Here is a 70,134-nt window from a genome sequence, read left to right as displayed (position 1 = left end):
GAGAAGCTCCACAAATAGAATAATTACCGCATTGTAAGAACTGACAAATGAGGCCCCATTTACACTGCCATATAATGCAATGTAACTGCATTGATCTGCATTATATGAGTCTATGCAGGGAATACAGGTAAACAGCATTATGTGTTAATATAAATTGGTTGTGAGATACCATAAAGAAGGCTCAAAACAGTAAGCATATTGTTTGTGACAGGCCCAAGATGACAAATTCCAAACCTCCTTATTAATGTGCATTCATAAAGAGAGAGTCTGGAAAACTCACATTAAAATCTTAAGTGTCTTGTCTAAAGTAAGTTGTTATAACTCATACCATTTTCTCTCCCCCCCCCCATATAATTTTTATTGCAAATATATAAGGAATGAGAAGAGGTAGGTAAAGATAAAGGTTTCCCTTGATATTTAAATCTAGTCATGTCCAACTCTGGGGGTTGGTGCTCATCTCAATTTCTAAGCCAAAAAGCTGGCATTGTCCATAGACACCTCCAAGGTCATGTGGCCGGCATGACTGCATGGCGTGCCGTTACCTTCCCACCAGAGCAGTGCCTATTGATATACTCACATTTGCATGTTTTTCAACTGCTAGGTTGGCAGAAGCTGGGGCTAACAGTGGGAGCTCACCCCACTCCCCAGATTCAAACTGCCAACTTTTTGGTCAGCAAGTTCAGTAGGTCAGTGGTTTAACCCGCTGCGCCACCAGGGGCTCCAGAGAAGAGAAGAGGTATAAGAGTAGATATAAAAGAGGGGCAGTTTTTACAACTTATATCTTTATTTTCTTCCATTGTTATCTAATACAAAGAAAGGTTTCTATGATGTTAAAGAAGAAAACAGGAGAAAAAGAACATTTATTTTCTAATCTAAACTAGAAGGATAGAAAAGCAGGTATACAATGTTTTTATTCCTACATCCCTGTATTACTATGCCAACCATCTGTCTCCCACTCTTAATGAAGCTACAAATTTCTAACCTGAGATAACCACTTCCCTGCTTCTATTCTGTTGAGATGGGGTGGGGATTGGAAAACACAAACGCATTTCATGTATCCCTGCATGGCAGACTTGGACTGGATAGCCCTTGTGGTCTTCTCCAATTCTATGATTCTTAGCTTGGTGTAAAGCCCCTCTTGATGGCACAGTGTGTTAAACCGCTGAGCTGCTGAACTTGCTGATCGAAAGGTTGGTGGTTCAAATCCAGGGAGAGGGGTGAGCTCCTGCTGTTAGCCCCAGCTTCTGCTAACTAGCAGTTTGAAAACATGCAAATGTGAGTAGATCAATAGGTACCGCTTCTGTGGGAAGGTAATGGTGCTCCATGCAGTCATGCCGGCCACATGACCTTGGAGGCGTCTACAGACAACGTCGGCTCTTCGGCTTAGAAATGGAGATGAGCAACCCCCCCCCCCCCCCCCCGATCGTACTTAATGTCAAGGGGAAACATTTACTATCCTTTTGTATGCTAATCCACTTCTCAGGTACATACATAGAATACTTAAACCTTAGGCTTATGCACATAGGTGTTCTTATAGGATCACAGCACACAGTACTTAGCACAGGGAAACCTTGGTGTTGGTGAGAATTGCCACTCTTCCTCATTCAGTTCAACAAATTGTTTACATCCTGAAGCAATAATCATTGAACTAGTTGCTTCCTCAATATATCTTTCTCTCCATCCTATGTGTAGCTTTCCATGCATATATCATTATTTCCAGGCCCGTAGCCAGGATTTCGTTTCGGGGGGGGGGGGGGGGGTGAATTTTTTTCAGGGGAGGTTTCGGGCGGGGGCTGAGTTTCGGGGGGGGGGGGCTGAGTCTGAGTGAAAGAGGGTCTACCCTAGCAAACCTTTTGTATCATTACTCCAATACCCCCATGCATATGGGATATATTGAGTATGGTGATCAGATCATGATATGAATAAGCATAACAGTTTAAGTAATGCACCAGTAAGGCCTTTTCGCGAACCACCATGAGAATTTCGGGGGGGGGGGGGGGCTGAAACCCCCTAAGCCGCCCCCCCCCCCCCCCGGCGACATGCCTGATTATTTCAGAGTAATCATGTTACTTTTCTTAGTGGCATGATTTATTACAAATCACATTGGCTTCCTAAACCTTCAGAATGTATTGTCTATTCAGAGCTCAAAAGACATTTCACTCAAACAAGAAAAGCACACAAATAAACTCAGCAAACAGAAGCTTCTCTTATTGTCACGCAGGTACATTACTGATTTTCTATATTCCCAGGGGAGGGAAAGAGAGATTGAAAGAGAGATTAAATATGATGGTAGTGTCATTCATGTACATGTAGCACTGTCAAAATAACATGAAGGGGAAAGGAGTTACACAGAGTCCTATCTATATATTACACCACACTGAGTCTTCAATAGTTGTCTACCAGATTGATAATTTAAATACAGTTATATCTCAGTTGGAGCCCCTGGTGACGCAGGGGGTTAAACCGCTGAGCGTTTAAATTGCTAACTGAAAGGTTGCAGGTTCGAATCCGGGGAGCGGCGTGAGCTCCTGCTGTTAGCCCCAGCTTCTGCCAACCTAGCAGTTCAAAAACATGCAATTGTGAGTAGATCAATAGATACTGCTCTGGCGGGTAATGGCACTCCGTGCAGTCATGACGGCCACATGACATTGGAGGTGTCCATGGACAACGCCGGCTCTTTGGCTTAGAAATGGATATGAGCACCAACCCCCAGAGTTGGACATGACTGGACTTGATGTCAGAGGAAAACCTTTACCTTTACCTTATATCTCGGTTAATGAACTAGGTGTATTATTGGGCATTACTTCTTTAACAGAAAGTTTGGTACTAGAGGCAAGAATAAAATGGAAGGAATAGGGATAGGGATAGCTTTTGTAGCTAGCTGGTAATGCAGGCTTATCTACTTTCCCCTTTTGTTTTTGTTGTTCACCCATGCTCAGTAAGGGATGCTGGAGCAGCTGCTGTTTACTTTACCTATTTAAGGCAGGCATCCAAAGCTAAAATAGAAACTTTGTGTTTTCCCTGCCCCTTGCACCATCCCCTACCAGCAACATTCCCACGAAAATGTCTCTGATTAAACAGAGGACAAGGGTGAAAAGAAAGGGGTTGTGTAGTTGTAAAAAGACTTTAATTGGATTTACACTGTAGTTCAAAACTGGGTATTGCAGCTTGGAACTCCATTATATGAGTCTACACTAACCATATAATACAGTTCCATACTGCTTTATATGGCAATGTAGATCCACATAATGAGAAGACAGGAAAGCTTGGAGAAGATAATGATGCTGGGGGAAATGGAAGGAAAAGAGAAGAGGGGTCGACCAAGGGAAGGTGGATGGATGGCATCCTTGAAGTGACTGGCTTGACCTTGAAGGAGCTGGGGTGGTGATGGCCAACAGGGAGCTCTGGTGTGGGCTGGTCCATGAGGTCACGAAGAGTTGGCAGTGACTGAACGAATAAACAACAGATCCAGCCTTTGTGAAGAAAAGCTTCTTTGTCAGTGACTTTGTTTATGGAGGTATGGATGTATTTAAAATGTTGTACATCACTGAGATTTGCCTTCTCATATGTTCACATATTTCCTCCTATTATACTCCAAGTGGCAATGCTGACTAATAGATTCTAAGAGTGTGAAAAACTAACTCTCCCATGCACTGCCACAGAAAAAATGCATTATCTTTCCCCACAAATGCAACATAACTGAGAAGCTGTCCTTTGGTATGTGTATTATACATGTGAGAATTACTGCACACACGGAATCTAGATTTTGGGGAGAGGGTTTTGTGGGATCAATAATATGTGTACTCCTGATGCAGGTTGGCTCCTGTGTGGTGGTTGTAGCTATGAGGATGACTCTGGCAGCAAAACTGCCCTAAAGCAAAGCAGCATCTAGATGGATCACAACGTGTCATCTGCTGTATTAGTCATGACCAGAAATATCCTCTGCTTGGATCGTATGCTTCATGGAACAGAGAATTCAAGGAAGGAGAAGTGCCTTCTTAGCTCCTGAAATATCACTTCTGATGGGCTTGTCATCCTTGCTTGTTAAAGGTTACTGACTGGAAAGGAGACATTTCACTGTAAGGCCCTCGGGTGTCTTTAACAGTTGCCTGGTTTTTATCCCAGTGAGATGTTTTTCAATCAATGTCACCCTTCTCATGTATTCAATGTGAAGCTGGTGTCAAGATGGCTTGTGTAGGAAATGCATTACCCGAAGGCATGATTGGTTGTGATTTGGATAGACTTCCAACATGCAGCACCAAGCCAGGAATATGTATAACGTATGAAGGGGATATTAACCAAGGAGACATCTTTTTTTTTCATATGGCTCCAATTCCATTTATTTTCCAAACCAATGATATTAGTTTCTGGCCTTAGGACATTATAATTAAGATATGGGGGGAGTTATGGCCATTCAACATTTCAAACAGGATGAGATAGGCATTTTTATTATCTCAGTCTAAGCAAAAATTTCCCTCAGACCAAGGCACACTTTCATAAATGCAGTTCCACTCCACACCAATCCCAGAATCTGGTCTTTTCAAAACTCACATCCCAGTTAGAAAGCTGCCTAATACCAAGTCACACTGTCCATCCATCTAGCTCAGTATTGTCTCTATAACTACAGTATATTAATTGGTTGTTCCTCCAGGACTTTGGACAGGAACCTTTCCCTGTGCTTTCTCACAAAGAATATGGGACTTTTCATGTGCTGGGAATGTGTTCAACCTCTGAGGTTTGTCCTTATCTGCAGAGCCTTTACATTCCCGAATAATAAAATACAAATGTGGCTATTTTAATGGTCAAAGAAGAAGAGATTTGACTGGCAGCAATGGACTACTGGTCCTAATGACACAGAGTGGGTGAGCACAAGATAGAAAGCATTGGATGAGAGGCTTGGGTCTATGTTTGCCAACTGATCATTGCAAAAAATATTAAAAGTAACAGCAGCTTGATATGCAGTCATCATCAGAGGAACGTTTTGCATAGACGAACCAAATGCTTATGTGGCAGGTCAGGAAAGCAGCCCAGAAGATGTCTAGGAATTGAGGATTTTTGACATCCCAAGGAATTACAGCAAGAGAACATGTCAAGAGGCATCTCAGAAGAGAACAGAACTTAGGAAAAGTGTGTGTGTGGAGGGGAGACTAGAGCTAAATCAGAATGAAGCCTATCATCAGGAGGTTGCGTATTGATCTGAAATAACTACCACATTTTGTGCTCCAGGCCTTTTATTTAAAATGATTCAGAGTTGGAAGAATTTTTGAACAAGAAGAGGAAGTACTATCCAACATTGTGACAGGTTTGCACTTTTGCCTGTACATCCCTTTCCATCCACTGACATTGTTCAAATCATAGATGAGGAATGTGTGACTCATCAGTAGATGTCAAGGTTGGTGCTCCATATTGTCAGTGCCCATGGTTAGGGATAACGGGAATTTAGTTGGGCAGCTATAGCTAATGGCCAAAGGATTCACCACTCCTGCTTTAATTCCCATAATCTAGACCAGGCATGGGCAAACTTTGGCCCTCTAGGTGTTTTGGACTTCAACTCCCACAATTCCTAACAGCCTACCAGCTGTTATGAATTGTGGGAGTTGAAGTCCAATACACCTGGAGGGCCAAAGTTTGCCCATGCCTGGTCTACACCCACAATTTAGACCATAGCTGCACAACAGGAAAGAATATCTGAATTATTTTCCATTTTGGAAGCAGTGGAACATGGCAAATATTCAACAGCAGTAGATCAGGGAGCCATGTTAGGGAGCCATGTTCCTAGGTCTGAATACCTGAGGAAGTGGACAGAATGGGATGATCAGAAAGGGGTTCTTCATTGCATTTACTTGGGCATTATTTGTTTCCTTGGGTATATGGTTGTTGAGCTGAGACCTGTGGTATTCTACCACATGAGATAGCACCTTAGAGATAGCATTTCCTTTACTATTAAGGAAATGTTGAAAGGAAATGGGAGAGGAAGGTAAAAAAATGAAGATGCCACTATACACTTTACATTGGACAAACAGGATAAATGGACACAAAATGGACATTAGAATTGGCAATAACCCAAAACCAGCTGGACAAAGAGTAAGGAATTTACAGGTCACAATCATCACACAAGAAGATTATAAAAGAACAGTAAAGAGAGAAACAGATTAATTCAAATTTATTCACAAATTCCTATCCATTAGCAGAGGTGTGAACAAAGACAATGGCATCATGGTGCACTACCTCTTCTTTCTATATAAATAAAATTGCAATGTTCATTTGTGGGATTAACATAACTAAAAAAACACTGGACGAATTGACACCAAATTTGGACACAAAACACCTATCAGGCCAACCCTAACCCCCCTAACCCTAACAACCCTTACCCTTACTCAAACCCTAACCATCCCAACCCTAACCACCCTAATAACCCGAACAACCCTAACCCTAATCCTAATCCTAACCCTAACCCTGAAAAACACAGTGGAAGAGACTTTAAAAGTCAAAAAATAAAAAATACATTACAATGCATGCGCAAAACCACATATATATTACACATATACACATACAAACACACACACAACACATATACACAGACTGGGGCCACAGCAACGTGTGGCAGGGGATGGCTAGTATATTCATACAAGAATCCTTACTACTGAACATATAGCAAAAGGGATCTTCCTTTTTGAACTCAAGGAAACTAGATTTTGGTAAGCAGATCTACTGCTTTCTGTCCTCAACATGAATGCTACTGTAAAGATCTGAAAAACTGCATTTATTTATTTCAGTTACTTCTATCACCTTATGCAACCCTTTGAAAATTTAGGGAAGAAGATCATGATTTGCCTTTTTCTGAATCCCATGATATTCTCTCCCATTTCCAGAACTGTTTAAGTATCCTTAAAAACCCGGGGCTTTAATGTCAGTCTGGACTTCATATAAAGAAGTGGATTTATATCCATGAAAGGTCACATTAGTCTTAAAGGTGCAGCTATATTTTTTATGCCCTCAGCCTATTTTCTGTCCTGGTTCTTCCTCCTATTTATGTTGCAATAGATTTGCATGGCACCCTATTTAAAAATAACTTTAAGGACATTTCCACAAGGGATGCTTCTTTCTCTGACCTCATCCAACACCCTAAAGCAGAATTTGTGACCGACATGAACTCTCAGCTGTAGGACATAGCTGGTGCCTCCCATCACAAGAGGGAGACATTTCCCTTTAAATGTTTTGCTTACATCTGCACTGAAATGAAAACAGGTGCTGCAGCTTTGATATCTGGTCTTTCTTGGTTGCTTTCAGCTGTAGTTTCCATTTTCCTATCTGGATTTCATTCCTGAATATTTGGCTTTACTCTCTCCTCTTTACTTCAAGTTCCGGATTTATTCCACTCTGATTGAGCAAACTGAATATAAGAATCAGTTAGACCAGAGCAGATCTTGCTTTGAATCTCTACCTGTAAGAAACTCACAGAGCAACCTTAGCATAGCCATTTTTCTTTGACCTAACCTCACAGGGTAGTACTAGTTATGAGCATTTAATTGGGAGGAAACTCCAAGAGTGTCACTCTATGTTCCCTTGAGGAAGAGAAGGATGGAGATGTGATAAATATAAATCTCTTCCTACCCCATTGCTTTAGCATTTGATGACTAAAATAATTACAACCATGAAATGGATAGTAACGGATAGCCAAAAACATTTATGTAAATTCCAACTGTCAGAATAACAAAGAAACCAGGGAAGATGGAAGTGATGGTGGTGACAGTGATAGAGGAGCTTCAGTCACACTTGGTTGCATCTGGTCATATATGAGCATTTCAATAAGTCTTTTGAGCTGCTATGCACCTGACATTTTTCCTACATGCAGATAATCTACTAGGACAAACCATATGAAGGTCTTCACACATTCTGATATGCACAAAAAGCACCATGAAGCAATCTGCACACTTTTTTTTGACTGAGCAAGAGGTTCTTCTCAGTTCCCAGGGTAATTTTAAAGTACTCTTACTCCACCAAGTGGCTCAATGGTTTACTGCTGTTTTATCATTAGCCAATATCTAATAGTACTGGCTAAATCCATAGACCCTGTGGATTAAGATGAAAATCTTTTTGCTTTGTTGTTTGAGCTAGAGGTCCATATACAGTATTTGGGTCCTACAGAAAATGTACCTGAATCCCTCTGGATATCAAAATAAATAAACTGAGTGTTGCACTTTGGATGTATCATGTAAAGGTACAACTCACTAGGAAAGACCATCATGCTTGGTAAAGTAGAAAGCAGCTGGAAAAGAGGAAGATGGCATTCCAGGTGGATGGACTCAATCAAACAGCCACTATCCTGAGTCTGCAGAACCTGAAAAGGTCTGTTGATGCCAGGGTGATTGAAGATCACTCATTTATAGGGTTGCCTTAAGTCAAAGTCAGCATGATGGCAGTTTAAAAGGTAAATGCACAAAAGGTAGACTGCATTTGACCCTAGGCTTGATCAAATATCCGTGCAAAATCTTGCATGAGAAAATGTAATAGCAAATAGCTGTATTTGTGCTCTCAATTTTCGCCTGTCCCATAATTTGAAGGGTTAACACAATTATAGTTCCTTTTATCCCCTGCAGCCACAGTTCCTGCTGCATCTATGATAATGTTAACATGGACTAGACTAGAATTTGGAAGCAGTACATTAGAAGCTGGGTATAACGATTTACTTTTGGAGTAATAAAGCAAAACAAAGGCCATTGCCTTCCCCAGTATGAATTCTTCATTACCCACACTGAAAACTGTTTACGCATGTAACAATATTATTTCCCTTGTCAACACTTCCATGGCATTTTTACCTGCTGTTTTTCTTGGGATCACTAAACTCTGTTTCTAAGTGCTCAAATGAAGTTTTTAATTAATGGCATGCTAGAAATTTGGTGACCGAAGGAAAATTTCATGGGGGGATAGGCTTCTTATTGGGAACATTGCCTTCATTTTGTCCCCCTCCATTTTACATCAATGGCATTATTCGGCCCTTTCACCAAAAAAAATGTAATGCCTTTTTTAAAGATTCAGTGAGACGGTGGTGGGATACAAATTTTTAAATAATAATAGTAATAATAATTATAATTATTATTATTATTAAGTGTTGTTCCAGGTCAGCTACACAGATGTTTGTCTATTATGGTGCGACTGATCTGAAAGTAGTATATGTTATTTCCCAAAGTGAAGTAATTTTGATCAAAAAGTGGAATAATGTTTTTGGCTAGATGTACTGTATCCTCATTCAGAAAGATTTTCTTAATGGTCTGTAGTCCATTTTTCGTGTTGCATGTTGGTGTAAAAGGATGTGGCATGGTTAGGACAGTTTTCTCTTGGGCCCCTTCTGCACTGCTATATAAAATCCAGATTATCTGCTTTGATAACCTGAATTACACAGCAGTGTAGAAGGGCCCTCAGAGGTTGTGGGCAGACTGTTTTCTTCAGGAAGTCAGTATACTTCTTTTTCCACTTTACATAGTAGATTCCTTCTTTCCTGTGCCTTTTGCCTTTTCATGTTTCAACAGACTAACACAGCTATTTCTCTGAAAATTGCTCTCAATAGGAGTTATTATTTTAGTAGGTGCAAACAATGAAGATATGTATATTCTTTCCTGTACCCATTTATTTGAGTTGACCATATTTGCATAATCTTATTGCACAAACTTTGATTTTCCCCTAGTTATTATAAAGGATGATGAGCAAAGGCAGGCAAATGAGGCAACCAACCATCCTTTCTTATTCAAACATTGCACAAACATGTTCAGGCAAATTCAGTCATCAGGGCTAGAAACCTGCCTATCATAAATAAAAATAGTTAAGACAGGCTCTCTCACATTGAAGTATGTATTAAAATACTGTGTTACATGCTTTTCCCATGCTCTGAATAAGAGTTTATTTGGTTGGAGGTAAAATATCCCAGGATCTTCAGGATCAATCGCTGGCATCCGCTCTTTTAAAGGATCAGAGACTGCCTGAGAGACTATGGATGGAGATGATGACAGACTATGGATGGAGATGAACAGAGCAGACAATGCAGGACTAGAAATGGCACAAGTCTGGCCACCTCCAGTATATTCTCAAAATCCAGCAATATGCACAAGGCCTCAGTGTACAGGCACTGAGTCCTTACATAACTTCACTGCACATTGTTCACATCTCATTGCAGTAACAATATTAGAAAACATTCCAAAGATGCAGATGAACCCAGGGATGGAAGATTGTGGACCTCCAGAACTTGTGGGATTGCAACTGTCATCATACAAAGGCAGCAAGCAATGGTGACTTGCAATGAGAGAGACAAGCTAACAACATTTGAAGAACCTTAAGTACACTCTGCTGGTACGTCTGTACCAGGAGCTCCAACTTCATTTTCTTTCTGTTATCTGTTTGTAGTCATAGGGCAGGCCTCCTGTCCATCATAACTAAGCTTTGGTTCCGCCCCATGTTCAGGGCTCTGGGAGAGAAAGGAGCCATTTTTGGGCAGTCTCACATAAGGAAGCGAAACTATAGGATGTAGACCAGCTCGTCCCGTAGAAAAGCTTCTTTTCTCAAGAGCATCCAGGGAAAAGGAACATCCGGGGAAACAGAAACAGAAATTCCAGGGAAAAGGTCCCAAGGCTCTGGTTGAAAGCTCACAGCCTCTCAGCCGCACAGCAATCAGACGAAAAACAGCCCTGAAGTTTCAAAGAATTCTCTGAGGGAGGACAGCATTACAGATCCATGGAATTCCAGCTGAAATATCTTCAAGCCTCGGCTGTAGGTCTACTCGATACCCAGATACATTTGGAATTGGTAGTAGGACCCACACCGATGAGCCATAGATAGTAAACAGCCTGGGAGAGGTTAAATAGGGTTTTTTTCCTACAGAGAAAGTACAGTTAATCAAAGTCAGGTACCAGTCCATTGAGGACTAGACTAAGAAAGCCTTGATGTGTTGTTTGAGCCATTGAAGATTTGCTCTTTGTTCCATAATAAAGACTTTGTTGTATCATTAAAGACTCTAAAGACCATCACTTCAGAAAAATCCCTGAGAACCTCTCTTTGAGGCACCCCTGGCTTCCCGCTGGGCTAAAGTATATGTCCTATAGAAAAGTACAGCTGTTACAGGCCCAGTGAGCAACAGAACATACACCATCATTGACCTAATCCTATTATTTCCTCATAAGCGTGAATTCATTTTTATATTACAAGGAAAGTACATTTGAATGAAAAACTATCCAGAGAGGAAAAGGTTAAGATGAGCTCCCTCTCCGCTGCTGGTTCTGTGTTCACTAGCACTGATGACACTCATCAAAACTATTCTTGCATATACTATTTGGTAGTCTTGGTCCCGAATCAGTTTGAACGAAAATGATTTGAAATATTCAGTCATCTGTTTCATATAATATCCAAAAACAGAACAGGGGGAGGGAACCGCAAAGCCCAGCAAAACAGATTAAGGGAGCCAGATTTTATCAGTTCCTGGAGAGGAAGGGGTTAAGTCTAATATACCGGAGGCTGGGATCTACTGCCTCTTTTCTCCCTCCCTGGCAGAAGCACCTTCCCGCCATTGCTTTTTGGAAAGTTTCCTAAGCTCCTCCTCCAGAGAGGGGCCTGCAAGGAACTCACTTTCCCAGCAGCACTTGCATGGGTCAGGCCATTGAAAAGTCTCTGAGTTCCTCTCAGAGCATGATGGGAGTTGAAGTTTCTCTCTCTCTCTGTTTCTCAGCCAATAAAAAGCCTGGTTGTGTCCATGCTCTGACTGGCTGAGAATGGACACAACCGGCAACTAGAATTCCCAGAACCCTCTCTTGCAGCTTGTCTTATTTTTAAAGAATGTTATGATTAAAATTAAAATAATTGACTGAAGGTTGAGCCTTTAAATTTTCCCATTGTAGCCAATGGGCCAAATTTTTGCCAAATGAAAATGGCAACACCCCTCCCCATTCGTGTAACTTCCCAGTAAACAGAATGAGAGGTCAGCCAACAATGGACTCCAAAATGGCATGCCTTTTGGCCAAATTGCACACCTCAGCTATTTGGGCACAAGCCTGTAATCATAAAAACACTTTTAAGGAAAGGAAATCTCGTGAAAAGATGGAGCTTCTATTTTAGATCAAATAGCAACAGGCTGTACAATGAGATACTATGTTGAGAAAATGTTTCTTTATATATCTTGAAAGTGTATGTAATAACTATTCCTACAGTGGTTCGCAGTTACTGCCAATTCATTAGCCTCATTAGCCCTGGTTTGTTGCTCATCCTTCTCCCCTCCAGAAAATGAAAATTACCCACCAATTCACCTGGGGGCACTTCACCTGGACATACATAAGAGGTTTGCTTAGCGGTTGTGCTACAAACTATATAACTAACAAAGAAACGTGCCTTTGGTAATTTGCAGTGAACAGCATCATCTAACAAAGACCACCTATCCACTGTTCCTCTCTCAAGTTTTGGAGCTTAAAAACTTTGCCTCTACTAGCGTTGATCAAAAGCTTTCCACGTGTCATAAAAGAGGTAACAGAAAGAAAGCAGGTCTTCAGTGAAGTATTTATCACACGGAAAGTTGGTAGGATAACTGATGCAGGGCAGAGAATCACATTTTCACACATATAAAAGGCAATTATATCTTCATCTCTTTAAAATCCTTGCATAGTACCAAATAACAGAAAAACACATTAGATGCCAAACAGCAATTGTTCCTCTTGCAATGAGGGTGGGGTGTGGTAACTCCAACAGTGTGGTGTAATTTTATTGGGAAGCCAAACCAGCTGGCTCCAGTTTTGTTAATGGCTTTGGCGTGTCACCATCCTCATCATTTTCAGTGCCATATCACCTTGGTCAGCCGGCACCTAACATGAAAAGAGCAAGACAATATGAGCAGCTGCAGAGACTTCCTCAATCAAGCACAAACACATCAGCCCATCTCCCAAAAGCAAGAGACTCGCTCCCATCGTTTACAGTGTTTGCTTATCATGATTTAAAAACAACATGACAAAGAGATCACTTAAGATTTTTCTAGACTGTGTTGTCGAAGGGTTTCATGACCGGAATCACTGAGTCGCTGTGAGTTTTCCAGGTTGTATGCCCATGTTCCTGAGTATTCTCTCTTGAAGTTTCGCCCACATCTATGGAAGGCATCCTCAGAGGTTGTGGGGTCTGTTAGAAACTAGGCAAGTGGGGTTTATATACCTGTGGAATAATGTCCAGGGTGGGAGAAAAAACATTCTTGTATGCTTGAAGAAAGTGTGAATGTTAAAAATGGCCACCTTGATTAGTATTTAATGGCCCTGCAGCTTCAAAGCCTGACTGATTGCTGCTTGGGGGAATCTTTTGTTGGGAGGTGTTTTTATACTGTTTTTGAGAAGGAGGAAGAGACATTTTCAACAGAATATATATCTCTTCGTACCTCTGATTTCAATGGCTGGGAGTTCAACTTAGCCCCAGGTAATTCTCTCATACTATTATACTTTGTAACACTATTTTTGTCCCTGGGTTATAAATGTAATTTCCTAATTGGTTCTATAATAAAACATGGAAAAGGTTCCTTAAACTGCAAAAACTTTGTTTTAGCAGGATATCCTGCTGCATATCTTGCTATAGTTTTTCAAGAACTATCTGATAAGAGTCTCAACCAATTCATTATTTGTGGCAGCTTCAAAAATAAAGTTTCTGGAGTATAGCAACTACTTTCAAAGTAGTTGCAACAGAAGAATTCAAAAAAAATTAAGTTATTTTTTAAAACACTGACTTTTTGCATGAAAGCCAAAGAAGTCCACTTACCATGTGCCCAGCCTTCAGGATCCAGAAGAAATCTAAATTGTCATAGGACTTATGGAAAGCAGCTGTGTCTGTGGATTCTGGGCAGGTATATAATGCCTGCCAGTTCTGTGCGCTGAATTTTTTCAAGTTGGGCCACTTCAGTTTCCGGAGCCAGGCTTCTTGGCCTGAATGTATAAGGGGAAAAGATAGCCCTTCTCAAAGAAATGCTCAAGAGAAAGACCAGCATCCGGTTCTGCCAAGGCATCACACTCAACAGTAGGCTCATAAAAACAAGGAGTTGGAAGAGACCAGAATTACGATACATGGATTATAAGAGAGAAGAAGAATAAAGAAAGGGCTTGAAACAACATTAGTGGATCATGTAATTTACTCTTCTGTCCCAAGGTACATTTCCTCATCCATCATCTCTTTCTCTCAACATAAAAACAAATGCATCTACTCTAAGTCAAATACAATACACAGTTCAGGACAACAATGATAAATGGCTTTCAAAGCCATTACATTGAGAAGTTTAAAATTTCAACACTTTAAAGTCCAGTCTCAAAACTTATAATACTTTTGTTTGTCTTTACCATCTATTCTAGGGGGTCACTGTAAAGGGAAAATAGCATCATAAATACTCACTCCTACCAACTAGCAGTTGTTAGATGCAGTTAAATTTTGATTGCTAGCTATATTTTAATATGAGGCTATGTCTGTCAATCATCCAGTAATATTAGGTTATAATGATTGCTTTAGGTCACTTGCCAAGTATTAACTACCCTGTAAATACCAGGCAATTGTGCTACTAAAATTACATTAGAAGACTGTTTGTCTTCTAATGTAAAATACTGGAGTAAAGGTAAAGGTTTCCCCCTGACATTAAGTCTAGTCGTGCCCAACTCTGGGGGTTGGCACTCATCTCTATTTCTAAGCCAAAGAGCCGACATTGTCCATAAACACCTCCAAAGTCATGTAGCCAGCATGACTACATGGAGCGCCATTACTGAAAGCAAGTGAAAAATGTCATTGGGTGCCAGTTATCCAATATACCAGTAGATAAAAGACTAGCTTTGTTATCAAATGAATTCAAGACAATCCGAGCTTCAGACTCAGCACAATCTAACACAGCTGGTAGAGTAGCAGATTCTGAACATTCATTTTAATATTTGAGTAAGTGCACAAGTTTGTTTGCATTTGTAAGTAACCGTTGTTGTTTTGCTTTCAGAAGCCATGATAAGTATTTCTAAGGAGAAAAGAGGCCTAGAAATGGTTTAATTACATAACGCTAAATCAAGTTCTGCAATCCAATCACAAAGATATGGATCAGGGAGAATGAGTGAGCCCTAGGTTCAGGCAAACAATTTAAAACTATATATTTGTTTTACATTTAAACTGCATGTTGGTGTAAAACATGGTACTAAAGGTAGCAACCAGAAATGAAGGAGCGATATCATAGGCACAAAGTTGGGATATTGTAGATGTGTAAAATGTGGTTTGCAATTGCTCAAGGACTTCTATTAGATGATCACTGAAGACATACCTGAGCAACTGATATGCACATGAGACTGAGGCCAGACAATACATTGACCACTTAATGCAATTTGAAGATTCAAACTTTGGTGGCCAGACAATAAGCTCCCATGAAAATGTGTGAAAGCAAGCCCTTAATGCATATCAGGTCTCTGTGGTTTGTGTCATCACTATCTGGGTCTCAAACTGGTTCCAGGAGTTCCTATATAATAATCTACACACTGAAACTATTTTCTGCATTACTAGTTTGAAACTGAATTACATGGTCAGCGTAGACCAGTGGTTCCCAACCTTTTTTTGACCAGGGACCTCTCTGACCACAGACCACTCTCCAACATTAGTACCAAAAAGGTTACGAATCAGTTTTTGGTTAACTTTAGATTTGGTTTGGTTATTTGGGGTACTGATTCAGAAAACTCCATTGGATAGACCACATCAGCTCTAGTTTCTGATACGGAACATATGCCATCCAGTAGTTGCCATCTGCTCGCCCACAGGAAACCATATTTAATTATCTAGAGATTATGTGGTCTATCCAATGCAATTTTCTAAATCAGCACCCCAAATAATACCAGGAACAGGAGAACAGGCCTTAAAACAAAGACGCCAGGGTGCCACCACTTCCAGGTGCCACATGGGGGAGGAGGAGGGAGGAGGAGGAGAAGCAGCAGTCTGGAGGATTGTTGTTGCCCCTTTTGTGGGTAGTCAGCTTCTGCCCTCCCGACATCCCTGTTGCCTCGGGACTATAAGAGGGTTTCATGAGACCAGTCACTCTCGTTGCAATGGTGTAGTAACAGTGAGGCCGCGGACCATACTGTAGTTCTTGCGGACCACTGGTAGTCCAGGGACCACAGGTTAGGAACCACTGCCATAAACGGACCACAAGTAGAATGTGGATGGGAATTTATAGACTTACACTCTGTCCACAAAATAAAAATCTCTCCTATCTGCTAAGTTTTTGGGGCCTCTTCCCCTCCATTGTGAGCACCCCTTTTCATCAGTTTCTTGTTTCTCCTACATATTTCTCCCTCAAGCCACTATGTATTTGGGTATATTATTGTCTTTGTTTCATTTTTCTGCTATTGTTCCCTGGGGTCCCCTACTTCACAGAATTCTAGCAATCACTTGTTCCATCTTCCACATATGAAGACCTGTGAAATTTGAGGTAGTAAATGGCTTACCTCAACACACATAAAAGTTAAATTGCAGTTTTTAATGGACTTGTGACTATGTCAGAATTATTCCTTCTTCTTTGAGTATTTCCATACCATGGGCACAGTGCACAGGAGCTCTATTTCATGATCTCTTATTTCACGCTATTACTGCCTAGCTGTACTACCACTGTTGACCCACTCTCGTGAAGCCTTACCTATTGTAGAAACAATGAGATCCAGCTGTCCATTATAAACAGTAACGTTGACATTGGCTTCCAGCAATTCATCCACAATATCAATTGCATGCTTCATGAAGTCTTCAGCCATATTCATAAACACATTTTGGGCTTGGCCTGGATAAGAATTACAAAAAGTGGAACATTTATTGGTCATGATAACACCCTGTTTCCACTATTTCCATCACCCCTGTGAACAATTTCAGATTTTAGAGTATTTCTGAATTCCAGATAAAGGATGTTCAACCTGTATTATCAGCCTTCTGGGTGGTCCTGCCTTTAGGAAGAGTGTGGCAGCTCCCTGAGGCTGTAAATTCTTTATTTTATTTTTGTTGGCAGTGAAAACACGTGAATTGTTCCATACCTCCCCATTTCACATGGTCTGGAATTATTTTCAGCTTTTTTCTGATGGGCCCATTCATCAAGTCACTCAACTTGTCTTTATGGTGATATTGAACATGACGCTGGAAGAGTTTTACTTGAGAGAGAGAGAGAGAGAGAGAGAGAGAGAGAGAGAATATGAAAAATTTGTATTCAATAGTTTTTTCAGAAAGCGAACATCTTTGATTTAAAAGTGTGTTGCCTTTTCCTTTAGAAACTTCAAAGGAGTTTACAGTATAAAAGATGTACTATTGTAAACCTAGAAATCAAATTAGGAAGTGTTTTGTAGTACATATAACCAGGGAGGAATAAAATATTCTATAGTAGAACTGAAATTAAAAGGTATCACAATGAAAAACAAGATTTGGCACCAGAAAAGATTCCTTGGTGACCATTACTTCATATAAGCCAGTATAGCTCCTGAAACAAAACACAAACATTGTACCAAAAAAACCCTGGATATCTGCCACCCAATGTGAAGGAGGGTAGATCTTAAACTACGTTCCACCTCATAGTTTAAGATCTACTGGGGAGGCCCTGCTCTCGGTCCCACCGGCCTCGCAAACGCGTCTGGTGAGGACGAGGGACAGGGCCTTTTCGGTGGTGATCCCCTGCTTGTGGAATTCGCTTCCCAGCGAAATTAGATCAGCATCCTCCCTCCTTTCCTTTAGGAAAAAACTAAAATCGTAGTTTTGGAACCAGGCTTTCGGCTAGCAGACACAGCGGCACTTTGAACATTGAACTGGACTATAAAACTGTTATAATTGGAATGGCTATGTGATTATATAATTAATGTTACTGTTTTTAATCTGTTATGTATTCATGGTTTTATATTGTTATTTATTGATATTGTGGCATCGAATTATTGCCTGTGTTAGCCGCTCTGAGTCATCCCCCCTCCCTGGGGGTTAAGAAGGAGATATTGTGGGATTTTCTGTTTTGATATTCTGCGTTATACGGCTGTGTGGAAGAGCCCAAAGATCTGGAAACCCGGCTTAGTGAGGAACAACTGAGGGAACTGGGTGTGTTTAGCTTGGAAAAGAGAAGACTGAGATGGGATATCTTTAAATATCTGAAATGATGTCATATAGAAGATGAAGCAAACTTGTTTTCAGCTGTTCTACAAACACAACACAAACCAATGGATTCAATGTACAAGAAAGGAGATTATACAATGAGATTATACCTCAACATTGAGAAGAAGCTTATTTATTGTTCAACAGTGCCATGCAGGGTGATAGCTTCTCCTTCTTTAGAAGTCTTTAAACACAGCTTGGTTGGGCATCTCTAGTTGTGTCTAGTCTAGTTGCACTGGAGCGGGTTGGACTACATAGCCTTTGCAAATCCTTCCAGCTCTTTTATGAATCCTTTTTTATGATTTTTCATTAGGAAAATCCATGGTTAAATAATAAGATTCAATTCCTAGTCCCATTGGGCTGAGCACCTATAGTCTTTAGGCCCCCATTTACGAGTGACCATCATTATACCTACTTTTCCTGCAACCTCAGCCAGCCAGTTACAGAAACAATTACTTCATTGTTATATTTAATTTTTATATTTGAAAAAAATTGGAGTCCTTATTGTGTTTATTATTGTGATTGTGGGAAATGTTACATGAATGTGTGAAATAAAATAACCGATTAAAACAAAAAATAAGGATGTAGATCCCAGATTCTTCAAAAATTATAGTTCCCAAGAAGACATAAGTGCTAAATCAATTTAAGATCTATAGAGTATGGTTGGCCTCAATCTTCCAAATAAAACCTCCAATACAAACAGATTTCTAGCAGTAAGGAAATCAATATTTTAAAAGGTTATTTTCCTCAGAGCAAACTCTCTACTTCCCTTTCTCTCTGAACTTACAGAAGGGGAACATTTCACTTCCTGAAGATGCCGCAGCCACCTTTGAAGGAGTTTCATGAGTAAGAATGTTATAGAAATTCACACCATTTGTGTTCTAAAAAAAAATAAGAAGAGGAAACGCAGTGAGAACAGCCAGAATAATTACATCTTATCAGAAGGCATGGTTGCATCTCTGCATGACCCCCTTCCACACAAACTTTCCCACTACATACAATTCAGTACAATGACTACAAACGTAAAAGAGAAAAGGATTCCTGTTTCTTTAACCTTCGGGCAGAAGATGCCACTGAATTAGATGCACGTTTTCCTGCCTTGGTGTAAAAAGTCAAATGTCATCTTCTACACAAATGATAAAAAGGAACAACAGCCTTGTATCCAGTCTTTGCTCTGCCTATTGCTAGTCAACTGAACCTGGGGAGACAAATCCTCTCTGGTTCTCCACTACTGACAGGCAGGACCTCAAAAGCTACACCAACAATGAAACTTCCACACAGAAAATGGTGTTTACCACTGGAGGGCGCAAGGGCTGTTTTATTATCAAGACGTGCGTTTAAAATTGTATAAACCAGAGCTTTCCAAACGTTTCATGTTGGTGACTCATTTTCAGACATGCATCATTTTGCAACACAGTAATTAAGTTTTACTAGCAAACCAGAGGTTAAACCTGTGGCTCCCAACCTGTGGTCTGTGGACCACAAGCATGAAAGTGGTCTGCAAGAATGAAATATGGTCTGCAGCTTCATCATTACTACACTGTGCCTCGAAACCATGCGGTAACGAGAGCAACTGGTCTTGCAAAGCGCTCTTACAGTGCTGAGGCAACGAGGATGTTATAAGGGGAGCGGCGGACTACCCATTAAAGATTGCTACTACTACATCACCTCTAGATTATTAAATATGGTTTTCTGTATGCAAGCAGATTATGACTACTGGATGGCATATGTTCTATATCAGAAACTAGAGGTGATGTGGTCTATCCAAGGCAATTTTCTAAATCAGCACCCCAAATAACAAAACCAAATCTAAAGTTGAACAAAAACTAATTCGTAACCCTTTTGGTACTTATGTTGGAGAGTGGTCCCTGGTAAAAAAAAATAAATGTTGGCAACCCTTTATATGGCCACATAAACTGTAATAACAAAATGCATGGAGACAACATATCTCATGAAAACCTTTCAATTATATATTTTCAAATATATATGATCTATTGCTTATTTCACATAGGTTCAGAGATTTCTCATTACATCCACATGACACACCTACACACAGCAACAGACCTACTATTGCAACACAGTTTGGAAAACTTTGGTGGAAACCCCCTTCCCTAGGGATCATGAGAGGTATTTTTAGTTTTTAAAAAGTTTTCTGATTTTCCAAAAAATCTGGGTGGGCTGGAGTCCTTGAGGTTTTCCCAGATGGTTGGGGAAAAGCTGCCTGCCTTTGTTTTATTAAAGTAAGTGAAGGTGTCATCAAAATGTGAAAAAAACGTATCTTCATTCTCTCCCGTAACTAATATGCTCATTGAATTCCCTGCAAAACAGTCACCTTACCTCTTCAATGATATCCTCTGCCTTACTCCAAAGCAACGTAGCCAATTTGAATTGCTTTTTATTCATAGCATCCAGGATCTTTTTAGCAGCAGTAGTCACTTCCTTCAAACCTTTGTCATCAAGCAAAGACTGTGACACAGACACACAAAAAACAAAACAAAAACAGGAACCAGTATAGTCTCTAATATACAACTACTTTCTGATTCAGATAAGTGGGTATCTTACCATGTTGACTTATTTGCAACACCAGCCGAGAACATTTATGCAAACATATTAAATGAATTGTCACTGAGTTGGAAATACTACTCATTCTTTTGGATAAATAGACAATGAGAAATTATTGGAAGTAACTACTGTGGAATGTATTTCAGTTATCCATTGTAAATTAAATGTAAAGCAGAGGCTTAATTGTATGAGGCCTGTGTTTGATTCCCCCCCCCCCCTCATGTGTACTGTAAATACATTAGCTTCTGGCTACACTCAATAAATATTTATTGCATCATATGGTGGATATTTTGGGTATAATCCAAGCAGATGCTGGAAACAAACAAGGGGGCAGTGTCCCCCCCCCCCCAAAAAAAACATCTGGCCGTTTGCCTTTGGAAGACAAGAATTCTAGATTAGATCTGTTCTAATCCAACAATTCTCACGAAATGCAAAGGTGAGAAAAGAAAAGATACAGTGGCACATACCAATGATGTAGTAAATACTTACTGTGCTGTAAAGATAAGGCCCCCAGGAAAGCACAGAATCTAAAGGGTACAAAAATTAAGAACATTAAGGATGCAAGAAACAGTAGAACTGGACATTGGGCAAAATCCACCAGAATCTCTGTTTAAACTGCCCATCTTTAATTGGAAGAAATCTCATTCCGGTTCCCTCAAGACTTCTGTAAACATACCTAGAGGAGAAATCCACGAATCACCCAGGCCAACTCCAAGAAAATTGCATTTTATTGTTCCAGCTTGAATAGCCTTGAGGGAAAATGAAATAGAGACAGAGAAAGAATATGAGTTCATGTCCAGGTGGTTTAAGGCAGCGCAGAACAGAAATACATACATTTTATGTGTAGCCAAGCCAATTTGATGATATTGTCAATGGCCATAATCCAGAGCCATTTCAGTTGATTTTTCATTCATTTATTGCATTGCAGTTATTCTCAAAAAGCTTGGTCCCATAGCCATATTTTTACTTTCTTCCTGTAGGCTAGGAGGGATGAAGCTGATCGAATATCACTGGGGATGGAGTTCCATAGCCGAGGGGCCACCACTGAAAAGGCCCTGTCTCTTCTCTCCACCAACCATGCCTGCGAAGGAGGTGGGACCAAGAGCAGGGCCTCCCCAGAAGATCTTAATCTCTGTGATGGTTCATAGAGGGAGATACATTTGGACAGGTAAGCTGGGCTAGAACCGTTTACGGCTGTATAGGCTAAAACTAACATTTTGAATTGTGCTCAGTAGCTGACTGGCAGCTAGTGGAGCTGTATGCTCCCTGTACCCCACTCCAGTGAGGAATCTGGCTGTAGCCTGAAGGACTACTCGGAGTTTCCAAACAGTCTTTAAAGGTAACCCCACATAAAGTGCATTAGAATAGTTTATTCAGGATGTAACAAGAGTGTGTACCACTGTGGTCTAGTTTGACTTCCCAATATATGGGCGCAGCTGGCTCACAAGTTTTAATTGTATGAATGCTCCCCTGGCCACCACCAAAACCTGGGGTTCCAGACTCAACAATGAGTCCTGGAGAACTACCAACCTGCAAACCTGCATCTTCAGGGGGAGTGTAGCCCCGTCCAACAGAAGATGTAAGCTTGTGCTCTGTTCAGCCTTTCGACTGATTAGGAGTACCTCTGTCTTGTTTGGATTCAATTTCAATTTGTTTGCCCTCATCCAGACTGTCACAGCCACCAAGCACCGGTTCAGGACCTTAACAGCAGATGGAATTTGAGTGGGAGAGTTGAATGTCTTCTGTGTACAGATGGCATCGAACTCCAAAACTCCAGATGATCTCTCCCCATGGCTTCATGTACAGTAGGTGTTAACAAACATGGAGGACAATACTGAACCCTGCAGGACCCCAAAGAACAAAGGCTGTGGGGCCAAGTAGGTGTCCCCCAACAACACCTTCTGGGAGCAACCTTCCAGGAAGGACTGGGACCACTGTAAAACAGTACCTCTAAGCCCCATTCCTGCTAGGCATCCCAGAATACTGTGGTCCACAGTATTGAAGGCCTACTGAGAAGTCCAGGAGAACAATCCATGGATTCTACCACCCACAACATGAAATTAAAAAAGGGGAAAAGGGACATAAATTTATTATACCATTCTATATAATATGAATTGAGCATCTATGGATTTTGATAGCCATTGGGGGGGGAGGGGCAACCTGTAACCAAATCACATTGGATATTAATGTTTCCCCGTACTTTCCTTTTTAAATCCAGTAGTAACTTAGAACTGGTTCTGCCAATTGTTGATGTGGTTTCAAGTTCAGCTAAGGAAAAACAGAGTGTTTAACTGGTGCCAAATCAACTGAGAGAGCTCTGTGGCAACTCTTTGATGTTTTTGCTGAAACAGAGGAACATAACCATCCCCTCACCCCAGGAAATGTCTTCAATTGATGCTGAATGTCTTGCAGAATATGCCCATTAGCACGTACCTATGCCGTGTCATCAGCAACCTCATACATATACATTTTGGCACAATGTCTTTTAATTTATTTAATAGGATGAAGGCTCAAACCACAACACAAAATTTTAGCACATACTTTTCATGCAGAGCATAACCAGATCTGAGAGATACCAGATAAAGGCTCTTGACTGAGGCCGTGGGAACACTTGATAGTCAAAGCAAACATACAAACCTTGCTTAACAAAACCTGAGGTTTTGTTAAGCAAACAAAACCTCAGAGGTATCTACACCATAGAATTAATTAGTTTGACACCATTTTAACTGCCATAGCTCTATGCTATAGAAACACGGGAGTTGTAGTTTGGTGAAACACCAGCACTCTTTGACATAGCAGGATAAAGATCTTCCAAGACTACAACTCCCATGATCCCATAGTAATGCATCATGGCAATTAAAGTTGTGTCAGAATGCATTAATTGTACAGTGTAGAAACATTCTGGAAAAAGAACAACAACTACTTTTTAACCAAGTATTTAAATGCCTGTCTAGTTCCCCCTTCTCTCCTTGTCCTCTCTCTAGGTTAAAGGCATTTTAAAAGCAACATGAGCATTGGGAGGAAGGTGAAGGAAAGATATAGAAATACATACTTTCAGTATATGATATTGCAGTATGTAACAGTAAACATTGAAATAGAAGCTTGTGCAGAGCTATGTATGCTGCCTACAACAGGCAAAGAAAATAGCAGCTGCCTCCAGTATACCCTTCTCAATGTACATGAACTGTAAGATGGAAAGAAAAGGGGAAAACAGCTCACCAACTATGCCCGGCATGTTAAAGAAGAATAGATCTACATGTTTGGCCATCAAAATGGAATTCATGAGAAAAACAGAGGCTGAGGGGGCGGGGGGATATTTTTGCTTGCTTATGCAAAGCATACCTGGCCTGGTTATTTCATTTCACATATACATAGTGTTAATTTTAGATAGAAAGTTTGCTGAATATGCTGAATTGCTCTTTCCTTGTAGTGCATAACTCACCCCTAAGAATTCCATGTTATTCCTATTTCTGGTGCCAAATTTTCTAGGAACATTGACATATATCTATGCTATCTGTGATAGGTATATATCTATGCTAGGCCCCAGGCCAGATAAACAACTGACTTGACATAATGCAATTTCCAATGTGTTATATTTAAGCATCACTCATGCATACCACACATACATATGCATATGCACATCATTAAAATAAAAGGCAACCAGGAAGGTGAATTATAAATTTATGAGCTGACTCACTTGCTGATTCAGTATTCACCTTACTAGTGTGCATTTCTTTGTCATACGTCTCCAACTTGGTGCCCTCCATATGTTTTGGGCTTATCTCTCCTGACTGCTATGACTATGTAGATGATGATAGGTGGAAATTGTAGTTTAAAACACATAATGGATTCCAGGTTAAGGAATTGTAGAGTTTTAAAGAAATTACTAGAGGAAGTGCTTTCATGCCTACTCTGAAAGAAGTATGAAACTTATTTTGCTCCTCCCTTATTTTTTATCTTCAAGGGTCTTACATGTAAGACTAGACATTTCTCTCCCTTTCCTCACCCTTTCTTTAACTTCAGAGATCTTAGCTATTGAGTTTCACAGCTTCATGAATCTCAGGCCCCTTGTACACTGCCATATATAATCCATATTATCTGATTTAAACTGGATTATATGACAGCGTAGCTCATATAATCCAGTTCAAAGCAGATAATGTGGATTATATGCTTTGATAATCTGGATTATACAGCAGTGTAGTCTTCCAAGTTCTGGTCCAACGCTGATCCAAATTACAAATGAAGAATTCATGGTAAACCCATGGGTTAGATTTGTATCACTACCTGCACCCATAGATTGTTGCTGAAGATACATCCAAATAGGTCCACTACCAACAAAGAATCTATATCCATTTTAGCAAGAGAGGATTTGCTTTACCTTGTGAAGCTCCAAAGCAATAGCAGCTGCCATTTTTCCTCCATAAGATTCTGAGAAGATGTAGAAAGGGATTTGCTACAAGAGAAGTCACACAATAACAGTTTAGGCTTTGTGTTTTTTACACTTCATTAATGCTCCAGATATAAATAAACATTTTTTGTGGTGCATATCAACACAATGAAAGCAAACAAAGTAAGGTTGCTTACCTGTAATCATGTTTCTTCTAGTGGTAACTGTGAAATTCACACCTGTGGTATTTCCCTGCGTCCACGCAGCTGACTCGGATCTTTCTTGAAAGCTTTTCCTAATTAGGGACTCCAGCCCCGCCCATCTACTCCTAATAAAGCCAGGCAGCGGGGCTTGGAGCCTTAATTCCGTACCGCGAAAGACAGTTGGAGATAAAAGGCATGACAGAATGTGGGGAGGATGGGCGGGTTGTGTGAATTTCACAGTTACCACTAGAAGAAACATGATTACAGGTAAGCAACCTTACTTTCTTCTGCGTGGTACTGTGAAATCCACACCTGTGGTAGACTAGCGAGCAGTCCCATGGATGGTGGGTGTCATGCTAGTGCAGAAAAAAAGTACTGCTCTCCCAAAAGCCGTCTCCCGACTGTCTTTCGCGGTACGGAATTAAGGCTCCAAGCCCCGCTGCCTGGCTTTATTAGGAGTAGATGGGCGGGGCTGGAGTCCCTAATTAGGAAAAGCTTTCAAGAAAGATCCGAGTCAGCTGCGTGGACGCAGGGAAATACCACAGGTGTGGATTTCACAGTACCACGCAGAAGAAGCAAAGTTTAAAAACATGCAGTAAAACCAGATGTGAAGGACAGACTAAGGCTCTGGGTAAATAAATTGATACATAAAGTACATAAAATAAAAAGTTTATAATTATTTTATTGTACAATAATTTTATTCCAGAAACACATTTCACTCTGGAAATGTTCTCTGCTGCCTCAATGTGTTCCCTGTTGTTTTCATAAAAGCAATAGCTACGAAAACTTTGAAGGGGTTCTGCCATGGGAAAGCAAACCACCCAACATCCTTACCTGGAATTCTGTCTTAGACTTGAAGAACTCTCTAAGAACTACCATCATATCTGAAGAGACAGTGCAGAGATCAGTGGCATAGGCGAGGGTGTCATTCACATAACTGTATCCAGTGCCAACAGGGTTATCGACAAAAAGGACACTCGCTGCCTGCAGCTGTGCCGCCAAAAGAAAGCAGAGAAAACCTTCAGTCGTATCAGCAACACACATACTCATGCAGTTAAGTGAGGTTTTAGCAACACAGACAAACATGACAATGTATTCAGGTGTTTGATTGTTTTGAGGTTTTTTTGTCATGTCAGAAGCGAATTGAGAAATTGCAAGTCACTTCTGGTGTGGGAGAATTGGCCATCTGCAGAGATGTTGCCCAGGGGATGCCCTAATGTGTTATCATTCTGCGAGAGGCTTCTCTCATGTACCCGCATGGGAAGCCGGAGCTGACAAACAGGAGCTCACCCCATCTCATGAATTTAAACTGTTGACCTTGAGTTAGCAATTCAGCTGGCACAAGGGTTTAACCCACTGCGCCACCGCTGCTCCTAATGAAGGCAGTGAAAAGAAGCCATACACAGTATGACTGTCTTATCCGTGGATTCAATATCCCCAGTTTCACACACATCCCCAAATATATATTTCCCCCAGCAATGTTTGTGGGCCTCTCTGAGTCATTGAGAGTGATTTCAGCCCAAGTACAATAAAAATATAGGATTCGCTATTATCCAGGGTTTAGAATATCCACAGAGTGCCTTGAAATATAACCACAGAGGATATGGGAAATTGTAGTGCATTTTCATTTATGTGGCTTTTACCTTATGAGGTTAAAAAATAAACAGTGTTGCTATTTTGTAAGTGGATTAATCTTAGTTTTTAGGCACTGGTTTATGGTGTACAGTTGAAACATAAGCAGAAGGAAAATTAAGATGAATGCTCACAATATGCACTTTTTCTACATTAAGTTTCAGTCTTTTTTGGTGAGCAGCTCCCAGAATTGCTTAGTCAGCCCATTCCATGACTATGATGGCTGCATGACGTTGAGAACTATACTCCCAAAGCTTTTCCCAAGTTCTTATTCCAATGTATCTAGGAATAAGCTCCTGGGATTTAATAAGCTTTCATAAAAGACAAAAATAAATAAATAAATAAATAAATAATGTGAAATGGCACCCATGATCTTTGAATTAGCAAAAACCAGAAAAGCAAATATTAAGGGTTTTTTTTTCAAGTATAGAGATAAGTGTTATAAAAAGCTTCACTCACTACATTTTTCTTTGATAGGCTCATGTCAAAGGCACAGGAATGATACAAGTTTACACATGCCAACTTTGGTGGCACATGTAACTGCTTGAGGAAAATATCAGAATCCCTAAATGTGTGGACTAAAAAGAAACAAGCTGAATATAAAGTCCCAAATTTTGTTCCTGGTTTATTTGTTTTGGGGTTTTTTTTCATGGTTTTAAATTGGGTTAAAACAAGCTGACTTGGGAAACTAGTATAAAAAGCTTCAGACTGTATCTAGAAGTGACAGAGGGGAAAAAACTTGGAAAAAGAAAATGTGTATGAATCTGCAAAATAAAACTAGAAAAAAATTTTGTCTTTTAAATCAATCTACACGCACTCACAAAAATAAAAAAATAAACATTGTAAACAAAAGCATTATGTAGAAATTATGATCTGGAAGAGCCGTTCAGCTTAAAGAGCATAGAACTCATCCCATCTGCACCTTACTTACCACATTAAGTATCAGCAAGCGAACGCCTTAAATCAAGAAACAGCTTCCTAAGATCTACAGAGAAACACGCAGGAACACCTCAGCAAGTGGGAGTCCAAAAGTGGCAGGCTAAAACCTGGAGCTTAAATCCATGGGTGATACCAAATGAGATACTCTCTCCTGGGCAAACAGAAGACTGGGTGACTTGGAAGGCACTGAACAGACTGCACTCTGGCACCACGAGATGCAGAACCAATCTAAGAAAATGGGGCCACAAGTGGAGTCCACAATATGCAAATGTGGAGAACAGCAAACCACAGACCACTTACTATAATGCAATCTGGGCCATGCCACATGCACAATGGAGAACCTTCTCACAGCGACAACAGAGGAATTTGAAGTGGACAGCTTCTGGTCAAAGAAAATTTAGTATAATGCCAAGTTGGTAATTTTGTTTGTGGGTTTTCTATACAATATAACTATATTCTCAATTCACTTCTGACATGATAAATAAATAAATAGTATCTAATTATGTGAACCAAGATAGGTAACTGCTTAACAGAGAAGTAAACGTGAAATCTTTCATTCATTTGCTGCGGCACATACATACCCAGGTTGTCCTTCTTGGTTTTAGATCAGCATCTAAAGGGCCGATCTCTTCAAAGTTCCCATATCCACAGCCTGATGCCCCAGGGCCTCCCTAGAAACCCAGAACAGATGGGAAAAGAAGAGAAGAAAACATGTCAGGAAATATGTTTTTATAGCCTCCACAAAACCTCTTAGATGCAGTCAGCCATTGTTCTTAAAAGAGGGAGAAATAGATATCTCCGAAGGACACAAAGCAAACTTGTAGCTGTTCCAGAAATAATTCTCCTTAGAGAAAACTACAATAGCATACCATACTGTTTTTCCATGATTCTGCTAGCCCTTTCGCCTATCTATCCCAAATCCAGAAAGGGAGCCTTTGCAGCAAGCTGGTTAATTTCTTCATAGCTGAACATGAAGTTTCACCAGTTGAATTCAAGCAAGAAGAGTCCTCATAAATAACACAGGAAAAGCCAAATCAAGCCCATGGAAATTATCTCCATGTCTCCATTACTACATTTCTGAACCCTGTCCCTCGGTCATGTCACTAAGAACTGCAGTTCAATGATATCTGGAAGGCTGTCACAACTACTTTATGTGTATATAGTCCTATCTGGAACCAGAAGTGGCGACTAAGGAATAATCGGAGCACACAATCAAGTCCAGCATTGGTTTGCAAGGCTACAATATATATGCTCATCCTCTAAAGCGAATATGGAGAAGTATGCTCCCACTCCCAGTGTTATTGGGACTACAGCTACTGTAATGTTTCACCCTTGGATTGTGAGGACTCCCAGAAGTTGCAGACCAACAACATCTGAACAGCACCCATTGCGGCAGGGCAAAGCTGTCTATATGTGCAGCACTACTATTTAACAAGGAATTGTGCAGTTATTTTGACCTCTCCTCTCACCAATGTCCTTGCTTAACAAATATTGTGCTATAAGAGAAAAATATAAAAGGCAAGGGAGTGCTACACATTGGATGCTGGATCTCTTTGACACTTGGCTGAAATCAAGTAATGATTTCCACACTTTTGATAATGAAGAAGCTGTGTTTCCAGGCCAGGAAGAGGGCAACAGAGAAAACTATCAAGTGATAATTCCACAAACTCTGGTCCTCTAGGCGTTTTGGGCTTCAACTCTCAATAGTCCCAACTACTTTGGTCAGTGATCAGAGATTCTGGGTTCTGAAGTCCAAAACACCTGGAAGAACAGCGCTTGGCAAACACTGCAATAGAAACTTGACATTTTTTTTCTTAATAGCAAAGTCATTCCTGTCAACACAGTTAGCTACTGCAAAAAATAATCTGACATTACTGGGTTGTTGTGAGTTTTCCTGGCTATATGGCCATGTTCCAGAAGCATTCTCTCCTGACATTTCACCCGCATCTATGGCAGGCATCCTCAGAGGTTGTGAGATCTTTTGGAAACTAGGCAAGCAGGATTTATATATCTGTGGAATGCTCAGGGTGGGAGAAAGAACTCTTTTCTGCTTGAGGCAAGTGTGCATGTTGCAATTGTCCACCTCGATTAGCATTGAATGGCCTTGTAGTTTCAAAGTCTGGCTGCTTCCTACCTGGGGGATCCTTTGTTGGGAGGTGTTATCTGGCCCCAGCTGATTCTTGTCTGGAATTCTCTTCTGTTTTTTTTTTTTAGTGTTGCTCTCTATTTATTGTCCTGATTTCAGAATTTTTAAATATTGGTAGCCAATTTTGTTCATTTTCATGGTTTCCTCCTTTCTGTTGAAGTTGTCCACATGCTTGTGGATTTTTGTGGATGCCTGCCATAGATGTGGGCAAGACGTCAGGAGAGAATGCTTCTGGAACATGGCCATACAGTCCAGAAAACTCAAATCAACCCAGTGATTGTGGCCATGAAAGCCTTTGACAACACAATCTGGCATCACTTTGCCATAAATTACACCAGGCATACCATGTAAACTTACCTGAAGCCACATAATAAGAGGAAACTGTGTGAAATTCTGTGTCGGGTTGTCGGCATAATACAGCCACCAGAACATGCTTGCATTGCTTCTGACAGGAACATAGCCCCAGGCCTGCTTTGGTTCTTTGGGTTCCTTTATCAAATAACCTAGAAGGAAAAGCATCAGAGACCAAACTTCACAAAAGCTCAGCTTTCATTTGCCATTTTAAATTTGGATAAAACAACCTCCATTTTTTGTGTGTGGAAAAAGCTAGGATTCTTGCACAAAGGAATGTTCCCCTCAAGGGCAGCTGGAAGCTACCTTTATTTGACATGGAATATTTCTTTTCAGTAGGGAAATCTTGAACAAATAGTTGTCAGTTACATGTGGTTTATTTCTGGAAAGCTAGGGTCAGCCTTGCAAAAGCTAGAATAAGGTATAACCAAACCCAGAGAAGTAAACATTTGCTTTTTTTTTCTTGTCCTCAGTGAGAAAGGATGTCTCAACACATCAAGATTGAAAAAGGTAAACAATTGCACCTTTTTTGCAATTTTTTTGTATGACTATGTGTAAAATCTACAAAAATAGCTCTGAGGTGTAAAAATGGTCAAAATGCATAGGCCTCTCAGTCTAAGGGAGTGGAAAACATTTGAAATTATGTATTCTTACTTGTAAGCATGTTAAACAAAAATGTTAACTCTTCCAATGGTCCTGGTTACTCCATCTTGAGAGGCCCACAGGCTTGATCCTAAGGATACCCAAAGTTTAAATGTAGAAAAGGTATTTGCTTGTGTTTTGACCCCAATGATTTGTAATAATTGTTGCGATCAGCAACCTTTTTTGTGTTATTTCAAAGTATTTGTGCCTTTAATGACAGGTAGTGGAAAAAACACCTGAGTATTCATTGCCTAAGAAAATGATGGCATTCATGGGGTCGCCATAAATTGACAGGTGACTTGAAGGCACATAAGTAAACACAAGCTCATAAAATTATGTACGATAATCAGTAAAAATGTGTGTTTCTCAGGAATAACAAAATGAGGTAAGAAAGATGCTAAGCACCTTTTTCTGTTATAAGCTATAAGTAATCACACATTGCTTAATTCTCTTCTCTTAATGGCACAAGGGCAGTAACACTAAAGTCTAATGTTGCTAGCAAGCAAATTGCATGGTACAACAAGGATAGGATTGCCACACACCCCTTTGTCATGCATGTAGCTTGTTTTAATAGCATTGAGACTGGCAAGAAGTCAACAAGTACTGTTGTCCCTAGTTGAGAAAGCAACATCACTTCAAAGGCAGGAAAGCAATTTGGTGCCACTTTCCTTCACATTGCAGATAGACTCAGACCTCATCACATGGAAGTCCAGAAGCCTAGGGACAGTGGGGGAAATGTAGAGTAGCATCCAGCTTCATCCTCTTACTATTGTGGGTTGTGGGCTGCCAACCCACAAAGTTCTGTGCTGTCTCCAGCTTCTTCAATGAGAAGATGGGTAGTCATCCAACTCCTCAGGACTCCCTCTTAGCGCACTGCCAGCACAGAGCCCCACAAGAATTAGCCCTGCATCATTTGATGGACTCCAGTGTACTCTATCCTGGCAGTGTGCTAAGATGGGCAAACCACCCATCTGATGAGGTGGAAAGTGCATCCCTCCAGCTGCTGTCAGACTACAACTCCCTTTGACACTAGGCAGCTTTGCCAGTGGTGAGAAATGATGGGAACTGCAATCCATCAGCATCTGGAACCCTATACTTTATGCATCATTACTTTATTTGGCCATTGGTTCACACCAGCACTAATGTCAGAAAACACAAATGGAGCTCCTTAACCCATCTTGATCCCAAATTACAACTCCCACAACCCCCCTGACCATTGGCTGGCACTGCTGAAAGATGAAGTCCAGCACCATCTGGCGCAAATGTTTGGGAACCAAGCACATCATGTTATGAGCAGACAGCACCACTTAATAACCTTGTATACACCGTCACTTGATGGAGCATTATGACAACCTAGTGCCAGATGTTTCATCCAGACTGCTATCACCAAAACCTTCTGTAAAGATTTGCAAGAAACATCTGTTTGAACCTTCAGTGAAGAAAAGCTATCACACGGCTTCCATCCTAGAAGTATGTACATTCATATAGATGTTATCTTATATCAAAATGTCTCATAGTATCACTCAGAGGCATTATGGAGACTGGCCTGCCTACACCCAGAATGAGGCACCCAAGTCCTAAGTTCTGTTATTTGGAGATAATCTTAACTTCAGCAGGATGTAACTGCAGAGAAATTACAACCCTGCCTTCTTAGAGAACGCAAGATGCCAAGAAGAGGCGGCTATGGTCTTATCTAAACATGCATAAGGGTCAAGGATAGGGACAGCCTTCTGCTTCTGGTTAAGAACCTCTTATCCGAAGTACTTGGGACAAAAACATATTCATGTTTTTGAACATCTCCATCTATATTTGCATATCTGTACAAATGATGGAGCCCAAGTCAGAACTTGACATTCATTTCTGTTTCATACACTTAGCATAAAGTCTTGATATGGAACTGAAGGTTTCACTAAATACAGAAGAAGCTATGGACTACCAGTGTTTTCAGATTGTATAAGGAGGAAACATATGAATCCACTCCCCTACAGCTTTCATAAGTTTCCACCAGCCAGGTACTCTCCTCCAAAAACTTCATGCCACAGCAATCCTGTTGAAGGCAATGCAACTATTTGGTGCAGTTTCTCCACCCGTGTGTAGGAGGAAAGCTACAGTTCTAAATAAACCACTCCCAGAGAAGCGCCACCTCTCCTTGGCTGGTCACATTATCCTTGGACAGAAATTCAACAGGGAACGTTCATAGCTAAAGATTTTAGTGGTAACAATTACTCCCTGTTGAATTGCTACATCAAATTCCTTGGTACAATATAACTAAAGATTTTTTACTGACAGTAATTACTCCTGGTTACATTTCAACATCAAAGTCATTGCCTTTTCAGAGAAGAATGGCAGCTCCGAGGCAGGTGTGAGCAGTTATGTCTCTCCACCTATCATTGGCATAAACAACACCCATCAGCACTTGGTGAGGATTGCGAGAGTTGCCATCAAAAAGAATCTAGAGCAGAGCTTTCCAAACTGTGTGTCACAACACATTGGTGCGTCAGCTACAGTGTGTAGGTATGTCGCACAATTGTAATAAGAAACTTCTGAGTATGTGAAATAAATCATGTATCACATATATCAATATATATCAGAAAGGTTTCCATGTGAAAAGTTGTGTCCCTATACATTTCACCATTACAATTTATGTATGTGTCCATATCTGTTCTAAAGGGTTGGTTTAGCCTCTGGATTGCCAATAAAACCACATTACTGTATCATGAAATGATGCATGTCTAACAAGTGGGTCACCAATTTGAAATGTTTGGAAAGCTCTGATCTAGAAGGTAAAATCTTGTCCTATTCTCCTTCAAGAGACATTGAGTTCAGTTTTGCACCCCTAAAGATTTTTTCTTGGAATGTGCTGAATGTGCTCTAAAAGAAAAAAGTATTCCTTGGTTGCTGTGTGTTTTTCAGGCTGTATGGTCATGCTCAAGAAGCATTCTCTCCTGATGTTTCACCCACATCTATGGCAGGCATCCTCAGAGGTTGTGAGGTCTGTTGTAAACTAGGCAAGTGGGGTTTATATATCTGTGGAATGTCCAGGGTGGGAGAAAGAATGCTTGTCTGCTTGAGGCAAGTGTGAATATTGCAATTGGCCACTTTGATTAGCACTCAATGGCCTTGTAGCTTCAAAGCTTGGCTAACTGCTCCCTGGATATCATTTGTTGAGAGGTGATAGCTGGCCCAGATTGGTTGTCTGAAATTCCTCATAGCAACCCAGTAATTCCGGCCATGAAAGCCTTTGACAACACAAAAGTATTGTTTTTCTGTGTTATGAGATCACAGATATGGCAAAGATAACACTTGTTCTGGAAAATTATGGTTTTAAATGGCAATCAGATATATGTTTAAAACTGCTAAATTTCATGTGCGATGCTTGTGGTTAAAGGGACACGTGTGAATTAACAGCAGGATATTCTCCTCAAGTTAGTGTGAACACTTGGGGTACAATGGTTGCCTGCTTCATTACAACATACTTGACATTTTAAAAAGGGATTCAAACTGAAACAAGTTTTAAAGTTGTATTGAATTGACTGAAGATCTAATTTTGATTGGCATCCAAGGTGGTGATGAACTTCTGAGTGCTAAACTGTGACTTTTGAGACCAGGGTTTGAATCCAGTCAGCTACACAAACCCACTGGTGTATGTCCCCCTTTCTCAGCCTCAAAAAACAAATCTTGCCAAGAAAATACCAGAGACAGGCTTGCTTTAGGGTCGCCATAAGTCAGAAATAACATGAAACCAATAACATAAATGAAATAACAACAAACCAATATTTGACTGCTCAAACAGCCTACCAAAGGACTGAACACTGCAGTGCTCCTTACCTAACAAGAATGCACAGCTCTTTACTCAGAGTCAAAGCAGGCATCCCTTGGGCAGCTGTTCTGCTTTAGTATGCCAGGGGTCGCTTTTAGGGCACAGTGGGAGAGGGAACTGGTATGAAGAAGGATGCCACTCTCCCATTTTTGAAAGCAGCGTGTACATAAGGATGGTTCTACCTCCGTTGTGATGGGACAAGTCACAACTTGCCAAAAATACAACTTGCGAGAAACGACTTCACAACCTCTGAGGAAGCCTGCCATAGATGCAGGCGAAATGTCAGGCGAGAATGCTTCTGGAGCATGGCCACACAGTCCAGAAAACTCACAACAACACAGTTATTCTGGCCATGAAAAATTTCAACAATACGTCAAAAATAAATTTATCATCACCAGTCTCGTCCCCAAACATTAAGGGAGAAGTGAGTTCAAGAAAAGGGGAACTAACCCCTATTCATGCAGGGCATTTAACAAATGCATTCAATTGAATGGGAGTTTAGAAATGTGAAGGGATTCATGAGAATCAATGTAGTTTTCAGTTGCAGTTTTACAAGGTCTTTAGCGTTCTCTTATAAAGGTGTCTGGTGCCTCACTAAACTACAGCTCTTATGATCCCATAGCACTGAGACATGGCAGTTAAAGTGGCATCAAACTGCATTAATTCTACAGTGTAGATGCACCCAAAGGCAGAAGGAACAGCTTCTATACAGAAGCAGATTGAGCCAGATTCAAAAAGTACACTACACAACATGACTTTTGTTCCTGGGTTATTAATGTCATTTCCTAATTGGCTTAATCAGAAAAACATAAGAAAAGTTTATTAAAATTGCAAAAACTTTGTTTTTGCAGGACATCCTGCAGCACATTTTGCTATAGTTTTTCAATGAATATCTCATCGAGTCTCAACCAAATCAACATAGTTTGTGGCAGCCACAAAAACGAAATTCTTGAAGTATAACATCTACTTTCAAAGTAAGTACCATACAATGAAACAGGAAATAACACTTTCAAACCAGGAACAGAGCATTTTTCATATGTTGTTACATAGTGGTATCTATATTGGTGGATCCTAGTTAGAAATGAGGCTCATACCAACTGAACTGCAGCTGAATTGGCGTTCTCCCTCTTAACAGCTTGAGAAAGAAACCCATACTTTTGGAAAGTCTGGTTCCCATTGAGACTTACCTGAACTCAGAGTCAGCAGAGAGAGCAGCAGAATCGGACACGGTCTTGGCAACATCTTTGCAAAATCCCAGCCCTGTTTTCCTGGCTGGAAATCATATGACTGCAGTTCCTTGTCAGCTGCCTCTGAGAGTGGGAAGTGGCCATGAAGCCCTTATATAAAGGGGAAAGGCAGCCCTGCCTTGCCCGGGGGCGCCCTCTTTCTCCCATAGTGTGCATCTACACTGTAGAATTAATGCATTTCCACACTATTTTAACTGTCCTGGCTCAATGCCATAGAATCCTGGGAGTTGCAGCTTCACAAAGTCTTTAGCCTTCTCTGCCAAACAGTGCTGGTGCCTTACAAAACTATAAACCCTAGGATCCCATAGTATTGTACCAGGGCAGTTAAAGTGGTATCAAACAGTGAAGATGCACCTTTCACCTGGGAAATGCCCATCTATTTTAGCAGCTAGTACCACCCCAAAAGCTCTTTGTACCCAATCATGTTGCACAAGGTACACATTCATGCTATATATTGGATGAGTGCCACAATTTGTAATGTGAACATGATGATGTTTAAAATGCTAGTGCTGATAAAGAGATGGCAATGCAAATGGGAGAATGTCACAATTCTGGAAAACTGGTAGTGCTTCTTCCACGCAGTGCCGTAAGACCAGTTCTCTGTGTTGGTGGAGAACAGGCCTGAGTTGCTGAAGCTGTTTTGATCTTTTGTTCTCAGCTTTGACACCCACGAACAACAAAAGAAAGCGAGAGATCTGGATTGGAAGCTGCTTTCGAAGTCCATCCACATTTACTGGGATTAGGGGCGCAAGACCCCAACAAATATGGAGAAAACCGCAAAGACAGTACAGTCTCATCGAACATAGTTGGGCTGGCCGAACGTTGGATCAGTGAAAATGTTGGATAATAAGGAGGGATTAAGGGAAAGCCTATTAAACGTCATATTACCGTACTTTATGATTTTACAAATTAAGCACCAAAAAATACACAGTAACGTTATATAGTAATTACTGTATTTACGAATTTAGCACCAAAACATCACAATGTCTTGAAACAGCTGTGGATCTGGGCAGGACTCAAGACTGTGTTGGATAATACAGAACTTTGGGTGAGCAAAGGTGCGATAAGCAAGATTCTACTGTAAAAAGGGCCATTTTTTAATTTGAGATAACACTTTTCTAATAATCTCGAGGGGTGCAGCTACACTGTAGAATTAATGCGGTTTAATGCCACTTTTTATTGACATGGCTGAATGCTATCATATCATAGGAGCTGTCATTTTACAAGGTATATTTAGCTTTTCCTGCCAACAAGTGTTGGTGTCTCATTCCAGAATTCCATGGCACTGAGTTATGGCAGTTAAAGTGGAATCAAACTGTGCTCATTCTACAGTGCAGATGCACCCAATGTCTGTTGTTAAATTTAGGAAGCAGTGCCAGCTCTCACCAGCCTTAAACATTGTAGTGTGGTGTGTATTCTAGTTTCTAACATCCTAACTCCTTGCCACACTTGGTTGTAGCAAGAAATAATAGACATATGCATACATATACACTCCTCCCTTATCATCCCTTATCCTATGTTATCTAACAAAGTCCTCTAAAAGCAAAACTCCAAATCTGCACACATTTTGCCTATATCAAGATGAGTGTACAACTTGTACTTCTCTAAAGAAACATGGCAGCAGCAAACAAGCCTCATTGCAAAAACACAGATACCATCAGACAAAACATATGCCGTGCAGCAGGGCAAAATGACCTGACAAATGAAGGAAAAGGGTGCACCTACACTGCAGAATGAATGCAGCTTGACATCACTTCAACTGCCCCGGCTCAATGCTATTGAATCCTGGGAGTTGTAGTTTTACAAGGTTTTTAACCTGTAGGTCCCCAGATGTTTTGGCCTACAAATCTCAGTCAGTTTACCAGCTGGTAGAATTTCTGGGAGTTGAAGGCCAAAACATCTGGGAACCAATCTAAGCCAAGGAGTGCTGGTGCCTCACCAAAATAAGACTCCCAGGATTCCTTAATATTGAGCCATTGCAGTGAACATGGTGTCAAACTGCATTTCTTTCTATGTTGCAGATTGTTTCACCTCAAGCATGTAGTACACAGTTAGGAACATTTACTCCTTTTGATTTTAGTGGCTTCACTTGCACCCATTTCTGTATCCAATCCATCTAGATACTGAACTGTTTTTAAATGTTCTGGGGAAAGGGGTTGAAAATAACACAATAAGTGTGGGCAGACAATTATGCACATGAACAATCAGATCAGAGAAAGAGGAAGGAATGTGCAAGAAAGGAGAACTTTGTCTATGTTTAAAACCAAAGGTCCTTATTTGCATAGTTTCATGGTGCCACACAATCTCTAAAACAATCTACAGATAGCCTAAACATATCTTTCTGTTTCTTGATTTCACTGTATATTTGCATGCCACTGTGATGAATTGGAGTAGTATACTCTTTTGGAAGATAATAGACTGGCCTTGGTTCTATGAGTATACACCAGTAAATTTTAGGAGTGTCAGCTAAAAGCAGTCTGTCCTGGTTTGTACTTGGATGGGAGGTTGAATAGTAGATGTTGTAGGCTATATTTTGCAGCAAAGAACTAGCAAACCCACCTGAGTACTCCTTCCCTGAGAAAACTATCAAATCCATGGAGTCACCATAATTTGACAGTCAACTTAAAGGAAGATACAGAGAGAGAGTTTTTAACTGCTCCTGCTTGTAACAGTTATTAGCTAGACATACAGAAGATATGAAAGTGCTACAATGTGGAAACCCTGATTGTTGAGTATAAGGGCATTAAAGAGCAAGCCAGGATGTTTTGCCCTTCCAATGACATTAATGCAGCCATTCTGGAATAAAGACAGATGAAACTGAGATCAGAATGAAAGATAGCTCACTAGCTGCCATTTATTAGGAATTAAATTAATTAGGCTCCCACTGGAGGTTTGAATAAGGTAAAGGTTACTTATGTCTCTTTATATAATAAATAAATAAATAAATAAATAAATTTATGCATTACATGACTTACCTACAACTAAACTATATGGGTTATCAACAATCATTTTGTGACCAGCTATGTTAATAATGTAATTGTCACTGTCACCACTTTCTTTATTTAATGTTTCATCATCGTCCAAAGCCACTACCTACATCATGTGTACAAGTACTGTGTACATGCCTTACATTCTGGGTCAAACCACTTGCATCTGATGAAGTGGGTTAGAATTCACAAAAGCTCATCCTACATTAAATGTGTAAGTTTTTATGCTTTCCTACAATTATTACTTTTTTTGGTAACTGAAGGGGGCTGCGGGTGCTTCTACACTGTAAAATGAATGCAGTTCGATACCAGTTTAATTGCCATGGCTTAATGCTATGGAACTGTGGGAGTTTCACAGGACCTTTAGGTTTTTTATGTCAAAGTTTCTCACCAAACCACAATTCTTTTGATTTCATAGCATTAAGCCATGGTTGTTAAAGTGGTTCCAAACTGCATTCATTCCACAATGCAGATGTAACTTGAGGACAAATCCCATCCTTCCCAGTAGCTCAGACAAAGACAAACTGCTGAAGCCTCTCCTAGCTTATGTGTTCCATATTGATCACATTGATTACATCACTTGGTGATATCTGTCCTGACTTTCATCTGTGCAGTAGGATATGCAATTGAAGCTCATGCTGGCAAAGTCCATTATGAACAAAGATAGGCATTGCAGTCCAGTAGTGTCTGGGGGCACGGGGGGGGGGGGGGGGGGAATCTCAAGTTGACATAAGCAAACTGCTTCATTTTTTCTTCAGAATTCTTCTTATACATGTTGGTATAAAGCAACAATGAAAAACAATGAGAGGCCTGAGCTATTTCCTCCTCTTGCAGCATATGGATTGTATCTTTGCACTGCAAGGTCTACCATGTTGCTTCTCAATTCTGAATAACCTGGGTGCTACTTTCTTTTTTCCAGAGAAAGTGAAACAAATATCAATGTTTAGATATGATAGGTAAAGCGAAAGGTTTTCCCTGACATTAAGGTCAGTCGTGTTCGACTCTGGGGGCTGGTGCTCATCTCCATTTCTTAGCCGAAGAGCCGGTGTTGTCCATAGGCACCACCAGGGTCATGTGGCCAGCTTGACAGCACGGAGCACTGTTTGTTACCTTCCCACCTGAGAAGTACCTATTGATCTCCTCACATCTGCATGCTTTCGAACTGCTAGGTTGGCAGAAGCTGGGTCTGACAGCAGGAGCTCATGCCACTCCCTGGATTCAAACCTGCAACCTTTCGGTCAACAAGTTCAGCAGCTCAGTGCTTTAACCCACTTTAACCCAGGGGCTCCTCTATGGAAAGACCTTTAATTATTTGCTGAATAAATTAGGCAAAAATCTTGAAATACGCAGTTGATGATACTTGACCTATGCTAATATTCGTTGCAGCATTTGCTGCTCCAGTTATGTTTCTGTCTTAGCATTTTTCAGAAAAAACTTCTGCGGCTCCAACCACACGAGAAGCATGCTGATTCCTACTTTCTCTTTCTTTTTAAAAATAATTTTATTCAAGAGATAAAAAGGTTACAGGAACAAACATTTCATATGTATAAAACTGTCAAAACAGATCACAAGTCAGATCTCATATGCACAGGCCTTGTATCTAAGGGCCCTATTTATCCCATATTATCTGGCAGTGGGGATTCATATAATCCAGTTTGATGCATTATGTCTAATGATGAGGAATACAGGAGTTGTAGTCCAGCATCTGGAGGGCCACATAAATCAAATGATAGGCCGGATTTGGCCTGTAGGCCTTGAGTTTAACATATGTGACGTAGAGAGTGTCTTCACTGCTAAATCTCTAAGTAGTTCAGTTAAGCCAACATATAAAAAGAGAAAGTATTGATTATGGCATTGCATTAATCCTAAAGGCACCTGATCCTGTCTAATTTCGGAACTAAGGTGGGCCAGATCTAGTTAGTAAATCCATGGAGTCCCAGGGCTCTATATTCCAGAATATCAAGGCAGAAAACCCCACATTATCTGAGTGTGGACTCAGATAACCCAGTTCAAAGCAGATATTGTGGGATTTTCTGCCTTGATATTCTGGAATACAGGGCTGTGTGGAAGGGGCCCAAATGCTGTTGGCTGTAGTTTAGAGAGGGAACTAGCAAATCCACTTCTGAAGCACCATCAACACTGCCATATAAAATCCAGATTAGCTGTGGAATTATGTTAGTCTATGTTGGGCCAGAGGTTTAGCACAGCTGGTAAATCATCAGCAGTTATAAGATCTATCAACCAAAAGGTTGCAAGTTTGAAGCCCTGGGTTGGAGTGAGCTGCCAACTGTCAGCCTAGCTCATTGTTTACCTAAGCAATTCAATTTAGGTACCACTAAATAGGATGGCTCTTCATCATATGAGGGTAGAGCAACAGATCCCCCTGGACTCCAGCCCAACCTTCCATGGCACCTCCTTCTGTTCTGTGTATCATCTATACAAAGTGGCATTGAATGTTTGCCGTGTATGTGTACTGTGATCCACCCTGAGTCCCCTTCGGGGTGAGAAGGGTGGAATATAAGTAAAGTGTTGTTGTTGTTGTTGTTGTTATTAGTCTACACTGCCATATAATCCAGTTCATTGTGGCATTTTAAATGGCAATGTAGATGGGGCCTGAGGGCCCTTCCAGACTGGCCCTATATACTAGGATCTGATCCCAGGTTTTCAGTTTATCCCAGGGCCCTTCCACACAGCCTTATATCCCAGAATATCAAGGCAGAAAATCCTACAATATTTTTGGAACTGGGTTATCTGAGTCCACAGGCAGATAATGTGGGATTTTCTGACTTGATATTCTGGGATATAGGGCTGTGTGGAAGGGCCCTCAGACTATCTGGCAGTGTGGACACATACAATCCAGTTTAAAGCACAAAATGTGGGATCAGATCCTGGGATTTAAGGCCAGTCTGGAAGCCCACATTATCTGCTTTGAAGTGGGATATATGGCAGTGTGGACTCAGATAACCCAGTTCAAAGCAGATATTGTGGGTTATTTGGCTCTGATATTCTGGGTTATATGACTGTGTGGAAGGACTTTGAATCTTCCTTGCCAATGAAAACCTATGACCCATAAAATCGACAAAGGATTTAGAGGCACAACCATATTTCTATTGATATTAATCTTTTTTTCCTCTCCAGTGAAAGGATTGAGCGCCGCTGCCGAAAGAGGGCGCTGGCGGGCAAGAGGCTGGTGTCCCTTCTTCGGTCTCGCGCGCTTTCTCTTCCTTTGACCCTCGCGGCGTGCCGTAGCGAGGGTCCTTTCGCTCCCCAAGATGGCGGCGGCCTGCGAGGCGCCGGTGCGGCTGCGGCTGCTGTTCGACTACCCACCCCCGGGGAGCCCGGCCTGCGGGCTGTGCTGGCTCCTGCTGGAGCCTAGCCAAGTGCGCCTCGTCACCGACCTCATCAGCCTCATCCGGGACAAGTTCGGCTTCAGCCGCCGCGCCAAGCTCAGCCTCTTCCTGGACGGGGCGCTCCTCCCGCCCACCGAGAGCGCGCGCCTCGTGCGGGACAACGACTCCCTCCGGTAGGGACCCGGGCAGCACCCCCCCCCCCCGCCCCAGAAGGGATGCCGCGCCCCGGGAATTGCCTTCCACGTCCAGCGGCCCCAGGAGACCCACGCAGTTCCACAACAACTTGGGAGGCGGGGGGGGGGGGGGTCATGTCATTCCCAATTCAGTGTCTAGATAAGACTTAACACTGGGGTAGAATTAATGCACTTTGACTCCACTGTAGTTGTCCATGGCTGAATGCTATGGAATAATTAAAATTGTAGTTTTACAAGGTCTTTAGTCCACTTTGCCTAAGACGGCTGGTGCCTCGCCAAACTACACATCCCAGGACTCCACAGCATTGAGCCCACGCAGTTTAAGTGGGACCAGACTGCATTCATTCCACAGTGTAAATGCACCCACAGACTGGTCGCCACAAGTGAGAAAGGACTTGAAGGCACACAACTGCAACAACAACAAGAGGCAGGTAAGTTCTTGTGGGTTTTTTCGGGCTATAGGGCCATGTTCTAGAGGCATTTCTCCTGACGTTTCGCCTGCATCTATGGCAAGCATCCTCAGAGGTAGTGAGGTCTGTTGGAAATAGGAAAAGGGTTTATATATCTGTGGAATGACCAGGGTGGGACAAAGGACTTTTGTCAGTTGGGCTAAGTGTGAATATTTCAACTGACCACCTTGATTAGCATACAATGGGCTGACTGTGTATGCTTACCAAGGTGGTCAGTTGAAACATTCACGCCTAGCCCAACTGACAAAAGTCCTTTGTCCCACCCTGGTCATTCCACAGATATATAAACCCTTTTCCCAGTTCCAACAGACCTCACTACCTCTGAGGATGCTTGCCATAGATGCAGGCGAAATGTCAGGAGAAATGCCTCTAGAACATGGCCATATAGCCCGAAAAAACCCACAAGAACTTAGTGATTCCAGCCATGAAAGCCTTCGACAATACAAAGAGGCAGGTAGTTGTGGTGCTCCGCTTACAGATGATGAGGCTCGCTCCTTATTTGTATAACACTGTCAGATACACATTAGGCCAGGCGTCCTCAAACTGAGGCCCGGGGGCCGGATGCGGCCCTCCAAGGTCATTTACCCAGCCCTTACTCAGGGTCAACCTAAGTCTGAAACGACTTGAAAGCACACAATAACAACAACAATCCTATCTCATCAGCCAAAATCAGACCCACACTTTACACTGAAATACTAATAAGTTTATATTAGTTAAAATTGTTCTTAATTTTAATTATTGTATTGGTTTTTTTGTTTGTTTTTTTACAAAATTGCACTATAAATAAGATATGTGCAGTGTGCATAGGAATTCATTCATTTTCTCCCCGAATTATAATCAGGCCCGCCAACAGTTTGAGGGACTGTGACCTGGCCCTTTGTTTAAAAAGTTTGTGGACCCCTGCATTAGGCCTTGCAATAAAACAAGTGAAAGCAACAAGTCCTACAATGTATCTGTGCACAATCATAAGGCCCCTTCAGCTATATAAAATCCACATCGAACTGTATTATCTGGCAGTGTGGATTCAGGACCATTCCACACAGCTGAATAAAATCCCACATTTTCTGCTCTGAAGTGGAATATATAGCAGTGTGGACTCAATCCAGTTCAAAGCAGATATTGTAGGATATCTGCCACAATATTCTGGGTTATATGTGGCAAATTTTGGCCGTCCAGGCGTTTTGGACTTCAACTCCCAGAAACCCCTGCCAGTTTACCATGGGAATTGAAATCCAAATCAGCTGGAGGGCCAAAACTTGCCCATGCTGGTCTAATATATACCTGGAACAACAAATTACAAAACTGTACAATTGCCGAACAAATTACGTGGATAAAATGCCAATAAAAAACAAGACACAATGTGATACGAAGCACACAAAGAATCAAAACAGATAAGACTGCAAAACAACATTAAACTAAACCTCAAAGGTTTGGGCAAATAAAAAATAATCAATTGAGATTTAAAAACTTAGAGGGGAGGAGCTGTTAATGTTGTGTGCCTTCACGTCATTTCTGATTAATTGTGGGCCTATAAAAAGTTTTTATTGCAAGTTTTTTTTCTGAGATTGAAAGAGTGGGAGTTGTCTGAGGTCACCCTTAGGATTTCTAAGGCTAGGTGGGGAATCAAGCTTTGGCCTCACAGAGCTGTAGCCCAATGCTCAAATTACTAAACCACACTGGCTTTCACGGTGGGACAACATCTCCCCTAATTCTGTACCTATATTGGCTAGGACTGATGGGGATTGTAAGCCGATAAGTATGGAGGACCAACAGTTCCCTCCCTTTGTCAACAGTTCCTTGGTATAAAGTCACCAGTAAGCAACTTGGTTTGTTTCCACATAACGAAAAATAACATCATAGCAAAGACATAGTGATAGGCTTGGTTGCTTTTTCTCTACTCCTTTGGGAGCCCTGATTCACAGCGGGCATATAATTTTTCTAGGAGTGTCATTGTTTGTTTGCAGCTTGATCCTACACAGAACTAGGTATCCTTTTCAGCAAGTTATTTGTGCTATGCCCAACTCTGCATGTGAATTGGACTTCTTGGGACTAAGTTCAAGTGTACTTAAGTCAGAACACAATTGCCACACTGATTCAAGGTTAAGTACATGTACCACATTAATTTAGAGTTGGGGATATATGCATAAAATTAGGTTATTTCTTTTTTTTTGCCGTGTCCATTAACTCTTTATAGCTGAATGATAAAATCTGCATATACGAGGTAGTTGAGATAATAAACTGCCCTGTAATAACTGAGGACTTAAGAACTTGTGTATTGTAAGCCCTTAAGTTGCAAGGAGATACTTCTGCCAAGATCATTAGGATTTCTTTGCCTCAGACTTTGTAGAATCAAGGGTTGGTTGAAATTTGGTTTTCAGCATTTCTGTACAATAATGATCCAACACTGTTAGTATTTTAATTTTTATGTTGAATTTAACAGAGTCAAATTGGAAGCAGTAATTGGAGAAGACAGCTGTGATAAAATCACCAATGGTTTCAAAAACATTTCAAAAAAACAGAGAAAACGACACAGGCAAAAGTTAGAAGCATATGATTCTGAAAGTGAATATGACGAGCACAGAAAAAGGAAGAGGAGCAAACAGCAATATAAACATTCCTCCAGCCAGGAAGAGAATGTTTCAAATATGGACTCTGTATCACGTAAGAAAAGCAAGTCATCAGGGGCTGAATTAGAATGTAAGAGTGATGACAATACTTATTTCAAGAAGAGTAAAAAGGGAGGTCACAGAGAGAGACCTCGGGAGATAGAAGCACACAAAAAGAAGGAAAAAGCAAGTACGTTTGAAGCAAATAAAACCTTACAAAAGAACAAAAAGACTTTCCCTTTGAGCCCCGATCCAAAGAACACAACAAACAACATAAAAGTACGATCTGACTCCAAGAACAATGGATCTTCTAGCGATTCTTCCACTTCATCATCAGACATTGATGATAGTACAGCAGGCACCAAACAGAAACACCCATTCACAACTAAGGTGGCATCACAGCACACAAACAAATCACAGCTAGCATCTCCTGTAACATCCGTTTCTCCTGGTAAGCTTAGTGCTAAGCATAAAGAAAGAAATTCTCTTGAGGCAGCTAAAAGTAAGAAGGCCAAAAACCAGTCTTCTAGCTCAGAATCCGATTCAACCTCAGAGGAAGAGGAAAATCAGCAAAGTAGGAACCTAAAAGACAAACGTTCATATAATAATCAAAGAACTGCGAGTGACTTAACTTCAAAGACAAAAACAACCTCCTCTTCTGGGTCTGATAGTTCAGAATCAAAGACCTGTATTATTAAAAAGCCCGATGTGAATGCTGTTGTCAACCAGCCTTTAGGAGGAAATGGCAGCCAGCAAGTGCTACCTGCTGCTTGTGGACTAGGTACAGGTTCCAGTAACAATCAAAGGGGCCGTGGAAGAGGAGAGAACCCTTTTTGGAGAGGGCCTAGGGTTCGGGGATGTCGAGGGATAGTCCGGGGCCGAGGCAGGGGGAGAGGAGAAAACTTGAACGCATTCTGTAATAATACAAATGAACACCAAAAAGAGCAACAGTTAAATGAATCCGCAACAAACTCTTCAGTCATTATCAAGGTGAGTCCAATTGCAACTGTTTCCCAAGATGCGTGATATATATATTTTTTTGCCGTGTCAGGAGCGACCTGAGAAACTGCAAGTCGTTTCTGGTGTGAGGGAATTGGCCGTCTGCAAGGACGTTGCTCAGGGGATGCCTGGATGATTTTTGATGTTTTTTTTATCATCCTTGTGGGAGGCTTCTCATGTTCCCGCATGAGGAGCTGGAGCTGATAGAGGGAGCTCATCCGCCTCTGCCCGGATTTGAACCTGCGGCCTGTCGGTCTTCAGTCCTGCCGGCACAGGGGTTTAACCCACTGCCACACTGGGGGTGCAGTGATTGATCTGGTGTTAGATGCGTGATTGATCTGGTGTTAGAATATAGTTAGATTGAGATGGCTCACAAAATTAGAAGCAAGCTGATACAAAACAACAATAAATGCAGTTGTAGGAACAGCACCCCATATTATTTGCATCCAATCATTCCAGGTTCCATGACTCCAGGAGATATTGCTAATGCCAGGTTTTATACATTTTCACTGCCAGTTGACGACCTAACTGTTCAGGCAGGCTTTGGACTGAATCTGAGTTGCTGTGTTATATATATTTTATTTTGGTCAATGATCAGGAGTTGCTATGTTCTATAAGTGCTTTTTAAAATTATGTTTGCTTTTACTGTTTTAATTGTTCAGTATGGATAATTTGATTTTATCGTGTTCTATTCTTTTTTTGGGGGGGGGGATTATCTATATAAATAAAAATACAATGTTTGTTTGTGGGATTAACATAACTCAAAAACCACTGGATGAATTGACACCAAATTTGGACACAATACACCTATCAGGCCAACAAGTGACCATCACTCATAAAAACACAGCAGGAAAAACTTAAAAAGCAAAATAATAATAATAATAATAATAATTACAACGAATGCACAAAACCGCTGGGCGGTTTCGTTCGTTAATTTTGTAATTCGTTAATTATTCGTTATTTTTTTTATTTACAAAATGATTTAAAAACTTATTTTCAAACCCGGAAGTGTTTTTTAATAGCGAAACAGCATCCTCCATCTTTTTTACGAGCTTCCGCCCGTTTCGGAAATGACGTTTAATGATGGAAGGATGCTGGGTGTGCCGGGAGCCAATCCGGCGCTCCCAAGCACCGTGTCTCCTTCTGATTGGGCGGGCTGCCCTTTAAAAGCGGCTCCGCGTGGCCGCATTGCTCAGTCTGGGCTGAGGCAAGGAGCCGGAAGGTGCGGGTGGCTTTAAAGCGTTGCTGGCTGGCTGTGGCTGCTGCTTGGGACTAGGGAGAGCGAGGAGGGTGGGAGCAGGAGGCATTGCTTGCTTGCTGCTCTTGTGTGTGTGTGTTTGTCTTTGTTGTTGTGGCTGTTTTTGCCCCACTACAGGGCAAGCATTTTGTTAATTTTCTATTTTTAAATTTTTTCTGCTAAATATTTCTTTTATTATTTTAAAAAAAGAAAAAAATATTTAAGAAAAAGAAAAAAAAGCACAGTTCTCTTTGGTGAAACAAAAGGTGTTTCACCCAGTTGTTGTGGCTGTTTTTGCCCCACTACAGGGCACGCATTTTGTTAATTTTCTATTTTTAAACTTTTTCTGCTAAATATTTTTTATTATTTAAAAAAATTAAAAAATATTCAAAAAAAAGAAAAAAAAGCACATTTCTCTTTGGTGAAACAAAAGCTGTTTCACCCAGTTGTTGTGGCTGTTTTTGCCCCACTACAGGGCAAGCACTTCATTTCTGTAGTTCCAACCAGTGCGGCCCTTTTGCCAACACAAAGTGCTTACAGTGCTCATTCTTTGTGTAGTTTCAACCAGTGCGGCCCTTTTGCCAACACAAAGTGCTATAATACAGTGCTCATTATTTATGTAGTTCCAACCAGTACGGCGCATTAGCCACCACAAAGTGCTATAATACAGTGCTCCTTATTTGTGTGTAGTTCCAAGCAGTGCGGCCCTTTTGCCAACACAAAGTGCTATAATACAGTGCTCATTATTTGTGTAGTTCCAAGCAGTGCGGCCCTTTTGCCAACACAAAGTGCTATAATACAGTGCTCATTATTTGTGTAGTTCCAACCAGTGCGGCCCTTTGGCCAACACAAAGTGCTATAATATAGTGCTCGTTTTTATAATAACGTTATTCTTATATATTATTAATAATTTATAATTTAATTTTATATATTATTTTTAAATAAATATTAAATAATTATTATTAAATGTTATAATATATGATATAATAATTATTTATATTATTATTTATTTCATTTATATAATAATATATTATATATTACATTATTTTATATTATATAATATATATTATATAATTTATTATTATTTATTATTATTTATTATTATTATTTATAAATTATTATAATTTATTATTAGTTATATTTATTTAAATTTTATTATTATATTATTGTTTATTTCATTATATTATTTGACTCAGTTTTGGCTACTTTATCTTATTACTTTTTAATTTAATATCTTATTCTATTTGATTATTTTATTTGATTTATTTTATGAAATGATTTTGTTTGTAGAGCATTCAGCATTGCGCAATCGCGTCCGCCATTTTAACGAATCGATTCGTTATCATTTTAATAACGAATAGATTCGTATTTAATAACGAAGTTTCCGAAGTCCGTTTTCGCACGTGCGCAATCGCGTCTGCCATTTTTATGAATCGATTCGTTAATAATAACGAAATTTCGTAAATATCGAACTTTTTAAAAGGAAAATTTCAGAAATCTTTTAAATATCGAAACGCAAAAAACCCCAAAAAATGAATCGATTTTAGAAACAAATTTTTCTGTTGTTACCCAGGCCTAATATATATATATATATATATATATATATATATATATATATATATATATGGTTACACACAAACACACACGCAAACACACATATATACACAAATATACACAAAGACACAACACATATATACGAACTGGGCCACAGCAACGTGTAGCAGGGGACAACTAGTTCTACAATAAAATGGAGTAGTAACATGAATGAAACTCATCTGAACATGGAAAAGGATGTAACTGCATTCAAACTGCAGGGTTGGGGTTTTTTTTTTTTTTGGCCATATATTGTTTGACATCATTTTGGTTAGTGCCAGCTAGAGTAGACTTATCCAATCAAAGATTCCATAGTGAACAAGCACCCAGGCAAATGTAATTAATTGAGTGATTAGTCAGGACTAACAACAGAATATAGGTTTTGTATTTTATGTAGCATTAATACTTTTTATTGAGTTAGATGTGATAAAGTCTTTTAACCATTGTTCCATTGTTTCACAGAATCCCGTGGATATTCCAAAGAAGGACTATAGCAAACTACCTCTGTTAGCTGCCCCTCCACAAGTAGGAGAGAAAATTGCTTTTAAGGTATAAATTTTATTATTAAAAAAGCACTTAAACCATGTTGGCAGTTGTGCTACTGTAGCAGTGCATGAAGCACTAATTGCATTAGCAAGAATGTCACTGGTGTCAAACTATGGAGTAAGACACTATATTAGCATTTTTTAGATTGGCAGGAAATACTAAAACAATACACACTTGGATTTGATTAGTTCTTACAGTAAGTCGTCAGACTATCACACATATATGATGCTTATAAATAAGTAAACTAATGGTTCAGAGTTGATATTCTTGGTTTCATATGTACATATGTATCCAAAGTAAATACAGGGTGCAGCAGCATAACTTCCTTTTTTAAAATGCGCGCCATTCAGTCGGTTGAAGATGTAGCGGAGCGCTAGTGGTCTCGTTCAAGAGGCGGGAGTATAAAGTTTTGTCCTGACACAGTTCAGTCGCCATCATGCGTTGGAACAGTGAGGAGCGTGCTTTTGCCGTTGAGGCCTACTTTTCGAGCAGATTTGGAGTGGCCGGCCCGCTCTCCAGATTTGGCCCCTTGTGATTATTTTCTGTGGGGTTTCTTGAAATCCCGTATTTCTGTGAACTGTCAAAGGACCCTACAAGATTTGATGACCAACATCCAGGAAGCAACTGCCAACATAACGTCTGCAATGCTGGCAAGAGTCATGACAAACGGCAGAAATCGGTTTATTCAGTGTATGGAGAATGGGGGACGTCACCTACCTAATTTGATCTTCAAAACTACGTAAAACAAAACTTTAGGTATGCGCCTACATTATAAAAATAAAAAAATCTGATTCATACAATGGGTTTTATTAAGTTTTGAAAAAAAGAAGTTATGCTGCTGCACCCTGTACTAACATTACCAACAGTAGTGCCTTAGGAAGTTAAATGAGTTGTTCTCTTAGCACAGTATTCCAGACTATATATTTTTTCAGTATTGTCTGGGTTTCAGGCAGGCGTTTAGGTACCATTATCATGATATGCTAGGCTGAGGTTGGATCTGAAACGTTTCTTAGATGTAGGTCTGATCCTAATCTCTTCGAATGTCAGTGTGTAGATCAGCTGAGATTTGCCCTTTCTTTCCTTTGGAATAATTGATCTACATATGTGTGAGAGCTTTATTTCCTTCTTTCTGCTCCAGGTTTATATTAGTTCCCTTTTCCAAGTTATATTTTCTGGACCATCGAACGCAAGAGTATATACTTTTGGGTTGGATAGTTTTCCAGTTGTCACTGTATTCTGTTTCCCATATAAGTAAGGATGAGAAGTTGTGAGAGATGCTGTTGCAAAGAGCCTATAGTTCAGTGTCCATGATTTCAGGCAAGGAGGGGTGCACCCATTGGCTGCATGTAGTCTCCAAGTCTCACTTTTCTAGGCTCCGGAGATCTCCCTGAGAAACTGCATATCAAAGTCATTAATTTGCTGATCTGTTAATTTTTATATGAGAGAATGGAGTGAAAGCGAAACTGTGTCATCAGTGTAGATCAGTGATTCCCAGCCTTTGGTCCTCCAGGTGATTTAGACTTCAACTCCCAGAAATCCCAGCCAGCTTGTCAGCTGTTAGGAATTGTGTAGCTGAAGTCCTGAACACCTGGAGAACCAAAGATTGGAAACCACTGGTGTAGATGGTAAGCATGTCTGATGCTTAACATTCGCTTTTTTTTTTCATCAGCTGTTGGAGCTAACTGAAAATTACAGTCCAGAAGTATCCAATTACAAGGTATTGCTGCTGAAATTTTAGTCATTTACCTACTGATTATATATTAGTATTTTAATATGTCAATTCCTTAAAGGCTGGATGGGCACCTGTTGGAGGTGCTCTGATTGTGCTTTTCCCGCATGGCAGGGGGTTGGACTTGATGGCTTATGTGGTTTCTTCCAATGCTATGGTTCTATTCTAAAGGTGGCTATCAACTGGAAACCTGAGTAAGGTTGTGGTAAAACTTTCCAGAACTCTCTTTGCAAGAACAATTTTTGAGTGCTGGTACAGCTGGTTTTGCTTCACTGTAGCAAAATATAAAAGGACAATATTTGTGCCCCCCCCCTCCACAAAGCAGCATTAATTTAATCTATAAGGAAGAAGGAAAAGACACATTCAGGGAATACCACTAGAAGGCTTCCTGACTCTTCACTTTGCCATTCAGAATCGAGCTCAATATTCTTGCTTTATCCTAAAGGCTATTTCTTGATCACCTTGTAGTTTTAGCTTTGAGAATTAACTTGTGATTACAATCCATTTATATTGCTTTATAATAACAGACCTTTTTTGGTAAAAAGACTTAGATAAAATAATCAAATTATGCTTGACCTACCAAATTTAATGTTGTTCTCTTTTGTAAGGAAGGGAAAATTGTCAGCTGGAACCCTATTGACAAAGAATTAGAACTGGAACTTCTTTCTTTTTCATCAGGTGAGTATTCTACCATTTCACAGATGAACATGAAAATATATTGAACTCTTTTGAAGAAGGCTAGGCTTCTAATGTTTGTATTCCTATTTTAATATTCTGTCTTTATTCTGTGATTGTGTTTATTGTAATGTTATATTGTTAATGTATTCATATGTTTTATGTAATCATGATGCTGTTGCTTGTTGCTTATGTTTTTGGTTTTTATTTGCTGTAATAGGTTGTCTGGGCTTGGCCTCATGTAAGCCGCCCTGAGTTCCCGTTGGGGAGATGGTGGCGGGGTATAAATAAAGTTTATTATTATTAATAATAATAATAATAATAATAATAATAATAATTTATGTGAAAATTATTTATGTAGAACTGTTGGTGACTCCTGAGGATTATAAATACTGTGTCTCAAACTATTTTCTTTTTTGTATTTTCTTTTGTGCTTTTTTAGTGGCCAAAGTCCCAGGAAAGTTTGATTTGGTTTACCAGTCTGCAGATGGAGATGAAACCATAGAATATGCAGTCTCTCCAGATAGAAAGGTATGTTAGCACTTCCTTGAAATCGCTTTGCAGTAGAAGAGCAGAGCTTATGACAATGTTACATCTTTTAGCAATAAATCCTAGCTGGGAGATTTGGGAAGCCTCATTTCATGGAAGTAGATTCCAATCTCTTAGAGAATAAAATCATTCTAAGCACATTTCTTTACCTATGGTGATCAGAAGGCAATCCAATCTCACTTGTAATGCTTGCAGGTAGAATGGGGTTGGGTAATATGGAAAACATGCTTTTGTGGGCCACGGTTTAATTTTTCAACATAATATTATTAAAAATTGCTTTTAAATACATTCTAGGAGATTGGGGGAGGCGGCTTGGCACACTCACTACCAGACCACTTTAGTCTCAGTTTTTTTTAAAAGCAGATAAATTAGAAGCAAATAGGATCAAATGCAGTATAGAAGTTTCGGATCACTATGAACTGGGACACAGCAATTCTTACAAAGAAAGAGAAATCTGAACTGTCCAGTCTCTCATTGGTCTTTTATATAGAGGGCTTTCCCCTGCAGTTATTAGCAGAAGAGGAAAATACAGATTGTTAATCACTTCCCAGCTTATTAAGGTGGAGGGAGCAGAAAAGTTATTGGCTATAGAGAACTGCAAAATAAGTTAAGCAGGCTGAGGATCTTTGGGCTGTATGGTTCAGACTCCTTGTTGTGTACCTTCAAGTTGTTTCAGCCCCATGGCGACTTTATCAAAGGGGTTTCTTAGCAAGATTTGGAGAAGGCTTGTCTTTGGCTTCCTCTGAGGTTGAGAAGAGTGTTTGCCCAAGACCACCCAGTGGGTGTTATGGCTAAGTGAGAATTTGAACCCTGGTCTCCAGAGTTGTAGCCCAATGTTCAAACCAGTATTAAATAGAAATTCGAGTTGGTAATCTAGTTGCCAGAAATACCTAAGAATATAGAGTTTTATGTTGTGTATATACAAAATTCTGGTTGAAATGTAATGTATTTTAATGTGCTATTGAAGGGCAGACATGGTGTATACTTTAGCTTTTGTTTTCTTAAGTTACATATTAAAACTGGGATGGAAAGTTTGGCCTCCAACCCTTTTTATAAGAGATTGATATTGCACAGTACTCTTCTTTCTTGCATATATATGTTTTAATTAACTGATTTTGTTTTGACTTTAAAGACTTTTAATACTAGTGATACTGTGTCCTTGCATCCATGTTGAATCATATACCTTTTCTCTTTCAGATAACTCAAAATTGGGATGTCCTGATCGAGCCACGATTAATAGTTGATTCTCCTAATAATGAATCAAGCACCGAAATCCCTCCAGTGTGTGAACCCACAGGTCCTGTGTGTAAATAGTTTGTAAAGTTCTTTACTTCTGTACATTTTTAAAAAAATAAAGGATTTATAAAAAAAAATGAAAGAAGCCTAAAAATATACCAATATCTAATATTTTTTTTCAAAAAAACTCCTTAGATGATATTGTATTCATCTATACCTCTTCATACTTTTCTGGAAGTACATCTCAAGTAGGAGTTATTTCTCAGTAAGCATGTATACAAATGCATAATAACAATCATATAACTAGCTAACCAAACAATGTTACTGTTTTTCCCCCATTGTGAGAGATGTATCATTATTGGTTAGGAATTCAGTAAACTAACAAGATTGGTTATTGAAAGATTGCCTTATTGGTTTGGCCTAAGAGCTCTGATGTGATCATTTTGATGAGCATTTTTAGTTGAACTTCTTAGACCATGCAGGTGTTACACTGTTGTTACCTTTGGCAAGATTAGGATGCTTCTGCTCCTGGCTCTGAAACTTGGGTTCATATCATGTCTTGCGGTTTATTCAAACTTATTGCATTTATGGGCCACTCTTGCATTAAGATGTGCAAGTGATGATTCACTGTGGACACTGGGCTATACTTTTCACAGCACTACCATTCCACCACATTAGCTATTGGCATGTAAAACAACGAGGTAGCCTATTCAACCTAGCTCTTGCTTATGTTCTTACTACTATGTGGGGCAGCAGACCTGTGGCAACTATGTCACAGAAGTAATGCAGTGTGTTGTTACATGAACCAGGAGTCAAAGGCGGGCAGCACCGAAATCCTGAAAAAGGTGGAAAATTGATTGGGAGCTGGAGTCAATAATGCCCTTTTTTAAAAAAAAAAATGTTGGCCAATCTTTATATTTCAGATATAATAATTCTGCAGTCAGACTCAAGCAGGGTGACAATAGGTTACAAGACATCAATTCCTAATACCATTTTGAGAGGGAGTGCAAAAGGAAATTAATATATTGGAAGCAGCATGAGGTTCTTGGGCACTTGGGGTGTGGATAGCTTGTGTATTCTTGTGTATTTAGGGAGCAGAATGCTTTTGAGGACTGGAAATAAGCCATATATGTTAAGAATTAGATGGCACTAATTCAAATGATAGACTTTCCAACGAATGCCAAAAGTAGCTAAAATTATGTGAAATCTTGTAGAATTAACACTAGCCAAAGGAAAAGAGTGTTTGATTTAAACATCTATTATTTTAAGTTATAGAAATGCATGTTTTAGCATTCACTATATCTGATGAAAAAGAAAGATGTTTGACTTTATGTTTTTTTTGCTGTAAACTGAATATTTAGAAGTACCTTATAGCAATATAAACTAAAATAACAATGCTGTCACAATATTTTGTAATATATATGATTTTTATATATATTCCTTGTTCTATTTTTAGACTTCTGTAAGCTGATTACATTATGTAAATTTCATGAAAAGTGGGATATCCTGCTTTTTAAGCCTTGATCAGGATGTCTCCTCAAAAACTATGGAGAGTTCACCATACTCTCATCTGCAAACCCAACTCTGGACTCCCAAGTAACAAACATAAGATTGAGTTAAATTTGGACGAGATGCTGTTCCTTCTGCGTGGCTTTTGCAATATAAAAACAAACTAGCAGCAGTGGCTATAATGTGAAGCAATTTTTTTTTCATGTCAGGAGTGACTCCTGGTGTGAGAGAATTAGCCGTCTGCAAGGACGTTGCCCAGGGGACGCCCAGATGATTTTATGTTTTTGTCATCCTTGTGGGAGGCTTCTCTCATGTCCCCGCATGAGGAGCTGGAGCTGATAGAGGGAGCTCATCTGCCTCTCCCTGGATTTGAACCTGCGACCTGTCGGTCTTCAGTCCTGCCGGCACAGGATTTTAACCCATTGCGCCACCGGGGGCTCCATGTGAAGCAATGAATTTATATAAAGGAAAACCCTTGTGTACTGTTTTGCAGCTTAAGCAAAACATTACATTTTCTAGGTTTGTTATCAAAAACAACAAAAAGTGAAAATAATACATTTCAAATGTAAGCATGTTTTTGTGACAACTTTTAGAATTGGAAGGGGAACAGCACATACAAATTGGCAGGAAAATTGATCATTGTTGATAGCTCACTACTGGGAGTGTCCATGCTGTATCTTTCCTTTTATAATTTTATAATTAAGGTACGTCTACACTACAGAATTAATCTGCCAAAGAGTGCTTCCTCACCCAACTAAAATCCCAGGATTCCATAACTTTGAGCCATGGAAATTAAAAGTCAAACAGCATTCGTTCTACAGTTTGACATTTTCAGAACAGTGATGACACTAACCAATATATGTCGGTATTAGCCATTTTCAGTGTTCTGAATGTTGAGTTCTGTGTTCTTTTGCTCCTGTCTTCTTGCATCTCTCTCTTATTTTTTACCTTCTGATGCTGGTGACTTTTGCTCACACAATACCTGGCTGCTCTAAATGAGTTCAAGTGTCATCACTGTTCTGAAAGCGTTCTGAAAGCCTCAAACTCTGATCAAGGTACGTACTTCTCAAATTTAGACAAACAGGAACCTCGGCACTATTGAACCCAATTCAGATATATTCTTTACAAAGGAATGCATTGGGACTCACGTGGGGAACTGGATGAGCAGAAAAGGGTTATGTAATAATAATAAAATTATTTCTAAATCGCTCCCTCTCCCCAAAGGGATTCAGGGCAGCTTCCAATACAAAGGCAAACATTCAATGCCATATATAATCATTAAAAAGCACAATTAAAAAAAAATAATGGTTTTAAAAAGCATGTATATAATAAACTATGGAAAGGCTAATGATCAGTTATAGTCTGTAATATATCTTCAAGTTATTTAGGACTTATGCTAGCACTACAGTAACTCTATCAATGGCAAGATTTATACAGCGAGTAGTTTGCCTTTGCCTTCCTTTGAGGCTGAGAGAGCGTGACTTGCCCAAGATCACCCATGGTTTCCATGGCTGATTGGTTGTTCTGAATCTTGGTCTCAAGAATCCTGGTCGAAAGCCACACTGGTTGCCTATTCAGTTGGACAACACTGTAAATACTTGGCTAAATTTAGCTTTGTTTCTTAAGAGGAAGGAAGATATGCTTAAATTCAGTGGCCTGACTCACTTCTTCATAGTCATAATACTCTTTGCAATGCCAAGGATTGTAAACACCCAGCTAAATATACTGTATATTGAATAGTATGGCTTGGGTGTGGTATCAGAAAATCCACTGTGTTTTGCTGAACAGTGGGGATGTCTTTTTAATGGACAGCTAGAATTCACCATGATGAATAAAATCACACATTATATGGTTTGAACTGGGATATATGGCAGTGTGGACTCAGATAACTCGGTTCAAAGCAGATATTTTGGGATTTTCTGCCTTGATATTCTGAGTTGTGTGGCTGTCTGGAAAGGCCCAGGGAAGATAGTCCCAATGCCTCTGGAGAATGGGAAACCAATTCAGAGATCTTGGACAAGTCACATTCTCTCAGCCTCAGGGGACAGCAACACTATGGGTGCGCCGCCACTGGTGAATGGATGCAGTTTGGCACCGTATGAACTGCCCTAGCTTAATAATAATAATAATAACAACAACTTTATATACTGCTCTATCTGCCCTAAGGGACTCAGGGCAATTTCCACAAAAACATAAAACATACAGAGTAGCCATTAAAATATAAACATAACCTATAAGCACAGTCCTCCTGACAATCACTCCTGACACGACCAAAAAAAAAAAACAAAAACAAAACACAATCCTATGCACTAACAGCCAATTCCACATTGAGTTACCAATGGCCTTACCTGTACATGGGCTAAACAATTTGAAGGAACTGGTCGGGGCTCATGATATATGTAGTAGTGATATAGGCTGGAGAATAAATAAAGTGGAGGAAGTGGACCTAATTAATGGTCTGGATGGGCCTGGGGCTACTTATTTCCAGGGCCTCCTGGCAGTTTTCAATAAAGGTCTGGGCCAGGTCTGATACTATGAAAAGGAGGAAGAGGAGAGGGGAACAGGTAAGGTGTTGGCTGGGCCCTAACTGATAGCCGGGGGACTTTGGGCCAAAGCTAATAGTTGTCAAAGTCCTGATGAATCCACCACGTCTTAAAATCCCTATGAAAAGAGGAGTGATGGGGCCTGTCTTAATTCTTTGGAGAAGGTGTTCCAGAGGCAGAAGGCCACCACTCAGAAACCCTCTCCCTCGTCCACACCAACCACGCTTGAGACGGTGGTTGGAGTGAGAGGACTCCCCCCCCCCCCCTGATCATTTCGCGCTGGTTCATAGTGAGAGATGCAATAGCGGAGATAGGCAGGGCCCGAACTGTATAGGGCTTTATAGTTCATAACCTGCACCTTTAATTGAACCCGGCAATTAATCAGCAGCCAGTGGACACTATGGGGCCCCTTCGACACAGCTGAATAAAATCCCACACTTTCTGCTTTGAACTGGAATATATGGCAGTGTGGACTCAGATCATTTAGGGCCCTCCCACACAGCCCTATATCCCAGGATACCAAGGCAGAAAATCTCACAGTATCTGCTTTGAACTGGGTTACCTGAGTCCATGCTGCCATATAATCCAGTTCAAAGCAGATGATGTGGGATTTTATTTAAGTGTGAAAGGGGTCCTAAAGATGCCTTAAAACTACAACTAGAGCCCCTTCCACACAGCTGAATAAAATCTCACATCAGGCCTGTAGCCAGGATTTTGATTCGGGGGGGGGGGGGGGAGCTGAATAAAAGAGGGTCAAACCTTTTGTATCATTACCCCAATACCCCCATGCATATGGAATATATTGAGTATAGTGATCAGATCATGATATGAATAAACATAACAGTTTAAATAATGCACCAGTAAGGCCTTCTCATGGACCACTATGAGAATTTTGGGGGGTGGCTGAAGCCCCTCGAGCCCCCCCCCCCCCCAGCTACATGCCTGTTTCACATTATCTGTTTCGAACTGGATTGTATGGCAGTGTGGACTTAAATAACCCAGTTCAAAGCAGATATTGTGGGGTTTTGTGCCTTGATAGTCTGGGATATCTAGCATTCTCTCTCTCTTATATATAAAATGGTGTCGATGTATGTATTTATGTATGTGTGCGTGTGTATATATATATATATCCATACATCACACCATTTTAATAGCTCAAGGCTATGGCGTACTAGTGGCCCCTCGACTCTGGAACTCTCTCCCACTGGAGATCAGAACCACCCCTTCTATCCTGACATTCAGGAAACAGGTAAAGACGTGGTTATGGAGACAGGCATTCGACGAGTGAGCCAACACCCTGAGATACGGATGGAGGATGATGAACAACGATTTTAGTGTGACGACTGACCATTGTAGTTATTGAATATAATTGCTGTTTTAATGTTTTATTGTAATATGAATTATGATGTTTTATTGACTGTATGTGATATTATGGTTGGAAACTGGTCTGAGTCCCTCAAGAGAGGTGAGAAGGTCGGTATATAAAACTTTTAAATAAAAATAAATAAATATATAAATATATAAAACCTTTACCTTTATCTATACACACACAGGTTAAGGTTTCCCCCTGACATTAAGTCCAGTCGTGTCTGACTCTGGGGGTTGGTGCTCATCTCCATTTCTAAGCCGAAGTCCATAGACACCTCCAAGGTGATGTGGCTAGCATGACTGCATGGAGCGCCATTACCTTCCCACCAGAGCGGTACCTATTGATCTACTCACATTTGCATGTTTTTGAACTGCTAGGTTGGCATAAGTTGGGGCTGACCCTGGAAGCTCACTCCTGGATTCGAACCTGTGACCTTTTGGTCAACAAGCTCAGCAGATCAGTGTTTTAACCCACTGCGCCACGGGAGGGGGGGGGGGGGCTCCATATTATATATATGGTGTTATATATATTTTGTATATTATATTATATAGTTTATAAAAGTATATATATAATATATTACACTATATATATATATATATATATATAACTAGCAGTTCCCTGCTACACGTTGCTGTGGCCCAGTCTGTTGATCTGGAAAATAAAGTAATGAGAAAGTGTTGGTTTCTAATATATAATGTCTTTATGCTTGTGGGTAAACAGTATTTCTTGCTGTTTCTTTGTCAGTGTTGATGTGGAGATTGTCTGGTTTGCCTACTCTGGGACATGCAACATATTATTGTCCTTCTTTAGAGGTCCTTTTCAAATCTTTGATACTGCATCTGCCATATACATATATGTGTTTGTGTGTGAATGGCTGGATGGCCCTTAGTCAGGAGGGCTTTGATTATGTTTTCTTGCCCTGGTGAAGGGAGTTGGACTGGATGGCCTTAAGGCAGCGTTTCTCAACCTGGGAAGTCAAGACCCCGGGGGAAAGGTCACCAAACACCACTAGAAAACACAGAATTTTCTGTTGGTCATGGGGGTTCTGTGTGGGATGCTTGGCCCAATTCCATCGTTGGTGGGGTTCAGAATGCTCCCTGATTGTAGGTGAACTATAAATCCCAGTAACTACAACTCCCAAATGTCAAGGTGTATTTCCCCCAAACTCCATCTGTGTTTATATTTGGGCATATTGAGTATTCGTGCCAAGTTTGGTCCAGATCCATCATTGTTTGAGTCCACAGTGCTCTCTAGATGTAGGTGAACTACAACTCCCAAACCCAAGGTCAATGCCCACCAAACCCTTCTAGTGTTTTCTGTTGGTCAGGGGGGAGTTCTGTGTGCTAAGTTTGGTTCAGTTCCATCATTTGGTGGAGTTCAGAACGCTCTTTGATTATAGGTGAACTATAAATCCCAGCAACTACAACTCCCAAATGACAAAATCATAATTTTTTGAGTGATGGTCACTCTTTGTGTAGTGAGATGTTTCGTTGCCAAATTTGGTGTGATTTCGTTCATTGGTTCTTTTGTTTTTAAGGTACTCATTATGCACAGAGCATTTATATATCTATATATATAAAAATGGAAAGGGTGTTCAACGGGACAGCAAAACGCGGAAACCCCCCGACGAAAACTCACCAAATTTGCCGTGCACATACCTCAACCCACAAGGTATGCACAACGTGAATCAAAATTCCAAACAACATTTCAACAAACTCACAATTACAAAAACCAACTGAGCATGCTCAGTGCCCAGGGGAGGAAGTACACACGCAATGCACTCTGGGAACTGTAGTTCTAGAACGCATCGCTGGGGACCAGGATGCTGCGCGAACAGAGAAAGGAAGGAAGGAAGGAAGGAAGGGAGGGAGGGAGGTTGAGAAGGTATATGAAAGAAGAAAGGTAGGAAAGAAAGAATACAGAGAGAGAAGGAGGATGGGAAAGAAGGGAGAAAGGAAGGAAGGAGGAAATGAAAGAAAGATAGAAAAAAAGAAGAAAGGGAAGGGGAAGGGAAGGTGTCAAAAGGAAGGAAGGAAGGAAGGGAGGGAGGGAGGGAGGGAGGGAGGGAAGTTGAGAAGGTATATGAAAGAAGAAAGGTAGGAAAGAAAGAATACAGAGAGAGAAGGAGGATGGGAAAGAAGGGAGAAAGGAAGGAAGGAGGAAATGAAAGAAAGATAGAAAAAAAGAAGAAAGGGAAGGGGAAGGGAAGGTGTCAAAAGGAAGGAAGGAAGGAAGGGAGGGAGGGAGGGAGGGAGGGAGGGAGGGAGGGAAGTTGAGAAGGTATATGAAAGAAGAAAGGTAGGAAAGAAAGAATACAGAGAGAGAAGGAGGATGGGAAAGAAGGGAGAAAGGAAGGAAGGAGGAAATGAAAGAAAGATAGAAAAAAAGAAGAAAGGGAAGGGGAAGGGAAGGTGTCAAAAGGAAGGAAGGAAGGAAGGGAGGGAGGGAGGGAGGGAGGGAAGTTGAGAAGGTATATGAAAGAAGAAAGGTAGGAAAGAAAGAATACAGAGAGAGAAGGAGGATGGGAAAGAAGGGAGAAAGGAAGGAAGGAGGAAATGAAAGAAAGATAGAAAAAAAGAAGAAAGGGAAGGGGAAGGGAAGGTGTCAAAAGGAAGGAAGGAAGGAAGGGAGGGAGGGAGGGAGGGAGGGAAGTTGAGAAGGTATATGAAAGAAGAAAGGTAGGAAAGAAAGAATACAGAGAGAGAAGGAGGATGGGAAAGAAGGGAGAAAGGAAGGAAGGAGGAAATGAAAGAAAGATAGAAAAAAAGAAGAAAGGGAAGGGGAAGGGAAGGTGTCAAAAGGAAGGAAGGAAGGAAGGAAGGGAGGGAGGGAGGGAGGGAGGGAGGGAGGGAAGTTGAGAAGGTATATGAAAGAAGAAAGGTAGGAAAGAAAGAATACAGAGAGAGAAGGAGGATGGGAAAGAAGGGAGAAAGGAAGGAAGGAGGAAATGAAAGAAAGATAGAAAAAAAGAAGAAAGGGAAGGGGAAGGGAAGGTGTCAAAAGGAAGGAAGGAAGGAAGGGAGGGAGGGAGGGAGGGAGGGAGGGAGGGAGGGAAGTTGAGAAGGTATATGAAAGAAGAAAGGTAGGAAAGAAAGAATACAGAGAGAGAAGGAGGATGGGAAAGAAGGGAGAAAGGAAGGAAGGAGGAAATGAAAGAAAGATAGAAAAAAGAAGAAAGGGAAGGGGAAGGGAAGGTGTCAAAAGGAAGGAAGGAAGGAAGGAAGGGAGGGAGGGAGGGAGGGAGGGAGGGAAGTTGAGAAGGTATATGAAAGAAGAAAGGTAGGAAAGAAAGAATACAGAGAGAGAAGGAGGATGGGAAAGAAGGGAGAAAGGAAGGAAGGAGGAAATGAAAGAAAGATAGAAAAAAAGAAGAAAGGGAAGGGGAAGGGAAGGTGTCAAAAGGAAGGAAGGAAGGAAGGAAGGGAGGGAGGGAGGGAGGGAGGGAGGGAGGGAAGTTGAGAAGGTATATGAAAGAAGAAAGGTAGGAAAGAAAGAATACAGAGAGAGAAGGAGGATGGGAAAGAAGGGAGAAAGGAAGGAAGGAGGAAATGAAAGAAAGATAGAAAAAAAGAAGAAAGGGAAGGGGAAGGGAAGGTGTCAAAAGGAAGGAAGGAAGGAAGGGAGGGAGGGAGGGAGGGAGGGAGGGAGGGAAGTTGAGAAGGTATATGAAAGAAGAAAGGTAGGAAAGAAAGAATACAGAGAGAGAAGGAGGATGGGAAAGAAGGGAGAAAGGAAGGAAGGAGGAAATGAAAGAAAGATAGAAAAAAAGAAGAAAGGGAAGGGGAAGGGAAGGTGTCAAAAGGAAGGAAGGAAGGAAGGGAGGGAGGGAGGGAGGGAGGGAAGTTGAGAAGGTATATGAAAGAAGAAAGGTAGGAAAGAAAGAATACAGAGAGAGAAGGAGGATGGGAAAGAAGGGAGAAAGGAAGGAAGGAGGAAATGAAAGAAAGATAGAAAAAAAGAAGAAAGGGAAGGGGAAGGGAAGGTGTCAAAAGGAAGGAAGGAAGGAAGGAAGGGAGGGAGGGAGGGAGGGAGGGAAGTTGAGAAGGTATATGAAAGAAGAAAGGTAGGAAAGAAAGAATACAGAGAGAGAAGGAGGATGGGAAAGAAGGGAGAAAGGAAGGAAGGAGGAAATGAAAGAAAGATAGAAAAAAAGAAGAAAGGGAAGGGGAAGGGAAGGTGTCAAAAGGAAGGAAGGAAGGAAGGGAGGGAGGGAGGGAGGGAGGGAGGGAAGTTGAGAAGGTATATGAAAGAAGAAAGGTAGGAAAGAAAGAATACAGAGAGAGAAGGAGGATGGGAAAGAAGGGAGAAAGGAAGGAAGGAGGAAATGAAAGAAAGATAGAAAAAAAGAAGAAAGGGAAGGGGAAGGGAAGGTGTCAAAAGGAAGGAAGGAAGGAAGGGAGGGAGGGAGGGAGGGAAGTTGAGAAGGTATATGAAAGAAGAAAGGTAGGAAAGAAAGAATACAGAGAGAGAAGGAGGATGGGAAAGAAGGGAGAAAGGAAGGAAGGAGGAAATGAAAGAAAGATAGAAAAAAAGAAGAAAGGGAAGGGGAAGGGAAGGTGTCAAAAGGAAGGAAGGAAGGAAGGGAGGGAGGGAGGGAGGGAGGGAAGTTGAGAAGGTATATGAAAGAAGAAAGGTAGGAAAGAAAGAATACAGAGAGAGAAGGAGGATGGGAAAGAAGGGAGAAAGGAAGGAAGGAGGAAATGAAAGAAAGATAGAAAAAAAGAAGAAAGGGAAGGGGAAGGGAAGGTGTCAAAAGGAAGGAAGGAAGGAAGGAAGGGAGGGAGGGAGGGAGGGAGGGAGGGAAGTTGAGAAGGTATATGAAAGAAGAAAGGTAGGAAAGAAAGAATACAGAGAGAGAAGGAGGATGGGAAAGAAGGGAGAAAGGAAGGAAGGAGGAAATGAAAGAAAGATAGAAAAAAAGAAGAAAGGGAAGGGGAAGGGAAGGTGTCAAAAGGAAGGAAGGAAGGAAGGGAGGGAGGGAGGGAGGGAGGGAGGGAAGTTGAGAAGGTATATGAAAGAAGAAAGGTAGGAAAGAAAGAATACAGAGAGAGAAGGAGGATGGGAAAGAAGGGAGAAAGGAAGGAAGGAGGAAATGAAAGAAAGATAGAAAAAAAGAAGAAAGGGAAGGGGAAGGGAAGGTGTCAAAAGGAAGGAAGGAAGGAAGGAAGGGGAATTTGGGAAGGGGAAGAGGGAAAAAAGCAAAGGAAGAAGAGAAAGGGAGGGAAGAAAAGAAAGAAAGAAAAGGAAGTCTGGAAGTCAAGAGCGAAGGAAGGAAGGAAAGAGATAGAGAGGGAAGAAAGAGGAAGAGGAAGGAAAATAAAAAGGGAGGAGGAAGGAAAGAGGAAGAGAAAGAAGGAGGAGAGAAGGAAAGAAAAAGGAAAGGGAGGAAAGACGGAGCAAAGGAAGAAGAGAAAGAAGGAGAGAAAGAGGGAGGGAAGGAAAGAAATAAAGAGAAGGAAGGATGGGAGCAAAAAGCTAAGGAAGGAAGTAAACAGGTAGAGAAGGAAGAAAGGAAAGAAGAAAAGGAAATGAAGGAAGGAGTGAAAGAAGGAGAGAAAGAGGGAGAGAAGGTTGGCCACAGCAACGCGTGGTGGGTAAAGCTAGTATTATATAGATATACAGCGATGTGATATATATATACACACACACAGGCTAGCCCGCCATAGCCTTGAGCTATTAAAGTGGTGTCGAAGTGCGTTAACTCCCCAGCCCTGAATGGAAAGGAGAGCGGGGGAAAGAGAAAGAGAAAGAGCGGGCGTTTCTCTTTCCGTGGGTCACTAAACGGAGAGAGAGGGGAGGGTGTTGCTCATGCTGTGTGTGTGTATTCTGGCTGGGCTTCTCTGCGTCACGTGACTTCCAATAAGTGGTTCCTCCTGAGTTTCGCTTCTCCGCTGGCAGTGCTTAAGAGCCTCCTCGGCTTGCTTTCGCTTCACTCTGCTTCCAGCCATGGCTGAGGTGGCCAGGGCGCCCTCTCTGCCGGTCCTCTTCGGCCTGGAAGAGGAGCTGACCTGCTCCATCTGCCTCTGCCTCTTCGAGAGCCCAGTGACCACCCCCTGCGGGCACAACTTCTGCCTGCCCTGCTTGGAAATGACCTGGGGCCCCGGGAAGGCCTCAGGCGAGGGCTTCAGCTGCCCCCAATGCAGGACCCACTTCCACAGCCGCCCTGAGTTGAGGAAGAACACAGTGCTGTGCCGAGTGGTGGAGCAGTTTGGGAAGGAGCCCCTCAAGGAAGACCCGGGCCCCAAAGCGGCGGAGAAGAAGCTCCCCCAGGAGAGTCCTGTGCCTTGCGACAGCTGCTTTGGGGCCCAAGCGGCCCAGACCTGCCTCAGCTGTATGGCCTCCTTCTGCCAGGAGCACCTCCGGCCTCACCTGGAGAGCCCGGCCTTCAAGGGCCACCACCTGGTGCCCCCCGTGAGGGACCTCCACAGCAGGAAGTGCCCCGACCACGGCAAGCTCCTCGAGTTCCACTGCCAGGACCACGGCAGGTGCATCTGCTGCTTCTGCTTGGTCACCCACAAGGCCTGCGACACCGTCCCCTTGGCCCAGGCCAAGGAGGAGAAGGAGGTGAGGCGGTGGCCTCATGCAGCAAAGCTTGGAGATGAAGAAGCTATCACAGGTATGGGCACACTTGGGCCGTCCAGGTGTTTTGGACTTCAACTCCCACAATTCCTAGCAGCCTAAGGCCCTTTCCTTTTCCCCCTCAGCCGTAAGTGGCTGAGGGGTAAAAGGAAAGGGCCTGAGGCTGCTAGGAATTGTGGGAGTTGAAGTCCAAAACACCTGGACGGCCCAAGTGTGCCCGTGCCTGGTCTACACTGTCATCAAATCCAGTTTCAGAATGCACATTGACTGCATTGAACTGGGTTCTATGGTAGTGTAGAATAAAATAATCCAGTTCAATGCAGTTAAACTGCATTCTGAAATTTTATTCTAGTTTAAATGCTGGGAGTTGAAGTCACAAACACCTGGAGCAGGCATGGGTGAACTTCAACCCTCCAGGTGTTTTGGACTTCCAACTCTTATAATTCCTAACAACTGATAAACTGGGTGGAATTTCTGAAGTCCAAAACACCCGTGGGCTGAAATTTGCCCATGCCTGATTTTGGAGGAGCAAAGTTTGGCCTACACTGTAGAATGAATGTAGTGTGTTCTGAAGTCCAAAAGGCTGAAATTTGCCCATGCCTGATTTTGGAGGGGCAAAGTTTGGCCTACACTGTAGAACGAATGTAGTGTAACTCTACTTGAACTTTGATGGCTCAATGCTGTCGAATCCTAGATTGTTGAGGCCCCAGCACTCTTGACAGAGAGGGCTAAAGGCCTTGGGAAGCTGCAATTCCCAGGTTTCCATAGCCTCGAGCCAGGGCAGTTCAAGGGGTGTCAATGTGTGTTAATTCGGTCTTTCCTAAACTCGTTCTTCAGGTCTTTTGAACATCAGTTCCTGGATTCCCTGATCATTGGTCAGAGCTGTTGAGGCTTCTGGGAGTCCAAAACACCTGGAGGACTAGAGTTTGGGAATCAGCGATGCACCCCAGATTTTGTGAAAGGCCCCACTTAGACATGTTGCAAGAACTGCAGGCCCAGATTGCACAATTGTATTAGATTTTTATGGGGTGAACAAGTATTTTTTTCTTCAATTTTCATTTGCTGTATTGTTATCTTGTCTTTCTCCTGATACAGCCACTCAAGGTGGCTAGGGTTGCTTATCTTGTCTTTTGCCCCACAGAGCAGTATGTCTTGGGACTGGTCCTTGGTATCCTTGTGTGTAGTTGTTGTGTGCCTTTATATCATTTGCAGCATATAACCACCCTATTGCAGATTTTTGTTGGCAGGATTTGTTCAGAAAAGCTTTGCCATTGGCTTTCTCAGAGATTGAGAGAATATGATTGATCCAAGTTCTCCCATGGTTTGCAATATGGTTAAGTAGTTTCCAGAGGCCTAGGGCGCATCTTCACTGTGGAATTATTGCAGTTTGACACCACTTCCAGGGCTCAGTGCTGTTGAATCTTTGGATTTGTAGTTTGGTGAGCCATCCTGTGGCAGAGAAAGCTAAAGATCTTGCAAAACAACATTCTACTACATTGGCTTTCATTCCTTAGTATCCTACAGCCTAGCAATCAAATCATTGTGCTGTCGAAGGTTTTCATAGCTGAATTCACGGCGTTGCTGTCAATTTCCCAGGCTGTATGGCCATGTTCCGGAAGCATTCTCTCCTGATGTTTTGCCCACACCTATGGCAGGCATCCTTTGAGGTTGTAATGTTTTGTTCTGAGGATGCCTGCCATAGATGTGGGTGAAACATCAGGAGAAAATGCTTCTGGAACATGGCCATACAGCCCAGAAAACTTACAGCAACCCATTCAGATCATTGTTAGCTATTGGTGACAAATTACGTCCATGAAAAGAGCCAGCACAGTGTTTTGGTTTGGGTGTTGGACTAGGATTCTGGAAGACCAGAGTTCGAATCCTTGTTTGGCCATGTAAGCCCAGTTGGTGACCTTGGGCAGGCCACACAGACTTGGAGAAAAACAGTGGCAAGCGTTTTCTGAAGAAATATTGCCAAGAACACCCCATGTTGTGATTGTCTTAGAATTGCCAATCAACTTGAAAGCACATTTTGTTGTTTATTTTTTCAGTTGCTTCCAACTCTTTCTGTCTGCTGTCACCACCCCCAGCTCCTTCAAGGTCAAGCCAGTCCTTTCAAAGATACCATCCATCCATCTTGCCCTTGGTCGGCCCCTTTTCCTTTTTCCTTCCATTTTCCCCAGCATCATTGTCTTCTCTAAGCTTTCCTGTCTTCTCTTGATGTGGCCAAAGTACTTCATCTTGGCCTCTAATATCCTTCCCAGCTGGGCATTATTTCCTGGAGTATGGACAGGTTTGATCTTGCTGTCGAAAGGCACATAACAACAGCAAAACAAGTTGCCCAACTTGGAAACCAAGCACTTTATATCCAAGCAGATTTACAAAGCTGTTGTTGTTGTTATTATATTTATTTATACCCCACTTTATCTAACCAAAGGGGATTCATGCTGGAAGCAATTTGACCCGTATAGATGAGGCTCAGAAATGGTTAGGAGTTAACTAGAGCTGGATTAGATCCTTCTTGAAGAACCATCCCACTCTATTAGTTTGTGTTCTGCCTGCTAGGAGGGTGAGGACATAATGTTAAGGGAGTCAGAAGTGAATTGTGGCCTTGCAGAACAAAGCTAAAGGAACCAGTAGGATGTAACCAGCTGGTAATATCCGAGCATATATGTACAACTGGCAGGAAAAGGGCAAAGCTATGCAGAACTTCCACATGTATTAAGGCGATTTTATTTTATTTTTAAATTGATTTGCATGTTTTCATTTTTTATTATGCTGTGCTTAGGAGACAGGATATACATATTACCTGAAACCAAGAAGTAAAACGTTTGCCACCCTTTAAAGAATTAACACTAGCTGCAAATGTGACCTTTTAACCAGAATCTTGGGCAGAAATCCATGTCCAAATACAGCATATCATTTTCTGTGAACTTGCATTGGCAAAGAAAGGGATAGTCCCGTAACAATGGAAATGGCTGATCTGTACCAACCTTTTCTTTTTTTATAGGCGCAACTTAAGAAACGATTGACGGAACTATATACACTGAGTGAAAAGGCTTCACAGTCTTTGGATCAAGTACGGGCACAGCAGAAACAAACCAATGTAAGAGACAGCTCTGCATTCTCATGTTTCTGAAAAAATGGTTATATTTTTTCCCCAAGAGTTATTTAAAAGGCCCAGGACCCAGTAGCCTAAAGACTATCTGTAAAATATTCCTGTCCAGCCTTGTGACCCCCTCACATCTGAAGAAAGGAAGAGACATCTTTCTCAAACATGATTGCTATGTTTGTGTAGAGTGGGAGGTTTCCTCAATTGTGGTGGCCTGTTTGTCGAATGCCTTCTCTAGAGAGGCAATGACGTCTTATAATTTGGCTTAGCCTTTTTCACCTGCCAGCTGACTTTGGGTTTTATCTATTCTGTTGAATTGTATTATATTGCTTTATTTTTAACTGTTTGACTGCTGTTTATTCTGGTCTAAATCCAGTTGCTATTCCCAGCCAGATCCAGATGTTCACTGCATCAATGGCTGAATTGGTTATGTTTTTATTTATACTACGCCACCCTGAAATATTGTGATATAATATAGGATATAATATAACATAGGATATATGCAACTATTTTAGGGGGCCCTGGTGGTGCTGTGGGTTAAACTGCCAAGCTGCTGAACCTGCTGACCAAAAGGTTAGCAGTTTGAATCCAGGGAGTGGGGTGAGCTCCGGCTGTTAACCCAACTTCTGCTAACCTAGCAGTTTGAAAACATGCAAATGTGAGTAGATCAACAGGTACCGCTCTAGCGGGAAGGTAAAAGTGCTCCGACTTTGGAGGTGTCTAAGTACAACACCAGCTTTTCGGCTTAGAAATGGAGAGGAGCACCAACCTCCAGAGTCAGACATGACTTGACTTA

At 41.0% G+C, this 70,134-nt stretch overlaps 3 protein-coding genes across 3 annotated transcripts in view; 2 read left to right on the top strand and 1 right to left on the bottom strand.

The window, feature by feature from the left end:
• Positions 1 to 12,135: 12,135 nt before the first annotated feature.
• SCPEP1 (serine carboxypeptidase 1) lies at positions 12,136 to 36,152 on the bottom strand. Its single transcript, XM_060763971.2, has 13 exons — positions 35,996 to 36,152; positions 30,353 to 30,498; positions 28,431 to 28,520; positions 26,113 to 26,268; positions 25,067 to 25,141; positions 21,365 to 21,437; positions 21,178 to 21,215; positions 20,464 to 20,592; positions 18,914 to 19,007; positions 17,034 to 17,147; positions 16,649 to 16,786; positions 13,768 to 13,931; positions 12,136 to 12,836 (listed from the first exon to the last, which is right to left on the bottom strand). Exons 1-13 carry the CDS (start codon positions 36,048 to 36,050, stop codon positions 12,771 to 12,773), a joined length of 1,338 nt encoding a protein of 445 aa, XP_060619954.2. The 5' UTR covers positions 36,051 to 36,152; the 3' UTR covers positions 12,136 to 12,770.
• Positions 36,153 to 42,303: 6,151 nt separating this feature from the next.
• COIL (coilin) lies at positions 42,304 to 55,632 on the top strand. Its single transcript, XM_060763972.2, has 7 exons — positions 42,304 to 42,565; positions 45,497 to 46,652; positions 49,954 to 50,040; positions 51,707 to 51,754; positions 52,375 to 52,444; positions 52,884 to 52,972; positions 54,188 to 55,632. The coding sequence occupies exons 1-7, from the start codon at positions 42,315 to 42,317 to the stop codon at positions 54,302 to 54,304; spliced, it is 1,818 nt and encodes a 605-aa protein (XP_060619955.2). The 5' UTR covers positions 42,304 to 42,314; the 3' UTR covers positions 54,305 to 55,632.
• A 9,857-nt stretch (positions 55,633 to 65,489) lies between these two features.
• The window catches only part of TRIM25 (tripartite motif containing 25), a 20,216-nt gene continuing 15,571 nt past the window's right edge, over positions 65,490 to 70,134 (top strand). Inside the window, exons 1-2 of the mRNA XM_060763976.2 lie at positions 65,490 to 66,211; positions 69,237 to 69,332. Of these exons, the coding sequence (XP_060619959.2) occupies positions 65,594 to 66,211; positions 69,237 to 69,332 (714 nt within the window). The 5' untranslated portion in view covers positions 65,490 to 65,593. The remainder of the gene's footprint in view (positions 66,212 to 69,236; positions 69,333 to 70,134) is intronic.

The sequence above is a fragment of the Anolis sagrei genome, chromosome 2 (assembly GCF_037176765.1).
Source record: "Anolis sagrei isolate rAnoSag1 chromosome 2, rAnoSag1.mat, whole genome shotgun sequence".
NCBI lineage: Eukaryota > Metazoa > Chordata > Lepidosauria > Squamata > Dactyloidae > Anolis > Anolis sagrei.
This window is presented reverse-complemented; position numbering and strand designations above follow the sequence as displayed.

What these genes read in the sequence shown, in the direction of transcription:
- SCPEP1 (XM_060763971.2), bottom strand. Translation starts at nt 36,050, where the DNA reads ATGTTGCCAAGACCGTGTCCGATTCTGCTGCTCTCTCTGCTGACTCTG. An exon ending in CAGAGGATATCATTGAAGAG is followed by an intron (nt 19,008 to 20,463) that starts GTAAGGTGACTG and finishes ATTTTTTTTTAG; the next exon opens with AACACAAATGGTGTGAATTT. An exon ending in AGACCATGTGAAATGGGGAG is followed by an intron (nt 16,787 to 17,033) that starts GTATGGAACAAT and finishes ATTCTTATCCAG; the next exon opens with GCCAAGCCCAAAATGTGTTT.
- COIL (XM_060763972.2), top strand. Translation starts at nt 42,315, where the DNA reads ATGGCGGCGGCCTGCGAGGCGCCGGTGCGGCTGCGGCTGCTGTTCGAC. An exon ending in CGGGACAACGACTCCCTCCG is followed by an intron (nt 42,566 to 45,496) that starts GTAGGGACCCGG and finishes TGAATTTAACAG; the next exon opens with AGTCAAATTGGAAGCAGTAA. An exon ending in CAGTCTCTCCAGATAGAAAG is followed by an intron (nt 52,973 to 54,187) that starts GTATGTTAGCAC and finishes TTTCTCTTTCAG; the next exon opens with ATAACTCAAAATTGGGATGT.